The 70,951-nt window shown below is 43.9% G+C and overlaps 2 protein-coding genes, 1 non-coding gene and 8 pseudogenes across 3 annotated transcripts; 9 read left to right on the top strand and 2 right to left on the bottom strand.

Moving 5' to 3' along the window:
- Window positions 1–19,733: 19,733 nt before the first annotated feature.
- Window positions 19,734–20,690, bottom strand: LOC149670756 (uncharacterized). Its single transcript, XM_089840464.1, has one exon. The coding sequence runs from the start codon at window positions 20,688–20,690 to the stop codon at window positions 19,734–19,736; it is 957 nt and encodes a 318-aa protein (XP_089696590.1).
- Window positions 20,691–24,536, bottom strand: LOC149670757 (uncharacterized). The gene has a single exon (XM_089840465.1). It carries the CDS (start codon window positions 24,534–24,536, stop codon window positions 20,691–20,693), a length of 3,846 nt encoding a protein of 1,281 aa, XP_089696591.1.
- A 2,350-nt stretch (window positions 24,537–26,886) lies between these two features.
- Window positions 26,887–27,005, top strand: LOC149670758 (5S ribosomal RNA). Its single transcript, XR_016367232.1, has one exon. It is a non-coding gene; the product is annotated as a 5S ribosomal RNA (ribosomal RNA).
- Window positions 27,006–27,368: 363 nt separating this feature from the next.
- Window positions 27,369–27,487, top strand: LOC149670759 (5S ribosomal RNA; annotated as a pseudogene).
- An 836-nt stretch (window positions 27,488–28,323) lies between these two features.
- LOC149670760 (5S ribosomal RNA) lies at window positions 28,324–28,442 on the top strand (annotated as a pseudogene).
- Window positions 28,443–28,804: 362 nt separating this feature from the next.
- LOC149670761 (5S ribosomal RNA) lies at window positions 28,805–28,923 on the top strand (annotated as a pseudogene).
- A 136-nt stretch (window positions 28,924–29,059) lies between these two features.
- On the top strand, window positions 29,060–29,178 carry LOC149670762 (5S ribosomal RNA; annotated as a pseudogene).
- Window positions 29,179–29,315: 137 nt separating this feature from the next.
- Window positions 29,316–29,418, top strand: LOC149670763 (5S ribosomal RNA; annotated as a pseudogene).
- Window positions 29,419–29,540: 122 nt separating this feature from the next.
- LOC149670764 (5S ribosomal RNA) lies at window positions 29,541–29,659 on the top strand (annotated as a pseudogene).
- Window positions 29,660–30,020: 361 nt separating this feature from the next.
- On the top strand, window positions 30,021–30,139 carry LOC149670765 (5S ribosomal RNA; annotated as a pseudogene).
- A 362-nt stretch (window positions 30,140–30,501) lies between these two features.
- On the top strand, window positions 30,502–30,620 carry LOC149670766 (5S ribosomal RNA; annotated as a pseudogene).
- Window positions 30,621–70,951: the final 40,331 nt, after the last annotated feature.

Consider the following 70,951-nt stretch of genomic DNA (forward strand, 5'->3'; position numbering starts at 1 on the left):
CACAATTCCTGACGACCATTTAATTCTTGGGCTTCCGTGGCGCAATGGTTAGCGCGTTCAGCTGCTATTCAAAAGACTGGTTTTTTGAGCCCTCCCGGGAGCGGTGTTGTGACGTCTCAGATGTAACGTAAAATGTCAGACTTTTTCCACAATACCTGACGAACATTTAATATTCGGGCTTCCGTGGCGCAATGGTTAGCACGTTCAGCTGTTAATCGAAAGGTTGGTGGTTCGAGCCCACCCGTGAGAGGTGTTGTGGGGTCTCAGATGTAGCGTAAAAAGTCATAACTTTTCCACAATACCTGACAACCATTTAATTTCTGAGCTTCCGTGGCGCAATGGTTAGCGCGTTCTGATGCTATTCAAAAGACTGGTGTTTTAAGCCCTCCCGGGAGCGGTGTTGTGACGTCCCAGATGTAACGTTAAATGTCAGAGTTTTTCCACAATACCTGACGAAAATTTAATTTTTGGGCTTCCGTGGCGCAATGGTTAGCACGTCCAGCTGTTAATCGAAAGGTTGGTGGCTCGAGCCCACCCGGGAGAGGTGTTGTGGGGTCTCAGTTGTAGCGTAAAAAGTCATAACTTTTCCACAATACCTGACAACCATTTAATTTCTGAGCTTCCGTGGCTCAATGGTTAGCGCGTTCGGCTGTTAACGAATAGGTTGGTGGTTCGAGCCCACCCTGGAGAGGTGTTGTAGTGTCTCAGATGTAACGTAAAAAGTCATAATTTTTCCACAATACCTGACGACCATTTAATCTTTGGGCTTCCGTGGCTCAATGGTTAGAGCGTTCGGCTGTTAACGAATAGGTTGCTGGTTCGAGCCCAACCGGGTGCGGTTTTGTGACGTCTCAGATGTGAAGTAAAAATTCAAGGTTTTTCCACAATACCTGACGACCATTTAATTTTTGGGCTTCCGTGGCGCAATGGTTAGCACGTTCATCTGCTATTCAAAAGACTGGTGGTTTGAGCCCTCCCAGGAGCGGTGTGTGACGTCTCAGATGTGAAGTAAAAAGTCAAGGTTTTTCCACAATTCCTGAAGACCATTTAATTTTTGGGCTTCCGTGGCGCAATGGTTAGCGCGTTCAGCTGCTATTCAAAAGACTGGTGGTTTGAGCCCTCCCGGGAGCGGTGTTGTGACGTCTCAGATGTAACGTAAAATGTCAGAGTTTTTCCACAATACCTGACGACCATTTAATCTTTGGGCTTCCGTGGCTCAATGGTTAGAGCGTTCGGCTGTTAACGAATAGGTTGCTGGTTCGAGCCCAACCGGGTGTGGTTTTGTGACGTCTCAGATGTGAAGTAAAAATTCAAGGTTTTTCCACAATACCTGACGACCATTTAATTTTTGGGCTTCCGTGGCGCAATGGTTAGCACGTTCATCTGCTATTCAAAAGACTGGTGGTTTGAGCCCTCCCAGGAGCGGTGTTGTGACGTCTCAGATGTGAAGTAAAAAGTCAAGGTTTTTCCACAATTCCTGAAAACCATTTAATTTTTGGGCTTCCGTGGCGCAATGGTTAGCGCGTTCAGCTGCTATTCAAAAGACTGGTGGTTTGAGCCCTCCCGGGAGCGGTGTTGTGACGTCTCAGATGTAACGTAAAATGTCAGAGTTTTTCCACAATACCTGACGACCATTTAAATTTTGGGCTTCCGTGGCGCAATGGTTAGCGCGTTCAGCTGCTATTCAAAAGACTGATGTTTTGAACCCTACCGGGAGCGGTGTTGTGACGTCTCAGATGTAACGTAAAATGTCAGAGTTTTTCCACAATACCTGACGAACATTTAATTTTTGGGCTTCCGTGGCGCAATGGTTAGCACGTTCAGCTGTTAATCGAAAGGTTGGTGGTTCGAGCCCACCCGGGAGAGGTGTTGTGGGGTCTCAGATGTAGCGTAAAAAGTCGTAACTTTTCGACAATACATGAAAACCATTTAATTTCTGAGCTTCCGTGGCTCAATGGTTAGCGCGTTCGGCTGTTAACGAATAGGTTGGTGGTTTGAGCCCATCCGGGAGCGGTGTTGTGACGTCTCAGATGTGAAGTAAATAGTCAAGGTTTTTCCACAATACCTGACGACCATTTAATTTTTGGGCTTCCGTGGCGCAATGGTTAGCGCGTTCAGCTGCTATTCAAAAGACTGGTGTTTTGAACCCTCCCGGGAGCGGTGTTGTGACGTCTCAGATGTAACGTAAAATGTCAGAGTTTTTCCACAATAAATGACGAACATTTAATTTTTGGGCTTCCGTGGCGCAATGGTTAGCACGTTCAGCTATTAATCGAAAGGCTGGTGGTTCGAGCCCACCCGGGAGAGGTGTTGTGGGGTCTCAGATGTAGCGTAAAAAGTCATAACTTTTCCACAATACCTGACAACCATTTAATTTCTGAGATTCCGTGGCTCAATGGTTAGCGCGTTCGGCTGTTAACGAATAGGTTGGTGGTTTGAGCCCATCCGGGAGCGGTGTTGTGACGTCTCAGATGTGAAGTAAATAGTCAAAGCGAAATTCAAAAGTTTAGGGTACCACAATGATGAATATATGGCAAAAATATTAAACTGCACTAAACATTGCAATTAGGGTAAAAAATTCAAATAAATTTTAAGCTTAATCCACTCTCACGAACCACGCTCAAATTAAGATTAAAACCTCACAAGTTTTTCGTACAGCCACAGTAGTTTCCTATTTCACTTTCAAATTAATTTAAATGATCATTAAAATATATCAAAAGCGCATACTACTTGTATTATAAACTAAATCCACACTAGATTAACAAGATAAGCCGTTAAATTAAACTCAATCAATTATAATTAATGTGAAATTAACCCAAAATACGAATGTTTTGGGTAAATTCATGGATACCTTATAATTAATCTAACAAATTAAAATTAAAACTACACTTATCTTTCACCCAGCCTCCACTTTCCTGTTTAATTCTTACGATTAATTAAATTGTCATTTAAAAGCATTTTTCCCCCATTTTGAAAAGAGAGCCATTGAAAAGGAGCGATATTTAAAAGTTTTGGGGCAAAATAGTGATTGTTCCGCAAGAGTCAAACAGTCACGCCTCTAAAGTTTGCAGCTAGGGAGAATTTCTTGTTCAAACTCGTTTAATAAACAGAAATAAGACTAGTAAAAGAAGATCAGCCGTTAATTTCAACTTAATAACCATATTTAACGTGAAATTAATCGAAAATAATACGTTTTTTGGGTAACTTTAGATAAATCTTAACTGAAATAATAAAATAAGATCAAACTACGCGAGTTGTTCTTTCAGCTTAAATGTTTTCCTATTTAACACTAAAATTAATTACATTTTCACTATAATACATTAATGGGCTCCAAATACAAAATTTTAGGGTAAGGAATGTGTCAAAATGAAACTTTTCCATTTAAATTTTAATTAGGCCTGTGCGAGTCCAGTTTTTTAGGGTTCGAGTCGAGTCTCGAGTCCTTAAAAAAGCTCTCATAGAATCTCGAGTCGAGTCTTTTAATTGGTATCGAGTCCTCGAGTCCTTAAGTCAGCTTAAGAACTAGGTTTCAAGTCCAGTGTCGAGTCCTGATAATTTATGGCAAGTATAATAATATAATATAATTTATGGCAAGTATAATTTAGTATGACATCTCCCGTTGGCAGTATTGGGGGTTTTACATATAGGAAGCTGTTGGTCTGATCTCGACAACACTGTCCATATTTCAAATACCGTCGTTTTTAAACTTCTTTAATAAATAAAGTACAACATTATTTGCTTATCGAAATCAATGTTTTTGAATTATAAGTTAAATGTAATTAACGATACTTAAGTACTTCTTTAAGCAATTAGAAATAGATCAACCCCAAATGTATGACGGTAAAGCAAAAATAAAATTATTCAAATTTTAATTACAAAAAGACTGAAGTGACAGATATTTTAAAAAAACGTCTTGGTTTGGACCAAGGCCGAAAAAACAAACGATATGTGTGAGGTTTATCATTTGACTGAAGTTTCAGATATTGCAATTGTTTTAGTTATTTTTATCCATTTAATCCTTAATCAATATTAAATTCAATCAAATGATTTTACTGTTAATCGATCTAGTCCCTCTAAATTAATTGAAAAAATTACATATCTACGCTTTTTCAAGAACAATTACATTTTCCGAAAACATTTTATCATGAAATTAATTATTTTGAAGGGATTTCGTGTCGTTGCTCACTAACTTGTAAGCACCTTGACGGGCATAGTTTTAATTGTTGCTGGCTTAACAAATTTTCAAGTTTGCACCAAAAAAGTTTAAATCTGTAGTAAGTTTCTGAGAAGACTGATTTTAGAGAAAATATGATAAAGAACTTTTTTTCTCAAACTAATGTCGTCTTCTTGAGACAAAGCAACAATGCTTATCCTGTGTGGTTTCGTTTAGTAGGTGGCTCTCTGTAGCACAGGAAAAATATGATATCGGCAATATCGGTATAAATATAACCAGCAGTAAGATAAGGGACTAGAATTAAAGTGCCCTAGCATTGGTAATAGAGCCTAGCACTAGTGAACAAATTTGACGATTTTATGCCGCTTCCATCACCAAGTGAAGAGTTTGGTTACCTCGTTACTTCTAGTCCCTTATCTTACTTCTGATATAACCGAAGGTAAGGGTAAAGATTACATAAAAAGAAATACTTCTCAGTACCAATGACTTGTTATATTCATTTCATGCGGAAATAATATGGGTATACACATTATTCATTAACAGTTATGCGAAGGTCACACTTTACTCCGACCCCCCTTCCTCTATTTTCCCAATATAAAAATTTTTAAAAGCACCAGTGGTTCAAGTGTATGGGTCATCTGAGCCGTCGCAACACGCTCAGCCAATAATACCATATAGTTCGAAACCTTTTCACATTAGTGACTCTCCGGACTTGCCCGCCAACCTTAATAACCTAAAACTATAAAACATTCCTGTACATGAATGATTATGGTTGTGGCTTGTCACTCACTAGCGCCTGAAGGACCGATCACTCAGTGTAATTTGTGTACATTTGTAAGTGAGTAGACCATTTTAGAAATTACATACAGAGAAACTAAAACACAAGGGTGATGCCGCCATTGGGGTCTTCTCTCTCTCGCCTAGAAGCACCGCTATAGGCAGAGCGAATTGACTCCGTCTGGCGGTGACCCTTGGTGCGAGGGATAATACCCCAATGGTGGCCTCGCCCCTGTGTGTTTTCCGAAATGGTCTTTAAGCGTGCTAAAATGATTACGCGTAATACGTAACCGGTGTACAAGTAGCGCCAACAATGTAGAAAGGGGTGGTGACGTTTCAAATGAAGACTGAGTTATGACCAAGAAATTCTAAAGCACGGAGAGGAAAATTGCAGTGCAATGTTTTCTTCATAGAGGCGACAATAGAAATGTAGCATTTCGATTAAATTTTTACATTTTCCTTTCGAATTATGTCAAAGTTCGCTTGCTCTTTTTAGAAAGTCAATAGAATATTTCAAATATTCTATGTTGATAGCTCAACACGTACTCCCTTCAAAATAATTAATTTCATGATAAAATGTTTTCGGAAAATGTAATTGTTCTTGAAAAAGCGTAGATATGTAATTTTTTCAATTAATTTAGAGGGACTAGATCGATTAACAGTAAAATCATTTGATTGAATTTAATATTGATTAAGGATTAAATAAATAAAAATAACTAAAACAATTGCAATATCTGAAACTTCAGTCAAATGATAAACCTCACACATATCGTTTGTTTTTTCGGCCTTGGTCCAAACCAAGACGTTTTTTTATAATCCAAAGGAGATCCCAGTATCTCTTGTAGAACAAGAGTTATGAGCCCTCAAAGTTTTGTGCAAAAATCATAAGTAACATAATAAAATAAGTGAGACGATACCAAAGTTGACGAACACTTTGCTTAATATCTCGGCCCCTGTTTGTCGTAGCTCAATGTTTTTAGAATGGTTAGATGGGGGACAATTTGGACTATAACATATCCTAAGGACATACAGACAAATTGGACTAAAACATACTCAAAGGACATCCCCGTATCTCCAGTAGAAACAGAGTTACGAGCCTGCAAAGTATAGTCTAATGCATTTCCTATGGAGGGGTTGTTTCTTTACGTTTAACTTAATTACTCGGCCCCTGTTTGTCGTAGCCCAAAGTTTTTAGTATGGTTAGATGGGGGACAATTTGGACTATAACATATCCGAAGGACATCCTCGTATCTCCAGTAGAAACAGAGTAACGAGCCTGCAAAGTATAGTCTAACTCATTTCCTATGGAGGGGGCTTGTTTCTTTACGTTGTGCTTAAGTACTCGGCTCCTGTTTGTCGTAACCCAAATATTTTAATATGGTTAGATGGGGGACAAGTTGGACAATACCATACTCAAAGGACATCCCCGTATCTCGAGTAGAAACAGAGTTACGAGCCTGCAAAAAATAGTCTAATGCATTTCCTATGGAGGGGTTGTTTGTTTACGTTTAGCTTAATTACTCGGCCCCTGTTTGTCGTAGCTCAATGTTTTTAGTATGGTTTGATGGGGGACAAATTGGACTATAACATACTCAAAGGACATCCCCGTATCTCCAGTAGAAACAGAGTTACGAGCCTGCAAAGTATAGTCTAATGCATTTTCTATGGAGGGGTTTGTTTGTTCACGTATTGCTTAATTACTTGACCCTGTTCTTTCGATTAAAAATAATAACATATCTTTAGTGTAGCGGTTATCGCATCCGCCTCACTCCCGGAAGGCCACAGATTCGAAACCGCGAAGTTTTTTTTTTTGCTTGGAACCAGCAAAGATCTTTATAATTATCCGAACATTTGTGTCAAGGTCACATTATTTACATCCCCGTATCTCTGGTAGAACCAGAGTTACGAGCCTCCAGAATTTAGTCTAATGTATTTCCTATGGAGGGGTTTGTTTGTTTACGATTAACTTAATTACTCGACTACTGTTTGTCGTAGCCCTAATTCTTAGTATGGCTAGATGGGGGACAAATTGGTCTATAACATACTCAAAGGACATCCCCGTATCTCCAGTAGAAACAGAGTTACGAGCCTGCAAAGTTTTTTTTCAAAAATCAAAAGTAACCTTCTAACAATAAGTGAGACAAAAATATGTTGGCGACGATATTGAGGTAGCCTCAAGTTTAAAGTATCCTTGTATGGGGAGCAAAGAGTACTATAACATATCCAAAGGAGATCCCAGTATCTCTTGTAGAACAAGAGTTATGAGCCTTCAAAGTTTTGTGCAAAAATCATAAGTAACATAATAAAATAAGTGAGACGATACCAAATTTGACGAACACTTTGCTTAATATCTCGGCCCCTGTTTGTCGTAGCTCAATGTTTTTAGAATGGTTAGATGGGGGACAATTTGGACTTTAACATATCCTAAGGACATCTCCGTATCTCTAGTAGACACAGAGTTATGGGCCTGCAAATTATAGTCTAATGCATTTCCTATGGACGGGTTGTTTGTTTACTTTTAGCTTAATTACTCGGCCCCTGTTTGTCGTAGCTCAATGTTTTTAGTATGGTTTGATGGGGGACAAATTGGACTATAAAATATCCTAAGGACATACAGACAAATTGGACTAAAACATACTCAAAGGACATCCCCGTATCTCCAGTAGAAACAGAGTTACGAGCCTGCAAAGTATAGTCTAATGCATTTCCTATGGAGGGGTTGTTTCTTTACGTATAACTTAATTACTCGGCCCCTGTTTGTCGTAGCCCAAAGTTTTTAGTATGGTTAGATGGGGGAAAATTTGGGCTATAACATATCCGAAGGACATCCTCGTATCTCCAGTAGAAACAGAGTAACGAGCCTGCAAAGTATAGTCTAACTCATTTCCTATGGAGGGGGCTTGTTTCTTTACGTTTTGCTTAAGTACTCGGCTCCTGTTTGTCGTAACCCAAATATTTTAATATGGTTAGATGGGGGACAAGTTGGACAATACCATACTGAAAGGACATCCCCGTATCTCGAGTAGAAACAGAGTTACGAGCCTGCAAAAAATAGTCTAATGCATTTCCTATGGAGGGGTTGTTTGTTTACGTTTAGCTTAATTACTCGGCCCCTGTTTGTCGTAGCTCAATGTTTTTAGTATGGTTTGATGGGGGACAAATTGGACTATAACATACTCAAAGGACATCCCCGTATCTCCAGTAGAAACAGAGTTACGAGCCTGCAAATTATAGTCTAACTCATTTCCTATGGAGGGGGTTTGTTTCTTTACGTTTTGCTTAAGTACTCGGCCCCTGTTTGTCGTAGCCCAAAGTTTTTAGTATGGTTAGATGAAGGACAAGTTGGACTATAAAATATCCTAAGAACCTCCCGGTATCTCTAGTAGACACAGAGTTATGGGCCTGCAAAATATAGTCTAATGCATTTTCTATGGAGGGGTTTGTTTGTTCACGTATTGCTTAATTACTTGACCCTGTTCTTTCGATTAAAAATAATAACATATCTTTAGTGTAGCGGTTATCGCATCCGCCTCACTCCCGGAAGGCCACAGGTTCGAAACCGCGAAGTTTTTTTTTTTTTTGCTTGGAACCAGCAAAGATCTTTATAATTATCCGAACATTTGTGTCAAGGTCACATTATTTACATCCCCGTATGTCTGGTAGAACCAGAGTTACGAGCCTCCAGAATTTAGTCTAATGTATTTCCTATGGAGGGGTTTGTTTGTTTACGATTAACTTAATTACTCGACTACTGTTTGTCGTAGCCCTAATTCTTAGTATGGCTAGATGGGGGACAAATTGGTCTATAACATACTCAAAGGACATCCCCGTATCTCCAGTAGAAACAGAGTTAGGAGCCTGCAAAGTTTTTTTTCAAAAATCAAAAGTAACCTTCTAACAATAAGTGAGACAAAAAATAAGTTGACGACGATATTGAGGTAGCCTCAAGTTTAAAGTATCCTTGTATGGGGAGCAAAGAGTACTATAACATATCCAAAGGAGATCCCAGTATCTCTTGTAGAACAAGAGTTATGAGCCTTCAAAGTTTTGTGCAAAAATCATAAGTAACATAATAAAATAAGTGAGACGATACCAAAGTTGACGAACACTTTGCTTAATATCTCGGCCCCTGTTTGTCGTAGCTCAATGTTTTTAGAATGGTTAGATGGGGGACAATTTGGACTATAACATATCCTAAGGACATACAGACAAATTGGACTAAAACATACTCAAAGGACATCCCCGTATCTCCAGTAGAAACAGAGTTACGAGCCTGCAAAGTATAGTCTAATGCATTTCCTATGGAGGGGTTGTTTCTTTACGTTTAACTTAATTACTCGGCCCCTGTTTGTCGTAGCCCAAAGTTTTTAGTATGGTTAGATGGGGGACAATTTGGACTATAACATATCCGAAGGACATCCTCGTATCTCCAGTAGAAACAGAGTAACGAGCCTGCAAAGTATAGTCTAACTCATTTCCTATGGAGGGGGCTTGTTTCTTTACGTTTTGCTTAAGTACTCGGCTCCTGTTTGTCGTAACCCAAATATTTTAATATGGTTAGATGGGGGACAAGTTGGACAATACCATACTCAAAGGACATCCCCGTATCTCGAGTAGAAACAGAGTTACGAGCCTGCAAAAAATAGTCTAATGCATTTCCTATGGAGGGGTTGTTTGTTTACGTTTAGCTTAATTACTCGGCCCCTGTTTGTCGTAGCTCAATGTTTTTAGTATGGTTTGATGGGGGACAAATTGGACTATAACATACTCAAAGGACATCCCCGTATCTCCAGTAGAAACAGAGTTACGAGCCTGCAAATTATAGTCTAACTCATTTCCTATGGAGGGGGTTTGTTTCTTTACGTTTTGCTTAAGTACTCGGCCCCTGTTTGTCGTAGCCCAAAGTTTTTAGTATGGTTAGATGAAGGACAAGTTGGACTATAAAATATCCTAAGAACCTCCCGGTATCTCTAGTAGACACAGAGTTATGGGCCTGCAAAATATAGTCTAATGCATTTTCTATGGAGGGGTTTGTTTGTTCACGTATTGCTTAATTACTTGACCCTGTTCTTTCGATTAAAAATAATAACATATCTTTAGTGTAGCGGTTATCGCATCCGCCTCACTCCCGGAAGGCCACAGGTTCGAAACCGCGAAGTTTTTTTTTTTTTTTGCTTGGAACCAGCAAAGATCTTTATAATTATCCGAACATTTGTGTCAAGGTCACATTATTTACATCCCCGTATGTCTGGTAGAACCAGAGTTACGAGCCTCCAGAATTTAGTCTAATGTATTTCCTATGGAGGGGTTTGTTTGTTTACGATTAACTTAATTACTCGACTACTGTTTGTCGTAGCCCTAATTCTTAGTATGGCTAGATGGGGGACAAATTGGTCTATAACATACTCAAAGGACATCCCCGTATCTCCAGTAGAAACAGAGTTAGGAGCCTGCAAAGTTTTTTTTCAAAAATCAAAAGTAACCTTCTAACAATAAGTGAGACAAAAAATAAGTTGACGACGATATTGAGGTAGCCTCAAGTTTAAAGTATCCTTGTATGGGGAGCAAAGAGTACTATAACATATCCAAAGGAGATCCCAGTATCTCTTGTAGAACAAGAGTTATGAGCCTTCAAAGTTTTGTGCAAAAATCATAAGTAACATAATAAAATAAGTGAGACGATACCAAAGTTGACGAACACTTTGCTTAATATCTCGGCCCCTGTTTGTCGTAGCTCAATGTTTTTAGAATGGTTAGATGGGGGACAATTTGGACTATAACATATCCTAAGGACATACAGACAAATTGGACTAAAACATACTCAAAGGACATCCCCGTATCTCCAGTAGAAACAGAGTTACGAGCCTGCAAAGTATAGTCTAATGCATTTCCTATGGAGGGGTTGTTTCTTTACGTTTAACTTAATTACTCGGCCCCTGTTTGTCGTAGCCCAAAGTTTTTAGTATGGTTAGATGGGGGACAATTTGGACTATAACATATCCGAAGGACATCCTCGTATCTCCAGTAGAAACAGAGTAACGAGCCTGCAAAGTATAGTCTAACTCATTTCCTATGGAGGGGGCTTGTTTCTTTACGTTTTGCTTAAGTACTCGGCTCCTGTTTGTCGTAACCCAAATATTTTAATATGGTTAGATGGGGGACAAGTTGGACAATACCATACTCAAAGGACATCCCCGTATCTCGAGTAGAAACAGAGTTACGAGCCTGCAAAAAATAGTCTAATGCATTTCCTATGGAGGGGTTGTTTGTTTACGTTTAGCTTAATTACTCGGCCCCTGTTTGTCGTAGCTCAATGTTTTTAGTATGGTTTGATGGGGGACAAATTGGACTATAACATACTCAAAGGACATCCCCGTATCTCCAGTAGAAACAGAGTTACGAGCCTGCAAATTATAGTCTAACTCATTTCCTATGGAGGGGGTTTGTTTCTTTACGTTTTGCTTAAGTACTCGGCCCCTGTTTGTCGTAGCCCAAAGTTTTTAGTATGGTTAGATGAAGGACAAGTTGGACTATAACATATCCTAAGAACCTCCCGGTATCTCTAGTAGACACAGAGTTATGGGCCTGCAAAATATAGTCTAATGCATTTTCTATGGAGGGGTTTGTTTGTTCACGTATTGCTTAATTACTTGACCCTGTTCTTTCGATTAAAAATAATAACATATCTTTAGTGTAGCGGTTATCGCATCCGCCTCACTCCCGGAAGGCCACAGGTTCGAAACCGCGAAGTTGTTTTTTTTTTTTGCTTGGAACCAGCAAAGATCTTTATAATTATCCGAACATTTGTGTCAAGGTCACATTATTTACATCCCCGTATGTCTGGTAGAACCAGAGTTACGAGCCTCCAGAATTTAGTCTAATGTATTTCCTATGGAGGGGTTTGTTTGTTTACGATTAACTTAATTACTCGACTACTGTTTGTCGTAGCCCTAATTCTTAGTATGGCTAGATGGGGGACAAATTGGTCTATAACATACTCAAAGGACATCCCCGTATCTCCAGTAGAAACAGAGTTAGGAGCCTGCAAAGTTTTTTTTCAAAAATCAAAAGTAACCTTCTAACAATAAGTGAGACAAAAAATAAGTTGACGACGATATTGAGGTAGCCTCAAGTTTAAAGTATCCTTGTATGGGGAGCAAAGAGTACTATAACATATCCAAAGGAGATCCCAGTATCTCTTGTAGAACAAGAGTTATGAGCCTTCAAAGTTTTGTGCAAAAATCATAAGTAACATAATAAAATAAGTGAGACGATACCAAAGTTGACGAACACTTTGCTTAATATCTCGGCCCCTGTTTGTCGTAGCTCAATGTTTTTAGAATGGTTAGATGGGGGACAATTTGGACTATAACATATCCTAAGGACATACAGACAAATTGGACTAAAACATACTCAAAGGACATCCCCGTATCTCCAGTAGAAACAGAGTTACGAGCCTGCAAAGTATAGTCTAATGCATTTCCTATGGAGGGGTTGTTTCTTTACGTTTAACTTAATTACTCGGCCCCTGTTTGTCGTAGCCCAAAGTTTTTAGTATGGTTAGATGGGGGACAATTTGGACTATAACATATCCGAAGGACATCCTCGTATCTCCAGTAGAAACAGAGTAACGAGCCTGCAAAGTATAGTCTAACTCATTTCCTATGGAGGATGCTTGTTTCTTTACGTTTTGCTTAAGTACTCGGCTCCTGTTTGTCGTAACCCAAATATTTTAATATGGTTAGATGGGGGACAAGTTGGACAATACCATACTCAAAGGACATCCCCGTATCTCGAGTAGAAACAGAGTTACGAGCCTGCAAAAAATAGTCTAATGCATTTCCTATGGAGGGGTTGTTTGTTTACGTTTAGCTTAATTACTCGGCCCCTGTTTGTCGTAGCTCAATGTTTTTAGTATGGTTTGATGGGGGACAAATTGGACTATAACATACTCAAAGGACATCCCCGTATCTCCAGTAGAAACAGAGTTACGAGCCTGCAAATTATAGTCTAACTCATTTCCTATGGAGGGGGTTTGTTTCTTTACGTTTTGCTTAAGTACTCGGCCCCTGTTTGTCGTAGCCCAAAGTTTTTAGTATGGTTAGATGAAGGACAAGTTGGACTATAAAATATCCTAAGAACCTCCCGGTATCTCTAGTAGACACAGAGTTATGGGCCTGCAAAATATAGTCTAATGCATTTTCTATGGAGGGGTTTGTTTGTTCACGTATTGCTTAATTACTTGACCCTGTTCTTTCGATTAAAACTAATAACATATCTTTAGTGTAGCGGTTATCGCATCCGCCTCACTCCCGGAAGGCCACAGGTTCGAAACCGCGAAGTTTTTTTTTTTTTTTGCTTGGAACCAGCAAAGATCTTTATAATTATCCGAACATTTGTGTCAAGGTCACATTATTTACATCCCCGTATGTCTGGTAGAACCAGAGTTACGAGCCTCCAGAATTTAGTCTAATGTATTTCCTATGGAGGGGTTTGTTTGTTTACGATTAACTTAATTACTCGACTACTGTTTGTCGTAGCCCTAATTCTTAGTATGGCTAGATGGGGGACAAATTGGTCTATAACATACTCAAAGGACATCCCCGTATCTCCAGTAGAAACAGAGTTAGGAGCCTGCAAAGTTTTTTTTCAAAAATCAAAAGTAACCTTCTAACAATAAGTGAGACAAAAAATAAGTTGACGACGATATTGAGGTAGCCTCAAGTTTAAAGTATCCTTGTATGGGGAGCAAAGAGTACTATAACATATCCAAAGGAGATCCCAGTATCTCTTGTAGAACAAGAGTTATGAGCCTTCAAAGTTTTGTGCAAAAATCATAAGTAACATAATAAAATAAGTGAGACGATACCAAAGTTGACGAACACTTTGCTTAATATCTCGGCCCCTGTTTGTCGTAGCTCAATGTTTTTAGAATGGTTAGATGGGGGACAATTTGGACTATAACATATCCTAAGGACATACAGACAAATTGGACTAAAACATACTCAAAGGACATCCCCGTATCTCCAGTAGAAACAGAGTTACGAGCCTGCAAAGTATAGTCTAATGCATTTCCTATGGAGGGGTTGTTTCTTTACGTTTAACTTAATTACTCGGCCCCTGTTTGTCGTAGCCCAAAGTTTTTAGTATGGTTAGATGGGGGACAATTTGGACTATAACATATCCGAAGGACATCCTCGTATCTCCAGTAGAAACAGAGTAACGAGCCTGCAAAGTATAGTCTAACTCATTTCCTATGGAGGGGGCTTGTTTCTTTACGTTTTGCTTAAGTACTCGGCTCCTGTTTGTCGTAACCCAAATATTTTAATATGGTTAGATGGGGGACAAGTTGGACAATACCATACTCAAAGGACATCCCCGTATCTCGAGTAGAAACAGAGTTACGAGCCTGCAAAAAATAGTCTAATGCATTTCCTATGGAGGGGTTGTTTGTTTACGTTTAGCTTAATTACTCGGCCCCTGTTTGTCGTAGCTCAATGTTTTTAGTATGGTTTGATGGGGGACAAATTGGACTATAACATACTCAAAGGACATCCCCGTATCTCCAGTAGAAACAGAGTTACGAGCCTGCAAATTATAGTCTAACTCATTTCCTATGGAGGGGGTTTGTTTCTTTACGTTTTGCTTAAGTACTCGGCCCCTGTTTGTCGTAGCCCAAAGTTTTTAGTATGGTTAGATGAAGGACAAGTTGGACTATAACATATCCTAAGAACCTCCCGGTATCTCTAGTAGACACAGAGTTATGGGCCTGCAAAATATAGTCTAATGCATTTTCTATGGAGGGGTTTGTTTGTTCACGTATTGCTTAATTACTTGACCCTGTTCTTTCGATTAAAAATAATAACATATCTTTAGTGTAGCGGTTATCGCATCCGCCTCACTCCCGGAAGGCCACAGGTTCGAAACCGCGAAGTTGTTTTTTTTTTTTGCTTGGAACCAGCAAAGATCTTTATAATTATCCGAACATTTGTGTCAAGGTCACATTATTTACATCCCCGTATGTCTGGTAGAACCAGAGTTACGAGCCTCCAGAATTTAGTCTAATGTATTTCCTATGGAGGGGTTTGTTTGTTTACGATTAACTTAATTACTCGACTACTGTTTGTCGTAGCCCTAATTCTTAGTATGGCTAGATGGGGGACAAATTGGTCTATAACATACTCAAAGGACATCCCCGTATCTCCAGTAGAAACAGAGTTAGGAGCCTGCAAAGTTTTTTTTCAAAAATCAAAAGTAACCTTCTAACAATAAGTGAGACAAAAAATAAGTTGACGACGATATTGAGGTAGCCTCAAGTTTAAAGTATCCTTGTATGGGGAGCAAAGAGTACTATAACATATCCAAAGGAGATCCCAGTATCTCTTGTAGAACAAGAGTTATGAGCCTTCAAAGTTTTGTGCAAAAATCATAAGTAACATAATAAAATAAGTGAGACGATACCAAAGTTGACGAACACTTTGCTTAATATCTCGGCCCCTGTTTGTCGTAGCTCAATGTTTTTAGAATGGTTAGATGGGGGACAATTTGGACTATAACATATCCTAAGGACATACAGACAAATTGGACTAAAACATACTCAAAGGACATCCCCGTATCTCCAGTAGAAACAGAGTTACGAGCCTGCAAAGTATAGTCTAATGCATTTCCTATGGAGGGGTTGTTTCTTTACGTTTAACTTAATTACTCGGCCCCTGTTTGTCGTAGCCCAAAGTTTTTAGTATGGTTAGATGGGGGACAATTTGGACTATAACATATCCGAAGGACATCCTCGTATCTCCAGTAGAAACAGAGTAACGAGCCTGCAAAGTATAGTCTAACTCATTTCCTATGGAGGATGCTTGTTTCTTTACGTTTTGCTTAAGTACTCGGCTCCTGTTTGTCGTAACCCAAATATTTTAATATGGTTAGATGGGGGACAAGTTGGACAATACCATACTCAAAGGACATCCCCGTATCTCGAGTAGAAACAGAGTTACGAGCCTGCAAAAAATAGTCTAATGCATTTCCTATGGAGGGGTTGTTTGTTTACGTTTAGCTTAATTACTCGGCCCCTGTTTGTCGTAGCTCAATGTTTTTAGTATGGTTTGATGGGGGACAAATTGGACTATAACATACTCAAAGGACATCCCCGTATCTCCAGTAGAAACAGAGTTACGAGCCTGCAAATTATAGTCTAACTCATTTCCTATGGAGGGGGTTTGTTTCTTTACGTTTTGCTTAAGTACTCGGCCCCTGTTTGTCGTAGCCCAAAGTTTTTAGTATGGTTAGATGAAGGACAAGTTGGACTATAACATATCCTAAGAACCTCCCGGTATCTCTAGTAGACACAGAGTTATGGGCCTGCAAAATATAGTCTAATGCATTTTCTATGGAGGGGTTTGTTTGTTCACGTATTGCTTAATTACTTGACCCTGTTCTTTCGATTAAAAATAATAACATATCTTTAGTGTAGCGGTTATCGCATCCGCCTCACTCCCGGAAGGCCACAGGTTCGAAACCGCGAAGTTTTTTTTTTTTTTTGCTTGGAACCAGCAAAGATCTTTATAATTATCCGAACATTTGTGTCAAGGTCACATTATTTACATCCCCGTATGTCTGGTAGAACCAGAGTTACGAGCCTCCAGAATTTAGTCTAATGTATTTCCTATGGAGGGGTTTGTTTGTTTACGATTAACTTAATTACTCGACTACTGTTTGTCGTAGCCCTAATTCTTAGTATGGCTAGATGGGGGACAAATTGGTCTATAACATACTCAAAGGACATCCCCGTATCTCCAGTAGAAACAGAGTTAGGAGCCTGCAAAGTTTTTTTTCAAAAATCAAAAGTAACCTTCTAACAATAAGTGAGACAAAAAATAAGTTGACGACGATATTGAGGTAGCCTCAAGTTTAAAGTATCCTTGTATGGGGAGCAAAGAGTACTATAACATATCCAAAGGAGATCCCAGTATCTCTTGTAGAACAAGAGTTATGAGCCTTCAAAGTTTTGTGCAAAAATCATAAGTAACATAATAAAATAAGTGAGACGATACCAAAGTTGACGAACACTTTGCTTAATATCTCGGCCCCTGTTTGTCGTAGCTCAATGTTTTTAGAATGGTTAGATGGGGGACAATTTGGACTATAACATATCCTAAGGACATACAGACAAATTGGACTAAAACATACTCAAAGGACATCCCCGTATCTCCAGTAGAAACAGAGTTACGAGCCTGCAAAGTATAGTCTAATGCATTTCCTATGGAGGGGTTGTTTCTTTACGTTTAACTTAATTACTCGGCCCCTGTTTGTCGTAGCCCAAAGTTTTTAGTATGGTTAGATGGGGGACAATTTGGACTATAACATATCCGAAGGACATCCTCGTATCTCCAGTAGAAACAGAGTAACGAGCCTGCAAAGTATAGTCTAACTCATTTCCTATGGAGGATGCTTGTTTCTTTACGTTTTGCTTAAGTACTCGGCTCCTGTTTGTCGTAACCCAAATATTTTAATATGGTTAGATGGGGGACAAGTTGGACAATACCATACTCAAAGGACATCCCCGTATCTCGAGTAGAAACAGAGTTACGAGCCTGCAAAAAATAGTCTAATGCATTTCCTATGGAGGGGTTGTTTGTTTACGTTTAGCTTAATTACTCGGCCCCTGTTTGTCGTAGCTCAATGTTTTTAGTATGGTTTGATGGGGGACAAATTGGACTATAACATACTCAAAGGACATCCCCGTATCTCCAGTAGAAACAGAGTTACGAGCCTGCAAATTATAGTCTAACTCATTTCCTATGGAGGGGGTTTGTTTCTTTACGTTTTGCTTAAGTACTCGGCCCCTGTTTGTCGTAGCCCAAAGTTTTTAGTATGGTTAGATGAAGGACAAGTTGGACTATAACATATCCTAAGAACCTCCCGGTATCTCTAGTAGACACAGAGTTATGGGCCTGCAAAATATAGTCTAATGCATTTTCTATGGAGGGGTTTGTTTGTTCACGTATTGCTTAATTACTTGACCCTGTTCTTTCGATTAAAAATAATAACATATCTTTAGTGTAGCGGTTATCGCATCCGCCTCACTCCCGGAAGGCCACAGGTTCGAAACCGCGAAGTTTTTTTTTTTTTTTGCTTGGAACCAGCAAAGATCTTTATAATTATCCGAACATTTGTGTCAAGGTCACATTATTTACATCCCCGTATGTCTGGTAGAACCAGAGTTACGAGCCTCCAGAATTTAGTCTAATGTATTTCCTATGGAGGGGTTTGTTTGTTTACGATTAACTTAATTACTCGACTACTGTTTGTCGTAGCCCTAATTCTTAGTATGGCTAGATGGGGGACAAATTGGTCTATAACATACTCAAAGGACATCCCCGTATCTCCAGTAGAAACAGAGTTAGGAGCCTGCAAAGTTTTTTTTCAAAAATCAAAAGTAACCTTCTAACAATAAGTGAGACAAAAAATAAGTTGACGACGATATTGAGGTAGCCTCAAGTTTAAAGTATCCTTGTATGGGGAGCAAAGAGTACTATAACATATCCAAAGGAGATCCCAGTATCTCTTGTAGAACAAGAGTTATGAGCCTTCAAAGTTTTGTGCAAAAATCATAAGTAACATAATAAAATAAGTGAGACGATACCAAAGTTGACGAACACTTTGCTTAATATCTCGGCCCCTGTTTGTCGTAGCTCAATGTTTTTAGAATGGTTAGATGGGGGACAATTTGGACTATAACATATCCTAAGGACATACAGACAAATTGGACTAAAACATACTCAAAGGACATCCCCGTATCTCCAGTAGAAACAGAGTTACGAGCCTGCAAAGTATAGTCTAATGCATTTCCTATGGAGGGGTTGTTTCTTTACGTTTAACTTAATTACTCGGCCCCTGTTTGTCGTAGCCCAAAGTTTTTAGTATGGTTAGATGGGGGACAATTTGGACTATAACATATCCGAAGGACATCCTCGTATCTCCAGTAGAAACAGAGTAACGAGCCTGCAAAGTATAGTCTAACTCATTTCCTATGGAGGGGGCTTGTTTCTTTACGTTTTGCTTAAGTACTCGGCTCCTGTTTGTCGTAACCCAAATATTTTAATATGGTTAGATGGGGGACAAGTTGGACAATACCATACTCAAAGGACATCCTCGTATCTCGAGTAGAAACAGAGTTACGAGCCTGCAAAAAATAGTCTAATGCATTTCCTATGGAGGGGTTGTTTGTTTACGTTTAGCTTAATTACTCGGCCCCTGTTTGTCGTAGCTCAATGTTTTTAGTATGGTTTGATGGGGGACAAATTGTACTATAACATACTCAAAGGACATCCTCGTATCTCCAGTAGAAACAGAGTAACGAGCCTGCAAAGTATAGTCTAACTCATTTCCTATGGAGGGGGCTTGTTTCTTTACGTTTTGCTTAAGTACTCGGCTCCTGTTTGTCGTAACCCAAATATTTTAATATGGTTAGATGGGGGACAAGTTGGACAATACCATACTCAAAGGACATCCTCGTATATCGAGTAGAAACAGAGTTACGAGCCTGCAAAAAATAGTCTAATGCATTTCCTATGGAGGGGGTTTGTTTCTTTACGTTTTGCTTAAGTACTCGGCCCCTGTTTGTCGTAGCCCAAAGTTTTTATATGGTTAGATGAAGGACAAGTTGGACTATAACATTTCCTAAGAACCTCCCGGTATCTCTAGTAGACACAGAGTTATGGGCCTGCAAAATATAGTCTAATGCATTTTCTATGGAGGGGTTTGTTTGTTCACGTATTGCTTAATTACTTGACCCTGTGAGAACATTAAGATCGGTGGGATCCGATGAAAGCGGAGTTAACGGTCTTGAATTTAGGCAACCCTCTATCTGTGTGACTACGGTTGAGAACTCTTCGTAGGTCAGTCTGGTGTTACCAATGACTCGATGTAGGTGGTATTTTACCGACTTGACGCCGGCCTCCCATAGTCCGCCAAAATGTGGGGCTCCGGCAGGGTTAAAATGCCATGTTATGCCCTGTGCGGAAAGATGATCTGCGACAGCTGCATTGTGTGGATTTGACTGAATCAGTTTCATAAATTCCTTTAGTTCCTTGGCGGCCCCAACGAAGGTCGTTCCACAGTCGCTATATATATCGCTAGGCTTCCCACGTCTTGAAGTGAATCGGCGCAATGCTGCCAGAAAGGCTTCGGTGGTTTGTGATGAGACAATTTCAAGATGTAGTGCCTTCGTCACGAAGCATACAAAAAGGGATAAGTAAGCCTTGTAGGATGTCTTGCTTCTCGGAGTGATTGGACGAAGATAAAAGGGTCCTGCGTAGTCAACGCCAGTTCTCGCAAATGCTCGGCAGTATTGAACTCGAGCCCTTGGTAGATCACCCATCATCTGGTTAGCGGTGGCGGCACGATATCTGGTGCAGACTGCACATTTCCGAATTTGGTGTCTTACTGCATCTCTTCCTCGAATGATCCAATACTTTAATGATAGGATGCTCTGAACCATCTGAGTACCAGCATGCAGATTTTGGGTATGGGCCTCTTGAATGACCATCTCCGTAAATTTGTGATGTCTCGGTAGCAGAATTGGACGCTTTGTGGCTGTATCGAGATCTGCGTGTTTAAGTCTTCCTCCTACACGGAGGACCCCGATGGAATCCAAGACAGGATGTAGACATAGTAGTTTGCTTCGCTTCGGCAACGGATTACTCTGGCGTAAGGACTCTATCTCTTCCGGAAACATTTAGGCTTGGACTATCTTTACTAATGTGAGCAACGCGTTCTCTAATTCCATGCTTGTCAAGGGACCAGAAAGTATTACGGCTTTGAAGTTGGGGTCTTGTCTCTTCCGGTAACTGTTCAGGCCATTATGTTTGAAACGAAGTATCCATGCTGTTATGCGTCGTAGTCGCAGAAGCGTAGAGAACCGTGTAAAGATGTCGTTATCAACAATTATTCTTGTGGTCATAATGACGATTTTTTCTTCTTCTTCGATGGCTGTGGCATTCGTCTTGGAATCCGAAATGGATGGAGTTGGCCACGGCTCCCGACTGGATAGCCATAGAGGTCCCTTCCACCAGAGTTTATGGTTTAGTAGCTCGGGCACTGATACTCCTCTGGAGGCTGCATCAGCTGGATTCTCAAGTCCGGGAACATGATGCCAGTGTGATACCGGAATTATCTCTTGAATTCTTGAAACCCGGTTTGCGACAAACGTCTTCCATCGACGTGGACAAGAGGACAGCCAACATAATACGATGGTCGAATCTGTCCAAGCTTTAACTTGATTGAAGTTCAGATTTAAGGACTCTTGAACTGTTTCCATGAGATCCGCAAGGAGCAATGCACCACAGAGCTCCATCCTCGGGATTGATATCGCTTTATTTGCCGGAGCCACTCTTGTCTTTGCTGTGAGTAATGAAATGTGGACATTTCCAGCTTGATCGACCGATCTCAGATATACCACTCCAGCGTATGCTTTCTCGGATGCATCCGAAAATCCGTGAAGTTCGAGAACGGATATCTCAGGTAAAGAATGCATCCATCGGTCTATTCGAAGATCTTGAATGTTTATAATGGAATTCTTGAAATCCGCCCATAATGTTTGAACTCCTACGGAAGTTTCGGCATCCCAATCGATTTTCTCCTTCCATACATCCTGCATCAAGATTTTCGTGCGAATAATGATGGGGGCAAGCCAACCCATGGGATCGAAGATCTTCGATATTTCGGAAAGTAGAGTCCTCTTCGTAAGAGGTAACTGACAGGGCGCAGGTTGTACTTTGAACAGGAACTGATCTTTCCTCGTATCCCAGTAAAGTCCGAGTGTCTTGACAAGAGCATCGTCATCCATCGCTAGTATGTTCTTGGAATCTTGTAACTCAGGCGGTACTTCTGTTAAACAATCAGGGTCGTTTGAGGCAAATTTACTGAGTCGGAAACCGGCACCATCGCACAGTGAGCGAATCTGGTATATAGCGATCTTGGTTTGTGTTGCGGTTTGTCCTCCGCTCATTACATCGTCCATGTAAAAATCCCTTTTGATAATCGCAGCTCCCAACGGATGTTCATGTAACCCCGTGTCGCCCAGCTCCTGCAATACTCGAGTTGCCAAGAAGGGTGCCGAGGCTGTTCCATAGGTTACAGTGTTCAATTGGAATTCTTGAACAGGAGCCTTGGGTGTCGACCGCCACAGTATGCATTGCAGATTTCGTTGTTCTGGGACTACTAGTATCTGGCGGTACATTTTCATGATGTCAGCGACAAAGGCAATACGATGTATTCTGAACCGCATGACAATGGCATATAGCGAATCTTGGACCACTGGACCCACGAGTTGCGCGTCGTTGAAGGAGAATCCAGAGGTGGTCTTAGAAGATGCATCGAAGACCACTCGGAATTTACAGGTTTGGTTCCAATCTTTCATTACATAGTGATGAGGAATATAGACTCTTGCAGACTTCTTTTGGTTCTCTGGCAAGATCTTCGACATATGTCCCAACTCTTCGCACTGTTCCATGAATCCTTCGTATAAGGCTTTCAACTCCGGGCGTGCGTCGATCTTCCTTTCAATTTGGTAGAATCTTCTCAGGGCTATCTCGCGCGAAGATCCAAGAGGAATCGTTGGCTCTTTCATTGGTATGCGTACCACGAATCTTCCGGCTGGATCTCGGTAATGGAACTTTAGAAAATCCTCCTCGCAAGCTTTTTCTTCCGGCGTCATGACTTGTGTCTTTGGCACTTGTTCAATCGCCCAAAATTGATTCAGGGTTTCTTCGAGTGTGAGAGTATGATGAAGGTGTACTCTAGGTTGGTCAATGCTCGTCGGCCCGGAAACCAGCCATCCTAGCTTGGAATTGATCGCATCCGGAGAAAAGGCATCCTTGGTTCGTTTCCCATTTAAAAGGAGTTTGAAAAATACGTCAGCACCCAACAGTACATCAATGTCGCCAGGGATGTTAAACTCGGGATCCGCCAGTCGCAGCTTCCTGAGATGAGGCCAATTGCTTGTATCATATTTTCGTAAAGGTAGCTGACATGTGATTTTCTTCAATACATAAGCGTTGACACAAAACCTTTCTGACGTTGTGTCCTCGAAGAATGGTTTGAAATGAACCTGAGTAAGTCCTCTAGCTCGACCGAGTTGCGTCGCACCTAGGCCTACTACTTCCGTCTGGACTTTCTTTCGTGCGAGGCCCAGTCTCGCCATGCACGCCTCGGAGATGCACGATACAGTCGATCCGCCATCCAATAGAGCTCGAACTTGAAAGGCTGTCTCTTGCGCAGTTTTTACTTTGATTACAGCGGTAGCTAGTATGGAATCATCCCTTGCACAGGCGGCGTCCTGGACATGAAAATTCTGCGCCTGGCTTGGTTGTTGTCTATCGGACTCTTTTGTATTGGATGGTTGACTACTTGACTCTTTGTCTGGTTTCTCAACTTCCACGTGAAGAAGGGAGTGATGCTTTTTATCGCAGGTCTTGCAGTATTTTTCCAGTGGACATTCTCTCACTCTATGTCCCGTCCGAAGGCAGTTGAAACAAAGGTTCGATTGCTGTACTAATGATCGTCTTTCGTGGACCTTCATAGCGGACAGTCTTGGGCATCGGAAATTGAAATGATTGGCGGAACAGAACGAACATTTACCATCTGAGGACGATGCTCCAGTTCTGGTGTGCAAGGTCACTGGGTTCCTTGTGACGTGAGGATTGCGACCGGATGATGATGCCGCCAAGGAGCGCGCTCTTTGTTCAATAAATTCCAGCAGATCGCTTGATTTTGGTATCTCTGTTTTCTTGAGACTAAGTTCCCATTGCTCTTTAGAGGACGGATCTAACTTCTGGGTTAGAAGGAACAACAGAACGGCATCCCATTTATTCGCTATCGGAAGAGTGTCGAGAGCTCTGGTACATTCCATCGCCGCATCCACGATCGATCGTAAGGCATTTGAGTTGCTGGTTGGTATCATGGGCAGCGAGCAGAATCGTCTCATAATGGCAAAGTAGAGTTCTCTGTTGTTTTCGAACCTCTTGGTGACCGTATCCCAAGCAATGGTGTAATTGGCATCAGAAATGGTGAGTGATTTGATTAGATTTACGGCGTTTCCGGTTAAACTTGACTTGAGATAGGTAAATTTCTGGGCATCTGATAATTCTTGATTGTTGTGGATGGCAGTGAGGTACATGTCCCGGAATGATATCCAATTATGTATTTCTCCCGCGAACGTTGGGAGGTTGATTTTAGGTAATTTGATCTCCGAATGTGACCCTACAGACAACTGACGTGTCGAGATTGGAACCATAGTGGCTAGCATGGATTTAAGTGCGCATTTCGAATTCGTATACAACGTGAATAAGTCATCCCATTTCCGTTCATGCAGGCCAGCATTTTCAGCGTCCAACGAGACCACCTTGACATGCGCATCATCGATGACTTGCCACGACTTGTCCACTTCTTCCAGAAAAAATTCCAATTGCTGTTGATTAAGAGGAGTCTTGGCATGTGTTTGAACTCTGTTGCTGATGTTGTTCAGACCCAATTCGCCTTTATTCCGTTCCGCAGTGGCTTTCTCCAGAGCGGTTACTGGCATTGTGAACGTCCGCAGTGGTGATCAACCCAACGACCAGCTTTCCACGTAATTAAGCCGACTCTGACGATCCGGCTCGACGGACCATAAATGTTCGTGAACTAGTCGAATAGGCCTACCGGACAACTTGCGCGGACGACTTGACACGGTAAAAGGTTATAATTAGCCTGGACGCGGTTGTGGTGTCTGACGACAAGAAAGCGAACTTGGTTAACTAAACATAAACAATTTATTTAACTAATGGTAAAAACTAAGCGAAGTGCCCGGACGGCGACTACAAAACCAAATCCAATTTTGATATTAAGTTATCTAATTATATAGTACGAACAAAAAATTAATTCTAAAAATGTACACTAACAAACAAACGATAAAAAATAGGTTTACAAAATTGGTATCTTTTTTATGTAATATCATTTTTTCCGATCGGAACAGCCAGGGTTACGAGAAACGTCCGTCCTCCCAATGGTGGGGCTTCCACCAAAGGTTCACGCAATTGCGCTGTTCTTATCCATAGCTGCGATTCGACACCCTTATATACTACCTATTTGATGAAGGCGAAGCAACCGGCGTATGCTTCATTTCAAACGCCAATATTAGTCAAGTCTCTCAAGAATGTTTAATTGTTCTTTTTCAAAACGATGTAACGCTCAATAAGGCGAACAACTATCGAAGAAAATATTTAATATTAATTATATTTATTTTATTATTTAAGATAATCATGTCTCTCAAATCAAAATTAATACGGAAAGGGTAAAACAGCAGTCTATGTGTTTGTCTATATGTGTCCGTCCGTTGTAACACTAGTGCGCTGCGTTAGAAGTTCGTTTTGTTTTGATGTGTAAAGAAATCCTTCAGAACCTTAATATTCCCGTTTTCCATAATATAAAATGAATATGTGGAAATATTTTTCGTAATTTTGATGCATTTAGTACTTTTGTAGCTTTATAGCTCCGTTTCATTTTGATATTCCAAAGATTTTTTTTAATATTATTATTTAAAATGGATGTTTATATATTACTTAAGCTATACTACATCTGTTTATAGCATAATCCTTTCTAAAGTCACAGTGAATACAAGCTCAACGCTGTTATGTTGGCCAAATGAACTTTTGTTTGTCAATAGGCCTAGTGAACCAAACAGTAAACGTTAGGGTTTTGTTTTCGTTTCTGTATGCAGAGACATTAACGGTTCAGAATGAGCCGAAAGTTAAATACACTCTTAAATAATTAGGCTTAGATTTTATAATCATGGTGGAAATCTGGGCCGCGTTCAGCAGAGCCCAGCGATGTTAGCAGTGTCCTACATAACGGGATTTTGTTTTTGAATTTTGACGTCACGGTCCTTAGCGCTGAGCTACTAGCGCGGTCTTCAAAAAAAATAGTCGGCTTTTTGGATAACGTGACGTAAGACGCGTAGTTCTCAGCTTGGCGAAAAAACCATGGAGGAATTAATACAAATAGCTTTATGGGACTATAGCTATTTAAATGGCGTGAAACCAGTTGATCACGCGAGAATTTTAAGAGATATGTTATTTTCTAATTTTAATTATAAAAGTTGTTATCTATCTCTATAAATATGTTATCCTACAATTTTTGTTAAGCCTTGGTACCTTGCACGCTTTATTGCGCTAGCGTCATTTATAAAACGGCGATGACCGGAGAAAAGCTATGACGACAGAGCTCACCGGTAAACATTTCCAAAATCCGCTGTCTTTTTTGGTGAGCTCTGCTGAACGCAGCCCAGACCAGTGAAAGGTCTGATCGTAATCGGATAATAGCTTCGTGTTTTCATGCTTTTTATGGTACGCATTTACTTTCAGTGTGTGTAGCCACAAATAAGCTTTGGTGTTATGTAACGTTAAGTCATGTTGTTAAACTAAGAAAATCGTTGAGGTAAAACGAGAGGATAGTGTTTACATGCCAACCCTGTTGTGAATATGGCTTTGAACATAGAGGGCATACAGTTGAGGAGTAGAAAATTGGGCCTTTACAAACACGTAAAGGTAATATCCCTCCAAAGTTTTATCTCTTCATTTCCCGTTTTTCCCCATCGGATGATTTAAATGTGTACAAGTATATCATTATTGGATGTAAAATGTCGTCTGATTTACAGTAAATTTGCTATGCTTTGTATACTGCTTTAATATTTCATAAATTTTAACTTAAGCAACATTTCCATATCTGGGTAAATAAGTTTGTAAGTAGTCGTCTTGACTCGGAGAGGTAATATTTTGGTTTTCCCAACTTGTTTCCTCTTAAATTCCACCAGATATGAAAAAACAAACATAACTTCTTATTGTTATTTTTTATAAAGATGAAGGTTAATTAAGTTCAAATTATTAACTAGCACTCTCGGCAACGGCCATATCACGCTGAATACACCGGTTCTCGTCCGATCACCGAAGTTAAGCAGCGTCGAGCGCAGTCAGTACTTGGGAGGGCGACCACTTAGGAACACTGCGTGCCGTTAGCCTTTTCACTTTTTTTTTCCTCTTTTAAATTCCAATAGGTATGAAAAAAGCAAACATGTTTTCATTTTGTTATTGTTTTAAAATGATGAAGGTTTATTTGTCTCACTTAATTTAAATTCGAATTATTAACTAGCACTCTCGGCAACGGCCATATCACGCTGAAAACACCGGTTCACGTCCGATCACTGAAGTTAAGCAGCGTCGAGCGCATACAGTACTTGGGAATACTGCGTGCCGTTTGTTTTTTCACTTTTGTTTCCTCTTTTAAATTCCACCAGATATGAAAAAAGCAAACTTATCTTCTTTTTGTTATTGTTTTATAAAGATGAAGGTTAATTAAATTCAAATTATTAACTAGCACTCTCGGCAACGGCCATATCACGTTGAATACACCGGTTCTCGTCCGATAACCGAAGTTAAGCAGCGTCGAGCGCAGTCACTACTTGGGAGGGAGACCACTTAGGAACACTGCGCGCCTTTGGCTTTTTCACTTTTTTTTCCTCTTTTAAATTTTAATAGATATGAAAAAAGCAAACATGTTTTCTTTTTGTTATTGTTTTAAAATGATGAAGGTTAATTTGTCTCACTTAATTTAAATTCGAATTATTAACTAGCACTCTCGGCAACGGCCATATCACGCTGAGAACACCGGTTCTCGTCCGATCGCCGACGTTAGCAGCGTCGAGCGCAGTCAGTACTTGGGAATACTGCGTGCCGTTGGCTTTTTCACTTTTGTTTCCTCTTTTAAATTCCACCCGATATGAAAAAAGCAAACATATCTTCTTTTTGTTATTGTTTTATAAAGATGAAGGTTAATTTGTCTCACTTAATTTAAATTCGAATTTTTAACTAGCACTCTCGGCAACGGCCATATCACGCTGAGAACACCGGTTCTCATCCGATCGCCGACGTTAGCAGCGTCGAGCGCAGTCAGTACTTGGGAATACTGCGTGCCGTTGGTTTTTCACTTTTGTTTCCTCTTTTAAATTCCACCTGAATTGAAAAAAACACACATATCTTCTTTTTGTTATTGTTTTATAAAGATGAAAGTTAATTTAATTTAAATTATTAACTAGCACTATCGGCAACGGCCATAACACGCTGAATACACCGGTTCTCGTACGATAACCGAAGTTAAGCAGCGTCGAGCGCAGTCACTACTTGGGAACACTGCATGCCGATGGCTTTTTCACTTTTGTTTCCTCTTAAATTCCACCAGATATGAAAAAACAAACATATCTTCTTATTGTTATTGTTTTATAAAGATGAAGGTTAATTTGTCTCACTTAATTTAAGTTCGAATTTTTAACTAGCACTCTCGGCAACGGCCATATCACGCTGAATACACCGGTTCACGTCCGATAACTGAAGTTAAGTAGCGTCGAGCGCAGGCACTACTTGGGAGGGAGACCACTTAGGAACACTGCGTGCCGTTGGCTTTTTCACTTTTTTTTCCTCTTTTAATTTTTAATAGATATGAAAAAAGCAAACATGTTTTCATTTTGTTATTGTTTTAAAATGATGAAGGTTTATTTGTCTCACTTAATTTAAATTCGAATTATTAACTAGCACTCTCGGCAACGGCCATATCACGCTGAAAACACCGGTTCACGTCCGATCACCGAAGTTAAGCAGCGTCGAGCGCATACAGTACTTGCGAATACTGCGTGCCGTTTGTTTTTTCACTTTTGTTTCCTCTTTTAAATTCCACCAGATATGAAAAAAGCAAACATATCTTCTTTTTGTTATTGTTTTATAAAGATGAAGGTTAATTAAATTCAAATTATTAACTAGCACTCTCGGCAACGGCCATATCACGCTGAATACACCGGTTCTCGTCCGATAACCGAAGTTAAGCAGCGTCGAGCGCAGTCAGTACTTGGGAGGGCGACCACTTAGGAACACTGCGTGCCGTTAGCTTTTTCACTTTTTTTCCTCTTTTAAATTCCAATAGATATGAAAAAAGCATACATATTTTCTTTTTGTTATTGTTTGAAAAAGATGAAGGTTAATTTGTCTCACTTAATTTAAATTCGAATTATTATCTAGCACTCTCGGCAACGGCCATATCACGCTGAGAAAACCGGTTCTCGTCCGATAACCGAAGTTAAGCAGCGTCGAACGCAGTCATTACTTGGGAGGGAGACCGCTTAGGAACACTGCGTGCCGTTGGCTTTTTCACTTTTTTTTCCTCTTTTAAATTTTAATAGATATGTAAAAAGCAAACAGGTTTTTTTTTTGTTATAGTTTTAAAATGATGAAGGTTAATTTGTCTCACTTAACTTAAATTCGAATTATTAACTAGCACTCTCGGCAACGGTCATATCACGCTGAAAACACCGGTTCACGTCCGATCACCGAAGTTAAGCAGCGTCGAGCGCATACAGTACTTGGGAATACTGCGTGCCGTTGGCTTTTTCACTTTTGTTTCCTCCTTTAAATTCCACCAGATATGAAAAAAACAAACATATCTTCTTTTTGTTATTGTTTTATAAAGATGAAGGTTAATTAAATTCAAATTATTAACTAGGGCAATCGGCAACGGCCATATCACGCTGAATACACCGGTTCTCGTCCGATAACCGAAGTTAAGCAGCGTCGAGCGCAGTCAGTACTTGGGAGGGCGACCACTTAGGAACACTGCGTGCCGTTAGCATTTTCACTTTTTTTCCTCTTTTAAATTCCAATACATATGAAAAAAGCAAACATATTTTCTTTTTGTTATTGTTTTAAAAAGAAGAAGGTTAATTTGTCTCACTTAATTTAAATTCGAATTATTATCTAGCACTCTCGGCAACGGCCATATCACGCTGAGAACACCGGTTCTCGTACGATCGCCGACGTTAGCAGCGTCGAGCGCATACAGTACTTGGGAATACTGCGTGCCGTTGGCTTTTTCACTTTTGTTTCCTCTTTCAAATTCCACCAGATATGAAAAAAGCAAACATATCTTCTTTTTTGTTATTGTTTTATAAAGATGAAAGTTAATTAAATTCAAATTATTAACTAGCACTCTCGGCAACGGCCATATCACGCTGAATACACCGGTTCTCGTTCGATAACCGAAGTTAAGCAGCGTCGAGCGCAGTCACTACTAGGGAGGGAGACCACTTAGGAACACTGCGTGCCGTTGGCTTTTTCACTTTTTTTTCCTCTTTTAAATTTTAATAGATATGAAAAAAGCAAACATGTTTTCTTTTTGTTATTGTTTTAAAATGATAAAGGTTAATTTGTCTCACTTAATTTAAACTCGAATTATTAACTAGCACTCTCGGCAACGGCCATATCACGCTGAAAACACCTGTTCACGTCCGATCACCGAAGTTAAGCAGCGTCGAGCGCATACAGTACTTGGGAATACTGCGTGCCGTTTGTTTTTTCACTTTTGTTTCCTCTTTTAAATTCCACCAGATATGAAAAAAGCAAACATATCTTCTTTTTGTTATTGTTTTATAAAGATGAAGGTTAATTAAATTAAAATTATTAACTAGCACTCTCGGCAACGGCCATATCACGCTGAATACACCGGTTCTCGTCCGATAACCGAAGTTAAGCAGCGTCGAGCGCAGTCAGTACTTGGGAGGGCGACCACTTAGGAACACTGCGTGCCGTTAGCTTTTTCACTTTTTTTTCCTCTTTTAAATTCCAATAGATATGAAAAAAGCAAACATATTTTCTTTTTGTTATTGTTTGAAAAAGATGAAGGTTAATTTGTCTCACTTAATTTAAATTCGAATTATTATCTAGCACTCTCGGCAACGGCCATATCACGCTGAGAACACCGGTTCTCGTCCGATCGCCGACGTTGATTCAACAATACCTGACGACCATTTAATTTTTGGGCTTCCGTGACGCAATGGCTAGCGCGTTCAGCTGCTTTTCAAAAGACTGGTGTTTTGAACCCTCCCGGGAGCGGTGTTGTGACGTCTCAGATGTAACGTAAAATGTCAGAGTTTTTCCACAATACCTGACGAACATTTAATTTTTGGGCTTCAGTGGCGCAATGGTTAGCGCGTTCAGCTGCTATTCAAAAGACTGGTGGTTTGAGCCCTCCCGGGAGCGGTGTTGTGACGTCTCAGATGTAACGTAAAATGTCAGAGTTTTTCCACAATACCTGACGAACATTTAATTTTTGGGCTTCAGTGTCGCAATGGTTAGCACGTTCAGCTGTTAATCGAAAGGTTGGTGGTTCGAGCCCACCCGAGCGAGGTGTTGTGGGGTCTCAGATGTAGCGTAAAAAGTCATAACTTTTCCACAATACCTGACAACCATTTAATTTCTGAGCTTCCGTGGCTCAATGGTTAGCACGTTCGGCTGTTAACGAATAGGTTGGTGGTTCGAGCCCTTCCGGGAGCGGTGTTGTGACGTCTCAGATGTGAAGTAAAAAGTCAAGGTTTTTCCACAATACCTGACGACCATTTAATTTTTGGGCTTCCGTGGCGCAATGGTTAGCGCGTTCAGCTGCTATTCAAAAGACTGGTGTTTTGAGCCCTCCCGGGAGCGGTGTTGTGACGTCTCAGATGTGAAGTAAAAAGTCAAGGTTTTTCCACAATACCTGACGACCATTTAATTTTTGGGCTTCCGTGGCGCAATGGTTAGCGCGTTCAGCTGCTTTTCAAAAGACTGGTGTTTTGAACCCTCCCGGGAGCGGTGTTGTGACGTCTCAGATGTAACGTAAAATGTCAGTTTTTCCACAATACCTGACGAACATTTAATTTTTGGGCTTCAGTGGCGCAATGGTTAGCACGTTCAGCTGTTAATCGAAAGGTTGGTGGTTCGAACCCACCCGGGAGAGGTGTTGTGGGGTCTCAGATGTAGCGTAAAAAGTCATAACTTTTCCACAGTACCTGACAACCATTTAATTTCTGAGCTTCCGTGGCTCAATGGTTAGCGCGTTTGGCTGTTAACGAATAGGTTGGTGGTTCGAGCGCACCCTGGAGAGGTGTTTTAGGGTCTCAGATGTGAAGTAAAAAGTCAAGGTTTTTCCACAATACCTGACGACCATTTAATTTTTGGGCTTCCGTGGAGCAATGGTTAGCGCGTTCAGCTGCTATTCAAAAGACTGGTGGTTTGAGCCCTCCCGGGAGCGGTGTTGTGACGTCTCAGATGTAACGTAAAATGTCAGAGTTTTTCCACAATACCTGACGAACATTTAATTTTTGGGCTTCAGTGTCGCAATGGTTAGCACGTTCAGCTGTTAATCGAAAGGTTGGTGGTTCGAGCCCACCCGAGCGAGGTGTTGTGGGGTCTCAGATGTAGCGTAAAAAGTCATAACTTTTCCACAATACCTGACAACCATTTAATTTCTGAGCTTCCGTGGCTCAATGGTTAGCACGTTCGGCTGTTAACGAATAGGTTGGTGGTTCGAGCCCATCCGGGAGCGGTGTTGTGACGTCTCAGATGTGAAGTAAAAAGTCAAGGTTTTTCCACAATACCTGACGACCATTTAATTTTTGGGCTTCCGTGGCGCAATGGTTAGCGCGTTCAGCTGCTATTCAAAAGACTGGTGTTTTGAGCCCTCCCGGGAGCGGTGTTGTGACGTCTCAGATGTGAAGTAAAAAGTCAAGGTTTTTCCACAATACCTGACGACCATTTAATTTTTGGGCTTCCGTGGCGCAATGGTTAGCGCGTTCAGCTGCTTTTCAAAAGACTGGTGTTTTGAACCCTCCCGGGAGCGGTGTTGTGACGTCTCAGATGTAACGTAAAATGTCAGAGTTTTTCCACAATACCTGACGAACATTTAATTTTTGGGCTTCAGTGGCGCAATGGTTAGCACGTTCAGCTGTTAATCGAAAGGTTGGTGGTTCGAACCCACCCGGGAGAGGTGTTGTGGGGTCTCAGATGTAGCGTAAAAAGTCATAACTTTTCCACAGTACCTGACAACCATTTAATTTCTGAGCTTCCGTGGCTCAATGGTTAGCGCGTTTGGCTGTTAACGAATAGGTTGGTGGTTCGAGCGCACCCTGGAGAGGTGTTTTAGGGTCTCAGATGTGAAGTAAAAAGTCAAGGTTTTTCCACAATACCTGACGACCATTCAATTTTTGGGCTTCCGTGGAGCAATGGTTAGCGCGTTCAGCTGCTATTCAAAAGACTGGTGGTTTGAGCCCTCCCGGGAGCGGTGTTGTGACGTCTCAGATGTAACGTAAAATGTCTGAGTTTTTCCAATATACCTGACGAACATTTAATTTTTGGGCTTCCGTGGCGCAATGGTTAGCACGTTCAGCTGTTAATCGAAAGGTTGGTGGTTCGAGCCCACCCGAGCGAGGTGTTGTGGGGTCTCAGATGTAGCGTAAAAAGTCATAACTTTTCCACAATACCTGACAACCATTTAATTTCTGAGCTTCCGTGGCTCAATGGTTAGCACGTTCGGCTGTTAACGAATAGGTTGGTGGTTCGAGCCCATCCGGGAGCGGTGTTGTGACGTCTCAGATGTGAAGTAAAAAGTCAAGGTTTTTCCACAATACCTGACGACCATTTAATTTTTGGGCTTCCGTGGCGCAATGGTTAGCGCGTTCAGCTGCTATTCAAAAGACTGGTGTTTTGAGCCCTCCCGGGAGCGGTGTTGTGACGTCTCAGATGTGAAGTAAAAAGTCAAGGTTTTTCCACAATACCTGACGACCATTTAATTTTTGGGCTTCCGTGGCGCAATGGTTAGCGCGTTCAGCTGCTTTTCAAAAGACTGGTGTTTTGAACCCTCCCGGGAGCGGTGTTGTGACGTCTCAGATGTAACGTAAAATGTCAGAGTTTTTCCACAATACCTGACGAACATTTAATTTTTGGGCTTCCGTGGCGCAATGGTTAGCACGTTCAGCTTTTAATCGAAAGGTTGGTGGTTCGAGCACACCCGGGAGAGGTGTTGTGGGGTCTCAGATGTAGCGTAAAAAGTCATAACTTTTCCACAATACCTGACAACCATTTAATTTCTGAGCTTCCGTGGCTCAATGGTTAGCGCGTTCGGCTGTTAACGAATAGGTTGGTGGTTCGAGCCCATCCGGGAGCGGTGTTGTGACGTCTCAGATGTGAAGTAAATAGTCAAGGTTTTTCCACAATACCTGACGACCATTTAATTTTTGGGCTTCCGTGGCGCAATGGTTAGCGCGTTCAGCTGCTATTCAAAAGACTGGTGGTTTGAGCCCTCCCGGGAGCGGTGTCGTGACGTCTCAGATGTAACGTAAAATGTCAGAGTTTTTCCACAATACCTGACGAACATTTAATTTTTGGGCTTCCGTGGCGCAATGGTTAGCGCTTTCAGCTGTTAACCGAAAGGTTGGTGGTTCGAGCCCACCCGGGAGAGGTGTTGTGGGGTCTTAGATGTAGCGTAAAAAGTCATAACTTTTCCACAGTACCTGACAACCATTTAATTTCTGAGCTTCCGTGGCTCAATGGTTAGCGCGTTTGGCTGTTAACGAATAGGTTGGTGGTTCGAGCGCACCCTGGAGAGGTGTTTTAGGGTCTCAGATGTGAAGTAAAAAGTCAAGGTTTTTCCACAATACCTGACGACCATTTAATTTTTGGGCTTCCGTGGAGCAATGGTTAGCGCGTTCAGCTGCTATTCAAAAGACTGGTGGTTTGAGCCCTCCCGGGAGCGGTGTTGTGACGTCTCAGATGTAACGTAAAATATCTGAGTTTTTCCAATATACCTGACGAACATTTAATTTTTGGGCTTCCGTGGCGCAATGGTTAGCACGTTCAGCTGTTAATCGAAAGGTTGGTGGTTCGAGCCCACCCGAGCGAGGTGTTGTGGGGTCTCAGATGTAGCGTAAAAAGTCATAACTTTTCCACAATACCTGACAACCATTTAATTTCTGAGCTTCCGTGGCTCAATGGTTAGCACGTTCGGCTGTTAACGAATAGGTTGGTGGTTCGAGCCCATCCGGGAGCGGTGTTGTGACGTCTCAGATGTGAAGTAAACAGTCAAGGTTTTTCCACAATACCTGACGACCATTTAATTTTTGGGCTTCCGTGGCGCAATGGTTAGCGCGTTCAGCTGCTATTCAAAAGACTGGTGTTTTGAGCCCTCCCGGGAGCGGTGTTGTGACGTCTCAGATGTGAAGTAAATAGTCAAGGTTTTTCCACAATACCTGACGACCATTTAATTTTTGGGCTTCCGTGGCGCAATGGTTAGCGCGTTCAGCTGCTTTTCAAAAGACTGGTGTTTTGAACCCTCCCGGGAGCGGTGTTGTGACGTCTCAGATGTAACGTAAAATTTCAGAATTTTTCCACAATACCTGACGAACATTTAGTTTTTGGGCTTCCGTGGAGCAATGGTTAGCGCGTTCAGCTGCTATTCAAAAGACTGGTGGTTTGAGCCCTCCCGGGAGCGGTGTTGTGACGTCTCAGATGTGAAGTAAACAGTCAAGGTTTTTCCACAATACCTGACGACCATTTAATTTTTGGGCTTCCGTGGCGCAATGGTTAGCGCGTTCAGCTGCTATTCAAAAGACTGGTGTTTTGAGCCCTCCCGGGAGCGGTGTTGTGACGTCTCAGATGTGAAGTAAATAGTCAAGGTTTTTCCACAATACCTGACGACCATTTAATTTTTGGGCTTCCGTGGCGCAATGGTTAGCGCGTTCAGCTGCTTTTCAAAAGACTGGTGTTTTGAACCCTCCCGGGAGCGGTGTTGTGACGTCTCAGATGTAACGTAAAATGTCTGAGTTTTTCCAATATACCTGACGAACATTTAATTTTTGGGCTTCCGTGGCGCAATGGTTAGCACGTTCAGCTGTTAATCGAAAGGTTGGTGGTTCGAGCCCACCCGAGCGAGGTGTTGTGGGGTCTCAGATGTAGCGTAAAAAGTCATAACTTTTCCACAATACCTGACAACCATTTAATTTCTGAGCTTCCGTGGCTCAATGGTTAGCACGTTCGGCTGTTAACGAATAGGTTGGTGGTTCGAGCCCATCCGGGAGCGGTGTTGTGACGTCTCAGATGTGAAGTAAAAAGTCAAGATTTTTCCACAATACCTGACGACCATTTAATTTTTGGGCTTCCGTGGCGCAATGGTTAGCGCGTTCAGCTGCTTTTCAAAAGACTGGTGTTTTGAACCCTCCCGGGAGCGGTGTTGTGACGTCTCAGATGTAACGTAAAATTTCAGAATTTTTCCACAATACCTGACGAACATTTAGTTTTGGGCTTCCGTGGCGCAATGGTTAGCACGTTCGGCTGTTAACGAATAGGTTGGTGGTTCGAGCCCATCCGGGAGCGGTGTTGTGACGTCTCAGATGTGAAGTAAAAAGTCAAGGTTTTTCCACAATACCTGACGACCATTTAATTTTTGGGCTTCCGTGGCGCAATGGTTAGCGCTTTCAGCTGCTATTCAAAAGACTGGTGTTTTGAGCCCTCCCGGGAGCGGTGTTGTGACGTCTCAGATGTGAAGTAAATAGTCAAGGTTTTTCCACAATACCTGACGACCATTTAATTTTTGGGCTTCCGTGGCGCAATGGTTAGCGCGTTCAGCTGCTTTTCAAAAGACTGGTGTTTTGAACCCTCCCGGGAGCGGTGTTGTGACGTCTCAGATGTAACGTAAAATTTCAGAATTTTTCCACAATACCTGACGAACATTTAGTTTTGGGCTTCCGTGGCGCAATGGTTAGCACGTTCAGCTTTTAATCGAAAGGTTGGTGGTTCGAGCACACCCGGGAGAGGTGTTGTGGGGTCTCAGATGTAGCGTAAAAAGTCATAACTTTTCCACAATACCTGACAACCATTTAATTTCTGAGCTTCCGTGGCTCAATGGTTAGCGCGTTTGGCTGTTAACGAATAGGTTGGTGGTTCGAGCGCACCCTGGAGAGGTGCTGTAGGGTCTCAGATGTGAAGTAAAAAGTCAAGGTTTTTCCACAATACCTGACGACCATTTAATTTTTGGGCTTCCGTGGAGCAATGGTTAGCGCGTTCAGCTGCTATTCAAAAGACTGGTGGTTTGAGCCCTCCCGGGAGCGGTGTTGTGACGTCTCAGATGTAACGTAAAATGTCTGAGTTTTTCCAATATACCTGACGAACATTTAATTTTTGGGCTTCAGTGTCGCAATGGTTAGCACGTTCAGCTGTTAATCGAAAGGTTGGTGGTTCGAACCCACCCGGGAGAGGTGTTGTGGGGTCTCAGATGTAGCGTAAAAAGTCATAACTTTTCCACAATACCTGACAACCATTTAATTTCTGAGCTTCCGTGGCTCAATGGTTAGCACGTTCGGCTGTTAACGAATAGGTTGGTGGTTCGAGCCCATCCGGGAGCGGTGTTGTGACGTCTCAGATGTGAAGTAAAAAGTCAAGATTTTTCCACAATACCTGACGACCATTTAATTTTTGGGCTTCCGTGGCGCAATGGTTAGCGCGTTCAGCTGCTTTTCAAAAGACTGGTGTTTTGAACCCTCCCGGGAGCTATGTTGTGACGTCTCAGATGTAACGTAAAATTTCAGAATTTTTCCACAATACCTGACGAACATTTAGTTTTGGGCTTCCGTGGCGCAATGGTTAGCACGTTCGGCTGTTAACGAATAGGTTGGTGGTTCGAGCCCATCCGGGAGCGGTGTTGTGACGTCTCAGATGTAACGTAAAATGTCTGAGTTTTTCCACAATACCTGACGAACATTTAATTTTTGGGCATCCGTGGCGCAATGGTTAGCGCGTTCAGCTGCTATTCAAAAGACTGGTGTTTTGAGCCCTCCCGGGAGCGGTGTTGTGACGTCTCAGATGTAACGTAAAATGTTAGAGTATTCCCACAATACCTGACGACCATTTAATTTTTGGGCATCCGTGGCGCAATGGTTAGCGCGTTCAGCTGCTATTCAAAAGACTGGTGTTTTGAGCCCTCCCGGGAGCGGTGTTGTGACGTCTCAGATGTAACGTAAAATGTTAGAGTATTCCCACAATACCTGACGACCATTTAATTTTTGGGCTTCCGTGGCGCAATGGTTAGCGCGTTCAGCTGCTATTCAAAAGACTGGTGTTTTGAACCCTCCCGGGAGCGGTGTTGTGACGTCTCAGATGTAACGTAAAATGTCAGAGTTTTTCCACAATACCTGACGAACATTTAATTTTTGGGCTTCCGTGGCGCAATGGTTAGCACGTTCAGCTGTTAATCGAAAGGTTGGTATTTCGAGCCCACCCGGGAGAGGTGTTGTGGGGTCTCAGATGTAGCGTAAAAATTCATAACTTTTCCACAATACCTGACAACCATTTAATTTCTGAGCTTCCGTGGCTCAATGGTTAGCGCGTTCGGCTGTTAACGAATAGGAAGGTGGTTCGAGCCCATCCGGGAGCGGTGTTGTGACGTCTCAGATGTGAAGTAAATAGTCAAGGTTTTTCCACAATACCTGACGAACATTTAATTTTTGGGCTTCCGTGGCGCAATGGTTAGCGCGTTCAGCTGCTATTCAGAAGACTGGTGGTTTGAGCCCTCCCGGGAGCGGTGTCGTGACGTCTCAGATGTAACGTAAAATGTCAGAGTTTTTCCACAATACCTGACGAACATTTAATTTTTGGGCTTCCGTGGCGCAATGGTTAGCGCTTTCAGCTGTTAACCGAAAGGTTGGTGGTTCGAGCCCACCCGGGAGAGGTGTTGTGGGGTCTCAGATGTAGCGTAAAAAGTCATAACTTTTCCACAATACCTGACAACCATTTAATTTCTGAGCTTCCGTGGCTCAATGGTTAGCGCGTTCGGCTGTTAACGAATAGGTAGGTGGTTCGAGCCCATCCGGGAGCGGTGTTGTGACGTATCAGATGTGAAGTAAATAGTCAAGGTTTTTCCACAATACCTGACGAACATTTAATTTTTGGGCTTCCGTGGCGCAATGGTTAGCGCTTTCAGCTGTTAACCGAAAGGTTGGTGGTTCGAGCCCACCCGGGAGAGGTGTTGTGGGGTCTCAGATGTAGCGTAAAAAGTCATAACTTTTCCACAATACCTGACAACCATTTAATTTCTGAGCTTCCGTGGCTCAATGGTTAGCGCGTTCGGCTGTTAACGAATAGGTAGGTGGTTCGAGCCCATCCGGGAGCGGTGTTGTGACGTATCAGATGTGAAGTAAATAGTCAAGGTTTTTCCACAATACCTGACGAACATTTAATTTTTGGGCTTCCGTGGCGCAATGGTTAGCGCTTTCAGCTGTTAACCGAAAGGTTGGTGGTTCGAGCCCACCCGGGAGAGGTGTTGTGGGGTCTCAGATGTAGCGTAAAAAGTCATAACTTTTCCACAATACCTGACAACCATTTAATTTCTGAGCTTCCGTGGCTCAATGGTTAGCGCGTTCGGCTGTTAACGAATAGGTAGGTGGTTCGAGCCCATCCGGGAGCGGTGTTGTGACGTCTCAGATGTGAAGTAAATAGTCAAAGTTTTTCCACAATACCTGATGACCATTTAATTTTTGGGCTTCCGTGGAGCAAGGGTTAGCGCGTTCAGCTGCTATTCAAAAGACTGGTGGTTTGAGCCCTCCCGGGAGCGGTGTTGTGACGTCTCAGATGTAACGTAAAATGTCAGAGTTTTTCCACAATACCTGACGAACATTTAATTTTTGGGCTTCCCAGGCGCAATGGTTAGCGCGTTCAGCTGCTATTCAAAAGACTGGTGGTTTGAGCTCTCCCGGGAGCGGAGTTGTGACGTCTTAGATGTAACGTAAAATGTCAGAGTTTTTCCACAATACCTGACGACCATTTAATTTTTGGGCTTCCGTGGCGCAATGGTTAGCGCGTTCAGCTGCTATTCAAAAGACTGGTGTTTTGAGCCCTCCCGGGAGCGGTGTTGTGACGTCTCAGATGTGAAGTAAAAAGTCAAGGTTTTTCCACAATACCTGACGACCATTTAATTTTTGGGCTTCCGTGGCGCAATGGTTAGCGCGTTCAGCTGCTTTTCAAAAGACTGGTGTTTTGAACCCTCCCGGGAGCGGTGTTGTGACGTCTCAGATGTAACGTAAAATGTCAGAGTTTTTCCACAATACCTGACGAACATTTAATTTTTGGGCTTCAGTGTCGCAATGGTTAGCACGTTCAGCTGTTAATCGAAAGGTTGGTGGTTCGAACCCACCCGGGAGAGGTGTTGTGGGGTCTCAGATGTAGCGTAAAAAGTAATAACTTTTCCACAATACCTGACAACCATTTAATTTCTGAGCTTCCGTGGCTCAATGGTTAGCGCGTTCGGCTGTTAACGAATAGGTTGGTGGTTCGAGCCCATCCAGGAGCGGTGTTGTGACGTCTCAGATGTGAAGTAAAAAGTCAAGGTTTTTCCACAATACCTGACGACCATTTAATTTTTGGGCTTCCGTGGCGCAATGGTTAGCGCGTTCAGCTGCTATTCAAAAGACTGGTGTTTTGAACCCTCCCGGGAGCGGTGTTGTGACGTCTCAGATGTAACGTAAAATGTCAGAGTTTTTCCACAATACCTGACGAACATTTAATTTTTGGGCTTCCCAGGCGCAATGGTTAGCGCGTTCAGCTGCTATTCAAAAGACTGGTGGTTTGAGCTCTCCCGGGAGCGGAGTTGTGACGTCTTAGATGTAACGTAAAATGTCAGAGTTTTTCCACAATACCTGACGACCATTTAATTTTTGGGCTTCCGTGGCGCAATGGTTAGCGCGTTCAGCTGCTATTCAAAAGACTGGTGTTTTGAGCCCTTCCGGGAGCGGTGTTGTGACGTCTCAGATGTGAAGTAAAAAGTCAAGGTTTTTCCACAATACCTGACGACCATTTAATTTTTGGGCTTCCGTGGCGCAATGGTTAGCGCGTTCAGCTGCTTTTCAAAAGACTGGTGTTTTGAACCCTCCCGGGAGCGGTGTTGTGACGTCTCAGATGTAACGTAAAATGTCAGAGTTTTTCCACAATACCTGACGAACATTTAATTTTTGGGCTTCAGTGTCGCAATGGTTAGCACGTTCAGCTGTTAATCGAAAGGTTGGTGGTTCGAACCCACCCGGGAGAGGTGTTGTGGGGTCTCAGATGTAGCGTAAAAAGTAATAACTTTTCCACAATACCTGACAACCATTTAATTTCTGAGCTTCCGTGGCTCAATGGTTAGCGCGTTCGGCTGTTAACGAATAGGTTGGTGGTTCGAGCCCATCCAGGAGCGGTGTTGTGACGTCTCAGATGTGAAGTAAAAAGTCAAGGTTTTTCCACAATACCTGACGACCATTTAATTTTTGGGCTTCCGTGGCGCAATGGTTAGCGCGTTCAGCTGCTATTCAAAAGACTGGTGTTTTGAACCCTCCCGGGAGCGGTGTTGTGACGTCTCAGATGTAACGTAAAATGTCAGAGTTTTACCACAATACCTGACGAACATTTAATTTTTGGGCTTCCCAGGCGCAATGGTTAGCGCGTTCAGCTGCTATTCAAAAGACTGGTGGTTTGAGCTCTCCCGGGAGCGGAGTTGTGACGTCTTAGATGTAACGTAAAATGTCAGAGTTTTTCCACAATACCTGACGACCATTTAATTTTTGGGCTTCCGTGGCGCAATGGTTAGCGCGTTCAGCTGCTATTCAAAAGACTGGTGTTTTGAGCCCTCCCGGGAGCGGTGTTGTGACGTCTCAGATGTGAAGTAAAAAGTCAAGGTTTTTCCACAATACCTGACGACCATTTAATTTTTGGGCTTCCGTGGCGCAATGGTTAGCGCGTTCAGCTGCTTTTCAAAAGACTGGTGTTTTGAACCCTCCCGGGAGCGGTGTTGTGACGTCTCAGATGTAACGTAAAACGTCAGACTTTTTCCACAATACCTGACGAACATTTAATATTCGGGCTTCCGTGGCGCAATGGTTAGCACGTTCAGCTGTTAATCGAAAGGTTGGTGGTTCGAGCCCACCCGGGAGAGGTGTTGTGGGGTCTAAGATGGAGCGTAAAAAGTCATAACTTTTCCACAATACCTGACAACCATTTAATTTCTGAGCTTCCGTGGCTCAATGGTTAGCGTGTTCGGCTGTTAACGAATAGGTTGGTGGTTCAAGCCCACCCTGGAGAGGTGTCGTAGGGTCTCAGATGTGAAGTAAAAAGTCAAGGTTTTTCCACAATACCTGACGACCATTTAATTTTTGGACTTCCGTGGCGCAAAGGTTAGCGCGTTCAGCTGCTATTCAAAAGACTGGTGGTTTGAGCCCTCCCGGGAGCGGTGTCGTGACGTCTCAGATGTAACGTAAACTGTCAGAGTTTTTCCACAATACCTGACGAACATTTAATTTTTGGGCTTCAGTGTCGCAATGGTTAGCACGTTCAGCTGTTAATCGAAAGGTTGGTGGTTCGAACCCACCCGAAAGAGGTGTTGTGGGGTCTCAGATGTAGCGTAAAAAGTCATAACTTTTCCACCATACCTGACAACCATTTAATTTCTGAGCTTCCGTGGCTCAATGGTTAGCGCGTTCGGCTGTTAACGAATAGGTTGGTGGTTCGAGCCCATCCGGGAGCGGTGTTGTGACGTCTCAGATGTGAAATAAAAAGTCAAGGTTTTTCCACAATACCTGACGACCATTTAATTTTTGGGCTTCCGTGGCGCAATGGTTAGCGCGTTCAGCTGCTATTCAAAAGACTGGTGTTTTGAGCCCTCCCGGGAGCGGTGTTGTGACGTCTCAGATGTGAAGTAGAAAGTCAAGGTTTTTCCACAATACCTGACGACCATTTAATTTTTGGGCTTCCGTGGCGCAATGGTTAGCGCGTTCAGCTGCTTTTCAAAAGACTGGTGTTTTGAACCCTCCCGGGAGCGGTGTTGTGACGTCTCAGATGTAACGTAAAATGTCAGAGTTTTTCTACAATACCTGACGAACATTTAATTTTTGGGCTTCCGTGGCGCAATGGTTAGCACGTTCAGCTTTTAATCGAAAGGTTGGTGGTTCGAGCACACCCGGGAGAGGTGTTGTGGGGTCTCAGATGTAGCGTAAAAAGTAATAGCTTTTCCACAATACCTGACAACCATTTAATTTCTGAGCTTCCGTGGCTCAATGGTTAGCGCGTTCGGCTGTTAACGAATAGGTTGGTGGTTCGAGCCCATCCAGGAGCGGTGTTGTGACGTCTCAGATGTGAAGTAAAAAGTCAAGGTTTTTCCACAATACCTGACGACCATTTAATTTTTGGGCTTCCGTGGCGCAATGGTTAGCGCGTTCAGCTGCTATTCAAAAGACTGGTGTTTTGAACCCTCCCGGGAGCGGTGTTGTGACGTCTCAGATGTAACGTAAAATGTCAGAGTTTTTCCACAATACCTGACGAACATTTAATTTTTGGGCTTCCCAGGCGCAATGGTTAGCGCGTTCAGCTGCTATTCAAAAGACTGGTGGTTTGAGCTCTCCCGGGAGCGGAGTTGTGACGTCTTAGATGTAACGTAAAATGTCAGAGTTTTTCCACAATACCTGACGACCATTTAATTTTTGGGCTTCCGTGGCGCAATGGTTAGCGCGTTCAGCTGCTATTCAAAAGACTGGTGTTTTGAGCCCTCCCGGGAGCGGTGTTGTGACGTCTCAGATGTGAAGTAAAAAGTCAAGGTTTTTCCACAATACCTGACGACCATTTAATTTTTGGGCTTCAGTGTCGCAATGGTTAGCACGTTCAGCTGTTAATCGAAAGGTTGGTGGTTCGAACCCACCCGGGAGAGGTGTTGTGGGGTCTCAGATGTAGCGTAAAAAGTCATAACTTTTCCACAATACCTGACAACCATTTAATTTCTGAGCTTCCGTGGCTCAATGGTTAGCGCGTTCGGCTGTTAACGAATAGGTTGGTGGTTCGAGCCCATCCGGGAGCGGTGTTGTGACGTCTCAGATGTGAAGTAAAAAGTCAAGGTTTTTCCACAATACCTGACGCCCATTTAATTTTTGGGCTTCCGTGGCGCAATGGTTAGCGCGTTCAGCTGCTATTCAAAAGACTGGTGGTTTGAGCCCTCCCGGGAGCGGTGTCGTGATGTCTCAGATGTAACGTAAAATGTCAGAGTTTTTCCACAATACCTGACGAACATTTAATTTTTGGGCTTCCGTGGCGCAATGGTTAGCACGTTCAGCTGTTAATCGAAAGGTTGGTGGTTCGAGCCCACCCGGGAGAGGTGTTGTGGGGTCTCAGATGTAGCGTAAAAAGTCTTAACTTTTCCACAATACCTGACAACCATTTAATTTCTGAGCTTCCGTGGCTCAATGGTTAGCGTGTTCGGCTGTTAACGAATAGGTTGGTGGTTCAAGCCCACCCTGGAGAGGTGTCGTAGGGTCTCAGATGTGAAGTAAAAAGTCAAGGTTTTTCCACAATACCTGACGACCATTTAATTTTTGGGCTTCCGTGGCGCAAAGGTTAGCGCGTTCAGCTGCTATTCAAAAGACTGGTGGTTTGAGCCCTCCCGGGAGCGGTGTCGTGACGTCTCAGATGTAACGTAAAATGTCAGAGTTTTTCCACAATACCTGACGAACATTTAATTTTTGGGCTTCCGTGGCGCAATGGTTAGCACGTTCAGCTGTTAATCGAAAGGTTGGTGGTTCGAGCCCACCCGGGAGAGGTGTTGTGGGGTCTCAGATGTAGCGTAAAAAGTCTTAACTTTTCCACAATACCTGACAACCATTTAATTTCTGAGCTTCCGTGGCTCAATGGTTAGCGCGTTCGGCTGTTAACGAATAGGTTGGTGGTTCGAGCCTATCCAGGAGCGGTGTTGTGACGTCTCAGATGTGAAGTAAAAAGTCAAGGTTTTTCCACAATACCTGACGACCATTTAATTTTTGGGCTTCCGTGGCGCAATGGTTGGCGCGTTCAGCTGCTATTCAAAAGACTGGTGTTTTGAACCCTCCCGGGAGCGGTGTTGTGACGTCTCAGATGTAACGTAAAATGTCAGAGTTTTTCCACAATACCTGACGAACATTTAATTTTTGGGCTTCCCAGGCGCAATGGTTAGCGCGTTCAGCTGCTATTCAAAAGACTGGTGGTTTGAGCTCTCCCGGGAGCGGAGTTGTGACGTCTTAGATGTAACGTAAAATGTCAGAGTTTTTCCACAATACCTGACGACCATTTAATTTTTGGGCTTCCGTGGCGCAATGGTTAGCGCGTTCAGCTGCTTTTCAAAAGACTGGTGTTTTGAACCCTCCCGGGAGCGGTGTTGTGACGTCTCAGATGTAACGTAAAATGTCAGAGTTTTTCCACAATACCTGACGAACATTTAATTTTTGGGCTTCAGTGTCGCAATGGTTAGCACGTTCAGCTGTTAATCGAAAGGTTGGTGGTTCGAACCCACCCGGGAGAGGTGTTGTGGGGTCTCAGATGTAGCGTAAAAAGTAATAACTTTTCCACAATACCTGACAACCATTTAATTTCTGAGCTTCCGTGGCTCAATGGTTAGCGCGTTCGGCTGTTAACGAATAGGTTGGTGGTTCGAGCCCATACAGGAGCGGTGTTGTGACGTCTCAGATGTGAAGTAAAAAGTCAAGGTTTTTCCACAATACCTGACGACCATTTAATTTTTGGGCTTCCGTGGCGCAATGGTTAGCGCGTTCAGCTGCTATTCAAAAGACTGGTGTTTTGAACCCTCCCGGGAGCGGTGTTGTGACGTCTCAGATGTAACGTAAAATGTCAGAGTTTTTCCACAATACCTGACGAACATTTAATTTTTGGGCTTCCCAGGCGCAATGGTTAGCGCGTTCAGCTGCTATTCAAAAGACTGGTGGTTTGAGCTCTCCCGGGAGCGGAGTTGTGACGTCTTAGATGTAACGTAAAATGTCAGAGTTTTTCCACAATACCTGACGACCATTTAATTTTTGGGCTTCCGTGGCGCAATGGTTAGCGCGTTCAGCTGTTATTCAAAAGACTGGTGTTTTGAGCCCTCCCGGGAGCGGTGTTGTGACGTCTCAGATGTGAAGTAAAAAGTCAAGGTTTTTCCACAATACCTGACGACCATTTAATTTTTGGGCTTCCGTGGCGCAATGGTTAGCGCGTTCAGCTGCTTTTCAAAAGACTGGTGTTTTGAACCCTCCCGGGAGCGGTGTTGTGACGTCTCAGATGTAACGTAAAATGTCAGAGTTTTTCCACAATACCTGACGAACATTTAATTTTTGGGCTTCAGTGTCGCAATGGTTAGCACGTTCAGCTGTTAATCGAAAGGTTGGTGGTTCGAACCCACCCGGGAGAGGTGTTGTGGGGTCTCAGATGTAGCGTAAAAAGTCATAACTTTTCCACAATACCTGACAACCATTTAATTTCTGAGCTTCCGTGGCTCAATGGTTAGCGCGTTCGGCTGTTAACGAATAGGTTGGTGGTTCGAGCCCATCCGGGAGCGGTGTTGTGACGTCTCAGATGTGAAGTAAAAAGTCAAGGTTTTTCCACAATACCTGACGCCCATTTAATTTTTGGGCTTCCGTGGCGCAATGGTTAGCGCGTTCAGCTGCTATTCAAAAGACTGGTGGTTTGAGCCCTCCCGGGAGCGGTGTCGTGATGTCTCAGATGTAACGTAAAATGTCAGAGTTTTTCCACAATACCTGACGAACATTTAATTTTTGGGCTTCCGTGGCGCAATGGTTAGCACTTTCAGCTGTTCACCGAAAGGTTGATGGTTCGAGCCCACCCGGGAGAGGTGTTGTGGGGTCTAAGATGGAGCGTAAAAAGTCATAACTTTTCCACAATACCTGACAACCATTTAATTTCTGAGCTTCCGTGGCTCAATGGTTAGCGTGTTCGGCTGTTAACGAATAGGTTGGTGGTTCAAGCCCACCTTGGAGAGGTGTCGTAGGGTCTCAGATGTGAAGTAAAAAGTCAAGGTTTTTCCACAATACCTGACGACCATTTAATTTTTGGGCTTCCGTGGCGCAAAGGTTAGCGCGTTCAGCTGCTATTCAAAAGACTGGTGGTTTGAGCCCTCCCGGGAGCGGTGTCGTGACGTCTCAGATGTAACGTAAAATGTCAGAGTTTTTCCACAATACCTGACGAACATTTAATTTTTGGGCTTCCGTGGCGCAATGGTTAGCACGTTCAGCTGTTAATCGAAAGGTTGGTGGTTCGAGCCCACCCGGGAGAGGTGTTGTGGGGTCTCAGATGTAGCGTAAAAAGTCTTAACTTTTCCACAATACCTGACAACCATTTAATTTCTGAGCTTCCGTGGCTCAATGGTTAGCGCGTTCGGCTGTTAACGAATAGGTTGGTGGTTCGAGCCTATCCAGGAGCGGTGTTGTGACGTCTCAGATGTGAAGTAAAAAGTCAAGGTTTTTCCACAATACCTGACGACCATTTAATTTTTGGGCTTCCGTGGCGCAATGGTTGGCGCGTTCAGCTGCTATTCAAAAGACTGGTGTTTTGAACCCTCCCGGGAGCGGTGTTGTGACGTCTCAGATGTAACGTAAAATGTCAGAGTTTTTCCACAATACCTGACGAACATTTAATTTTTGGGCTTCCCAGGCGCAATGGTTAGCGCGTTCAGCTGCTATTCAAAAGACTGGTGGTTTGAGCTCTCCCGGGAGCGTAGTTGTGACGTCTTAGATGTAACGTAAAATGTCAGAGTTTTTCCACAATACCTGACGACCATTTAATTTTTGGGCTTCCGTGGCGCAATGGTTAGCGCGTTCAGCTGCTATTCAAAAGACTGGTGTTTTTAGCCCTCCCGGGAGCGGTGTTGTGACGTCTCAGATGTGAAGTAAAAAGTCAAGGTTTTTCCACAATACCTGACGACCATTTAATTTTTGGGCTTCCGTGGCGCAATGGTTAGCGCGTTCAGCTGCTATTCAAAAGACTGGTGGTTTGAGCCCTCCCGGGAGCGGTGTCGTGATGTCTCAGATGTAACGTAAAATGTCAGAGTTTTTCCACAATACCTGACGAACATTTAATTTTTGGGCTTCCTTGGCGCAATGGTTAGCGCTTTCAGCTGTTAACCGAAAGGTTGATGGTTCGAGCCCACCCGGGAGAGGTGTTGTGGGGTCTAAGATGGAGCGTAAAAAGTCATAACTTTTCCACAATACCTGACAACCATTTAATTTCTGAGCTTCCGTGGCTCAATGGTTAGCGTGTTCGGCTGTTAACGAATAGGTTGGTGGTTCAAGCCCACCCTGGAGAGGTGTCGTAGGGTCTCAGATGTGAAGTAAAAAGTCAAGGTTTTTCCACAATACCTGACGACCATTTAATTTTTGGGCTTCCGTGGCGCAAAGGTTAGCGCGTTCAGCTGCTATTCAAAAGACTGGTGGTTTGAGCCCTCCCGGGAGCGGTGTCGTGACGTCTCAGATGTAACGTAAAATGTCAGAGTTTTTCCACAATACCTGACGAACATTTAATTTTTGGGCTTCCGTGGCGCAATGGTTAGCACGTTCAGCTGTTAATCGGAAGGTTGGTGGTTCGAGCCCACCCGGGAGAGGTGTTGTGGGGTCTCAGATGTAGCGTAAAAAGTCTTAACTTTTCCACAATACCTGACAACCATTTAATTTCTGAGCTTCCGTGGCTCAATGGTTAGCGCGTTCGGCTGTTAACGAATAGGTTGGTGGTTCGAGCCTATCCAGGAGCGGTGTTGTGACGTCTCAGATGTGAAGTAAAAAGTCAAGGTTTTTCCACAATACCTGACGACCATTTAATTTTTGGGCTTCCGTGGCGCAATGGTTGGCGCGTTCAGCTGCTATTCAAAAGACTGGTGTTTTGAACCCTCCCGGGAGCGGTGTTGTGACGTCTCAGATGTAACGTAAAATGTCAGAGTTTTTCCACAATACCTGACGAACATTTAATTTTTGGGCTTCTCAGGCGCAATGGTTAGCGCGTTCAGCTGCTATTCAAAAGACTGGTGGTTTGAGCTCTCCCGGGAGCGGAGTTGTGACGTCTTAGATGTAACGTAAAATGTCAGAGTTTTTCCACAATACCTGACGACCATTTAATTTTTGGGCTTCCGTGGCGCAATGGTTAGCGCGTTCAGCTGCTATTCAAAAGACTGGTGTTTTGAGCCCTCCCGGGAGCGGTGTTGTGACGTCTCAGATGTGAAGTAAAAAGTCAAGGTTTTTCCACAATACCTGACGACCATTTAATTTTTGGGCTTCCGTGGCGCAATGGTTAGCGCGTTCAGCTGCTATTCAAAAGACTGGTGGTTTGAGCTCTCCCGGGAGCGGTGTTGTGACGTCTCAGATGTAACGTAAAATGTCAGAGTTTTTCCACAATACCTGACGAACATTTAATTTTTGGGCTTCCCAGGCGCAATGGTTAGCGCGTTCAGCTGCTATTCAAAAGACTGGTGGTTTGAGCTCTCCCGGGAGCGGAGTTGTGACGTCTTAGATGTAACGTAAAATGTCAGAGTTTTTCCACAATACCTGACGACCATTTAATTTTTGGGCTTCCGTGGCGCAATGGTTAGCGCGTTCAGCTGCTATTCAAAAGACTGGTGTTTTGAGCCCTCCCGGGAGCGGTGTTGTGACGTCTCAGATGTGAAGTAAAAAGTCAAGGTTTTTCCACAATACCTGACGACCATTTAATTTTTGGGCTTCCGTGGCGCTATGGTTAGCGCGTTCAGCTGCTTTTCAAAAGACTGGTGTTTTGAACCCTCCCGGGAGCGGTGTTGTGACGTCTCAGATGTAACGTAAAATGTCAGAGTTTTTCCACAATACCTGACGAACATTTAATTTTTGGGCTTCAGTGTCGCAATGGTTAGCACGTTCAGCTAACCATTGCGACACCGCTCCCGGGAGGGCTCAAACCACCAGTCTTTTGAATAGCAGCTGAACGCGCTAACCTTTGCGCCACGGAAGCCCAAAAATTAAATGGTCGTCAGGTATTGTGGAAAAACCTTGACTTTTTACTTCACATCTGAGACCCTACGACACCTCTCCAGGGTGGGCTTGAACCACCAACCTATTCGTTAACAGCCGAACACGCTAACCATTGAGCCACGGAAGCTCAGAAATTAAATGGTTGTCAGGTATTGTGGAAAAGTTATGACTTTTTACGCTCCATCTTAGACCCCACAACACCTCTCCCGGGTGGGCTCGAACCATCAACCTTTCGGTTAACAGCTGAAAGTGCTAACCATTGCGCCACGGAAGCCCAAAAATTAAATGTTCGTCAGGTATTGTGGAAAAACTCTGACATTTTACGTTACATCTGAGACATCACGACACCGCTCCCGGGAGGGCTCAAACCACCAGTCTTTTGAATAGCAGCTGAACGCGCTAACCATTGCGCCACGGAAGCCCAAAAATTAAATGGGCGTCAGGTATTGTGGAAAAACCTTGACTTTTTACTTCACATCTGAGACGTCACAACACCGCTCCCGGATGGGCTCGAACCACCAACCTATTCGTTAACAGCCGAACGCGCTAACCATTGAGCCACGGAAGCTCAGAAATTAAATGGTTGTCAGGTATTGTGGAAAAGTTATGACTTTTTACGCTACATCTGAGACCCCACAACACCTCTCCCGGGTGGGTTCGAACCACCAACCTTTCGATTAACAGCTGAACGTGCTAACCATTGCGACACTGAAGCCCAAAAATTAAATGTTCGTCAGGTATTGTGGAAAAACTCTGACATTTTACGTTACATCTGAGACGTCACAACACCGCTCCCGGGAGGGTTCAAAACACCAGTCTTTTGAAAAGCAGCTGAACGCGCTAACCATTGCGCCACGGAAGCCCAAAAATTAAATGGTCGTCAGGTATTGTGGAAAAACCTTGACTTTTTACTTCACATCTGAGACGTCACAACACCGCTCCCGGGAGGGCTCAAAACACCAGTCTTTTGAATAGCAGCTGAACGCGCTAACCATTGCGCCACGGAAGCCCAAAAATTAAATGGTCGTCAGGTATTGTGGAAAAACTCTGACATTTTACGTTACATCTAAGACGTCACAACTCCGCTCCCGGGAGAGCTCAAACCACCAGTCTTTTGAATAGCAGCTGAACGCGCTAACCATTGCGCCTGGGAAGCCCAAAAATTAAATGTTCGTCAGGTATTGTGGAAAAACTCTGACATTTTACGTTACATCTGAGACGTCACAACACCGCTCCCGGGAGGGTTCAAAACACCAGTCTTTTGAATAGCAGCTGAACGCGCTAACCATTGCGCCACGGAAGCCCAAAAATTAAATGGTCGTCAGGTATTGTGGAAAAACCTTGACTTTTTACTTCACATCTGAGACGTCACAACACCGCTCCTGGATGGGCTCGAACCACCAACCTATTCGTTAACAGCTGAACGCGCTAACCATTGAGCCACGGAAGCTCAGAAATTAAATGGTTGTCAGGTATTGTGGAAAAGTTATTACTTTTTACGCTACATCTGAGACCCCACAACACCTCTCCCGGGTGGGTTCGAACCACCAACCTTTCGATTAACAGCTGAACGTGCTAACCATTGCGACACTGAAGCCCAAAAATTAAATGTTCGTCAGGTATTGTGGAAAAACTCTGACATTTTACGTTACATCTGAGACGTCACAACACCGCTCCCGGGAGGGTTCAAAACACCAGTCTTTTGAAAAGCAGCTGAACGCGCTAACCATTGCGCCACGGAAGCCCAAAAATTAAATGGTCGTCAGGTATTGTGGAAAAACTCTGACATTTTACGTTACATCTGAGACGTCACAACACCGCTCCCGGGAGGGTTCAAAACACCAGTCTTTTGAAAAGCAGCTGAACGCGCTAACCATTGCGCCACGGAAGCCCAAAAATTAAATGGTCGTCAGGTATTGTGGAAAAACCTTGACTTTTTACTTCACATCTGAGACGTCACAACACCGCTCCCGGGAGGGCTCAAAACACCAGTCTTTTGAATAGCAGCTGAACGCGCTAACCATTGCGCCACGGAAGCCCAAAAATTAAATGGTCGTCAGGTATTGTGGAAAAACTCTGACATTTTACGTTACATCTAAGACGTCACAACTCCGCTCCCGGGAGAGCTCAAACCACCAGTCTTTTGAATAGCAGCTGAACGCGCTAACCATTGCGCCTGGGAAGCCCAAAAATTAAATGTTCGTCAGGTATTGTGGAAAAACTCTGACATTTTACGTTACATCTGAGACGTCACAACACCGCTCCCGGGAGGGTTCAAAACACCAGTCTTTTGAATAGCAGCTGAACGCGCTAACCATTGCGCCACGGAAGCCCAAAAATTAAATGGTCGTCAGGTATTGTGGAAAAACCTTGACTTTTTACTTCACATCTGAGACGTCACAACACCGCTCCTGGATGGGCTCGAACCACCAACCTATTCGTTAACAGCCGAACGCGCTAACCATTGAGCCACGGAAGCTCAGAAATTAAATGGTTGTCAGGTATTGTGGAAAAGTTATTACTTTTTACGCTACATCTGAGACCCCACAACACCTCTCCCGGGTGGGTTCGAACCACCAACCTTTCGATTAACAGCTGAACGTGCTAACCATTGCGACACTGAAGCCCAAAAATTAAATGTTCGTCAGGTATTGTGGAAAAACTCTGACATTTTACGTTACATCTGAGACGTCACAACACCGCTCCCGGGAGGGTTCAAAACACCAGTCTTTTGAAAAGCAGCTGAACGCGCTAACCATTGCGCCACGGAAGCCCAAAAATTAAATGTCCGTCAGGTATTGTGGAAAAACCTTGACTTTTTACTTCACATCTGAGACGTCACAACACCGCTCCCGGGAGGGCTCAAAACACCAGTCTTTTGAATAGCAGCTGAACGCGCTAACCATTGCGCCACGGAAGCCCAAAAATTAAATGTTCGTCAGGTATTGTGGAAAAACTCTGACATTTTACGTTACATCTAAGACGTCACAACTCCGCTCCCGGGAGAGCTCAAACCACCAGTCTTTTGAATAGCAGCTGAACGCGCTAACCATTGCGCCTGGGAAGCCCAAAAATTAAATGTTCGTCAGGTATTGTGGAAAAACTCTGACATTTTACGTTACATCTGAGACGTCACAACACCGCTCCCGGGAGGGTTCAAAACACCAGTCTTTTGAATAGCAGCTGAACGCGCTAACCATTGCGCCACGGAAGCCCAAAAATTAAATGGTCGTCAGGTATTGTGGAAAAACCTTGACTTTTTACTTCACATCTGAGACGTCACAACACCGCTCCTGGATGGGCTCGAACCACCAACCTATTCGTTAACAGCCGAACGCGCTAACCATTGAGCCACGGAAGCTCAGTAAAAAGTCGAGGTTTTTCCACAATACCTGACGACCATTTAATTTTTGGGCTTCCGTGGCGCAATGGTTAGCGCGTTCAGCTGCTATTCAAAAGACTGGTGTTTTGAGCCCTCCCGGGAGCGGTGTTGTGACGTCTCAGATGTGAAGTAAAAAGTCGAGGTTTTTACACAATACCTGACGACCATTTAATTTTTGGGCTTCCGTGGCGCAATGGTTAGCGCGTTCAGCTGCTATTCAAAAGACTGGTGTTTTGAGCCCTCCCGGGAGCGGTGTTGTGACGTCTCAGATGTGAAGTAAAAAGTCAAGGTTTTTCCACAATACCTGACGACCATTTAATTTTTGGGCTTCCGTGGCGCAATGGTTAGCGCGTTCAGCTGCTTTTCAAAAGACTGGTGTTTTGAACCCTCCCGGGAGCGGTGTTGTGACGTCTTAGATGTAACGTAAAATGTCAGAGTTTTTCCACAATACCTGACGACCATTTAATTTTTGGGCTTCCGTGGCGCAATGGTTAGCGCGTTCAGCTGCTATTCAAAAGACTGGTGTTTTGAGCCCTCCCGGGAGCGGTGTGGTGACGTCTCAGATGTGAAGTAAAAAGTCAAGGTTTTTCCACAATACCTGACGACCATTTAATTTTTGGGCTTCCGTGGCGCAATGGTTAGCGCGTTCAGCTGCTTTTCAAAAGACTGGTGTTTTGAACCCTCCCGGGAGCGGTGTTGTGACGTCTCAGATGTAACGTAAAATGTCAGAGTTTTTCCACAATACCTGACGAACATTTAATTTTTGGGCTTCAGTGTCGCAATGGTTAGCACGTTCAGCTGTTAATCGAAAGGTTGGTGGTTCGTACCCACCCGGGAGAGGTGTTGTGGGGTCTCAGATGTAGCGTAAAAAGTCATAACTTTTCCACAATACCTGACAACCATTTAATTTCTGAGCTTCCGTGGCTCAATGGTTAGCGCGTTCGGCTGTTAACGAATAGGTTGGTGGTTCGAGCCCATCCGGGAGCGGTGTTGTGACGTCTCAGATGTGAAGTAAAAAGTCGAGGTTTTTCCACAATACCTGACGACCATTTAATTTTTGGGCTTCCGTGGCGCAATGGTTAGCGCGTTCAGCTGCTATTCAAAAGACTGGTGTTTTGAGCCCTCCCGGGAGCGGTGTGGTGACGTCTCAGATGTGAAGTAAAAAGTCAAGGTTTTTCCACAATACCTGACGACCATTTAATTTTTGGGCTTCCGTGGCGCAATGGTTAGCGCGTTCAGCTGCTTTTCAAAAGACTGGTGTTTTGAACCCTCCCGGGAGCGGTGTTGTGACGTCTCAGATGTAACGTAAAAGGTCAGAGTTTTTCCACAATACCTGACGAACATTTAATTTTTGGGCTTCAGTGTCGCAATGGTTAGCACGTTCAGCTGTTAATCGAAAGGTTGGTGGTTCGTACCCACCCGGGAGAGGTGTTGTGGGGTCTCAGATGTAGCGTAAAAAGTCATAACTTTTCCACAATACCTGACAACCATTTCATTTCTGAGCTTCCGTGGCTCAATGGTTAGCGCGTTCGGCTGTTAACGAATAGGTTGGTGGTTCGAGCCCATCCGGGAGCGGTGTTGTGACGTCTCAGATGTGAAGTAAAAAGTCGAGGTTTTTCCACAATACCTGACGACCATTTAATTTTTGGGCTTCCGTGGCGCAATGGTTAGCGCGTTCAGCTGCTATTCAAAAGACTGGTGTTTTGAGCCCTCCCGGGAGCGGTGTTGTGACGTCTCAGATGTGAAGTAAAAAGTCAAGGTTTTTCCACAATACCTGACGACCATTTAATTTTTGGGCTTCCGTGGCGCAATGGTTAGCGCGTTCAGCTGCTTTTCAAAAGACTGGTGTTTTGAACCCTCCCGGGAGCGGTGTTGTGACGTCTTAGATGTAACGTAAAATGTCAGAGTTTTTCCACAATACCTGACGACCATTTAATTTTTGGGCTTCCGTGGCGCAATGGTTAGCGCGTTCAGCTGCTTTTCAAAAGACTGGTGTTTTGAACCCTCCCGGGAGCGGTGTTGTGACGTCTCAGATGTAACGTAAAATGTCAGAGTTTTTCCACAATACCTGACGAACATTTAATTTTTGGGCTTCAGTGTCGCAATGGTTAGCACGTTCAGCTGTTAATCGAAAGGTTGGTGGTTCGTACCCACCCGGAAGAGGTGTTGTGGGGTCTCAGATGTAGCGTAAAAAGTTATAACTTTTCCACAATACCTGACAACCATTTAATTTCTGAGCTTCCGTGGCTCAATGGTTAGCGCGTTCGGCTGTTAACGAATAGGTTGGTGGTTCGAGCCCATCCGGGAGCGGTGTTGTGACGTCTCAGTTGTGAAGTAAAAAGTCAAGGTTTTTCCACAATACCTGACGACCATTTAATTTTTGGGCTTCCGTGGCGCAATGGTTAGCGCGTTCAGCTGCTATTCAAAAGACTGGTATTTTGAGCCCTCCCGGGAGCGGTGTTGTGACGTCTCAGATGTGAAGTAAAAAGTCAAGGTTTTTCCACAATACCTGACGACCATTTAATTTTTGGGCTTCCGTGGCGCAATGGTTAGCGCGTTCAGCTGCTTTTCAAAAGACTGGTGTTTTGAACCCTCCCGGGAGCGGTGTTGTGACGTCTTAGATGTAACGTAAAATGTCAGAGTTTTTCCACAATACCTGACGACCATTTAATTTTTGGGCTTCCGTGGCGCAATGGTTAGCGCGTTCAGCTGCTTTTCAAAAGACTGGTGTTTTGAACCCTCCCGGGAGCGGTGTTGTGACGTCTCAGATGTAACGTAAAATGTCAGAGTTTTTCCACAATACCTGACGAACATTTAATTTTTGGGCTTCAGTGTCGCAATGGTTAGCACGTTCAGCTGTTAATCGAAAGGTTGGTGGTTCGTACCCACCCGGAAGAGGTGTTGTGGGGTCTCAGATGTAGCGTAAAAAGTTATAACTTTTCCACAATACCTGACAACCATTTAATTTCTGAGCTTCCGTGGCTCAATGGTTAGCGCGTTCGGCTGTTAACGAATAGGTTGGTGGTTCGAGCCCATCCGGGAGCGGTGTTGTGGGGTCTCAGATGTAGCGTAAAAAGTCATAACTTTTCCACAATACCTGACAACCATTTAATATCCGAACTTCCGTGGCTCAATGGTTAGCGTGTTTGGGTGTTAACGAATAGGTTGGTGGTTCGAGCGCACCCTGGAGAGGTGTTGTAGGGTCTCAGATGTGAAGTAAAAAGTCAAGGTTTTTCCACAATACATGACGACCATTTAATTTTTGGGCTTCCGTGGAGCAATGGTTAGCGCTTTCAGCTGTTAACCGAAAGGTTGGTGGTTCGAGCCCACCCGGGAGAGGTGTTGTGGGGTCTCAGATGTAGCGTAAAAAGTCATAACTTTTCCACAATACCTGACAACCATTTATTTTCTGAGCTTCCGTGGCTCAATGGTTAGCGCGTTTGGCTGTTAACGAATAGGTTGGTGGTTCGAGCGCACCCTGGAGAGGTGTTGTAGGGTCTCAGATGTGAAGTAAAAAGTCAAGGTTTTTCCACAATACCTGACGACGATTTAATTTTTGGGCTTCCGTGGCGCAATGGTTAGCGCGTTCAGCTGCTATTCAAAAGACTGGTGTTTTGAGCCCTCCCGGGAGCGGTGTTGTGACGTCTCAGATGTGAAGTAAAAAGTCAAGGTTTTTCCACAATACCTGACGACCATTTAATTTTTGGGCTTCCGTGGCGCAATGGTTAGCGCGTTCAGCTGCTTTTCAAAAGACTGGTGTTTTGATCCCTCCCGGGAGCGGTGTCGTGACGTCTCAGATGTAACGTAAAATGTCAGAGTTTTTCCACAATACGTGACGAACATTTAATTTTTGGGCTTCCGTGGCGCAATGGTTAGCGCTTTCAGCTGTTAACCGAAAGGTTGGTGGTTCGAGCCCACCCGGGAGAGGTGTTGTGGGGTCTCAGATGTAGCGTAAAAAGTCATAACTTTTCCACAATACCTGACAACCATTTATTTTCTGAGCTTCCGTGGCTCAATGGTTAGCGCGTGTGGCTGTTAACGAATAGGTTGGTGGTTCGAGCGCACCCTGGAGAGGTGTTGTAGGGTCTCAGATGTGAAGTAAAAAGTCAAGGTTTTTCCACAATACATGACGACCATTTAATTTTTGGGCTTCCGTGGAGCAATGGTTAGCGCGTTTAGCTGCTATTCAAAAGACTGGTGGTTTGAGCCCTCCCGGGAGCGGTGTTGTGACGTCTCAGATGTAACGTAAAATGTCTGAGTTTTTCCAATATACCTGACGAACATTTAATTTTTGGGCTTCCGTGGCGCAATGGTTAGCACGTTCAGCTGTTAATCGAAAGGTTGGTGGTTCGAGCCCACCCGAGTGAGGTGTTGTGGGGTCTCAGATGTAGCGTAAAAAGTCATAACTTTTCCACAATACCTGACAACCATTTATTTTCTGAGCTTCCGTGGCTCAATGGTTAGCGCGTGTGGCTGTTAACGAATAGGTTGGTGGTTCGAGCGCACCCTGGAGAGGTGTTGTAGGGTCTCAGATGTGAAGTAAAAAGTCAAGGTTTTTCCACAATACATGACGACCATTTAATTTTTGGGCTTCCGTGGAGCAATGGTTAGCGCGTTTAGCTGCTATTCAAAAGACTGGTGGTTTGAGCCCTCCCGGGAGCGGTGTTGTGACGTCTCAGATGTAACGTAAAATGTCTGAGTTTTTCCAATATACCTGACGAACATTTAATTTTTGGGCTTCCGTGGCGCAATGGTTAGCACGTTCAGCTGTTAATCGAAAGATTGGTGGTTCGAGCCCACCCGAGTGAGGTGTTGTGGGGTCTCAGATGTAGCGTAAAAAGTCATAACTTTTCCACAATACCTGACAACCATTTAATTTCTGAGCTTCCGTGGCTCAATGGTTAGCACGTTCGGCTGTTAACGAATAGGTTGGTGGTTCGAGCCCATCCGGGAGCGGTGTTGTGACGTTTCAGATGTGAAGTAAAAAGTCAAGGTTTTTCCACAATACCTGACGACCATTTAATTTTTGGGCTTCCGTGGCGCAATGGTTAGCGCGTTCAGCTGCTTTTCAAAAGACTGGTGTTTTGATCCCTCCCGGGAGCGGTGTCGTGACGTCTCAGATGTAACGTAAAATGTCAGAGTTTTTCCACAATACCTGACGAACATTTAATTTTTGGGCTTCCGTGGCGCAATGGTTAGCGCTTTCAGCTGTTAACCGAAAGGTTGGTGGTTCGAGCCCACCCGGGAGAGGTGTTGTGGGGTCTCAGATGTAGCGTAAAAAGTCATAACTTTTCCACAATACCTGACAACCATTTAATTTCTGAGCTTCCGTGGCTCAATGGTTAGCGCGTTTGGCTGTTAACGAATAGGTTGGTGGTTCGAGCGCACCCTGGAGAGGTGTTGTAGGGTCTCAGATGTGAAGTAAAAAGTCAAGGTTTTTCCACAATACATGACGACCATTTAATTTTTGGGCTTCCGTGGAGCAATGGTTAGCGCGTTTAGCTGCTATTCAAAAGACTGGTGGTTTGAGCCCTCCCGGGAGCGGTGTTGTGACGTCTCAGATGTAACGTAAAATGTCTGAGTTTTTCCAATATACCTGACGAACATTTAATTTTTGGGCTTCCGTGGCGCAATGGTTAGCACGTTCAGCTGTTAATCGAAAGATTGGTGGTTCGAGCCCACCCGAGTGAGGTGTTGTGGGGTCTCAGATGAAGCGTAAAAAGTCATAACTTTTCCACAATACCTGACAACCATTTAATTTCTGAGCTTCCGTGGCTCAATGGTTAGCGCGTTCGGCTGTTGACGAATAGGTTGGTGGTTCGAGCCCATCCGGGAGCGGTGTTGTGACGTCTCAGATGTGAAGTAAAAAGTCAAGGTTTTTCCACAATACCTGACGACCATTTAATTTTTGGGCTTCCGTGGCGCAATGGTTAGCGCGTTCAGCTGCTATTCAAAAGACTGGTGTTTTGAGCCCTCCCGGGAGCGGTGTTGTGACGTCTCAGATGTGAAGTAAAAAGTCAAGGTTTTTCCACAATACCTGACGACCATTTAATTTTTGGGCTTCCGTGGCGCAATGGTTAGCGCGTTCAGCTGCTTTTCAAAAGACTGGTGTTTTGAACCCTCAAGGGAGCGGTGTTGTGATGTCTTAGATGTAACGTAAAATGTCAGAGTTTTTCCACAATACCTGACGACCATTTAATTTTTGGGCTTCCGTGGCGCAATGGTTAGCGCTTTCAGCTGTTAACCGAAAGGTTGGTGGTTCGAGCCCACCCGGGAGAGGTGTTGTGGGGTCTCAGATGTAGCGTAAAAAGTCATAACTTTTCCACAATACCTGACAACCATTTAATTTCTGAGCTTCCGTGGCTCAATGGTTAGCGCGTTTGGCTGTTAACGAATAGGTTGGTGGTTCGAGCGCACCCTGGAGAGGTGTTGTAGGGTCTCAGATGTGAAGTAAAAAGTCAAGGTTTTTCCACAATACATGACGACCATTTAATTTTTGGGCTTCCGTGGAGCAATGGTTAGCGCGTTTAGCTGCTATTCAAAAGACTGGTGGTTTGAGCCCTCCCGGGAGCGGTGTTGTGACGTCTCAGATGTAACGTAAAATGTCTGAGTTTTTCCAATATACCTGACGAACATTTAATTTTTGGGCTTCCGTGGCGCAATGGTTAGCACGTTCAGCTGTTAATCGAAAGATTGGTGGTTCGAGCCCACCCGAGTGAGGTGTTGTGGGGTCTCAGATGTAGCGTAAAAAGTCATAACTTTTCCACAATACCTGACAACCATTTAATTTCTGAGCTTCCGTGGCTCAATGGTTAGCGCGTTCGGCTGTTGACGAATAGGTTGGTGGTTCGAGCCCATCCGGGAGCGGTGTTGTGACGTCTCAGATGTGAAGTAAAAAGTCAAGGTTTTTCCACAATACCTGACGACCATTTAATTTTTGGGCTTCCGTGGCGCAATGGTTAGCGCGTTCAGCTGCTATTCAAAAGACTGGTGTTTTGAGCCCTCCCGGGAGCGGTGTTGTGACGTCTCAGATGTGAAGTAAAAAGTCAAGGTTTTTCCACAATACCTGACGACCATTTAATTTTTGGGCTTCCGTGGCGCAATGGTTAGCGCGTTCAGCTGCTTTTCAAAAGACTGGTGTTTTGAACCCTCAAGGGAGCGGTGTTGTGATGTCTTAGATGTAACGTAAAATGTCAGAGTTTTTCCACAATACCTGACGACCATTTAATTTTTGGGCTTCCGTGGCGCAATGGTTAGCGCGTTCAGCTGCTATTCAAAAGACTGGTGTTTTGAGCCCTCCCGGGAGCGGTGTTGTGACGTCTCAGATGTGAAGTAAAAAGTCAAGGTTTTTCCACAATACCTGACGACCATTTAATTTTTGGGCTTCCGTGGCGCAATGGTTAGCGCTTTCAGCTGTTAACCGAAAGGTTGGTGGTTCGAGCCCACCCGGGAAAGGTGTTGTGGGGTCTCAGATGTAGCGTAAAAAGTCATAACTTTTCCACAATACCTGACAACCATTTAATTTCTGAGCTTCCGTGGCTCAATGGTTAGCGCGTTTGGCTGTTAACGAATAGGTTGGTGGTTCGAGCGCACCCTGGAGAGGTGTTGTAGGGTCTCAGATGTGAAGTAAAAAGTCAAGGTTTTTCCACAATACTTGACGACCATTTAATTTTTGGGCTTCCGTGGAGCAATGGTTAGCGCGTTTAGCTGCTATTCAAAAGACTGGTGGTTTGAGCCCTCCCGGGAGCGGTGTTGTGACGTCTCAGATGTAACGTAAAATGTCTGAGTTTTTCCAATATACCTGACGAACATTTAATTTTTGGGCTTCCGTGGCGCAATGGTTAGCGCGTTCAGCTGCTTTTCAAAAGACTGGTGTTTTGAACCCTCCCGGGAGCGGTGTTGTGACGTCTCAGATGTAACGTAAAATGTCAGAGTTTTTCCACAATACCTGACGAACATTTAATTTTTGGGCTTCAGTGTCGCAATGGTTAGCACGTTCAGCTGTTAATCGAAAGGTTGGTGGTTCGTACCCACCCGGAAGAGGTGTTGTGGGGTCTCAGATGTAGCGTAAAAAGTTATAACTTTTCCACAATACCTGACAACCATTTAATTTCTGAGCTTCCGTGGCTCAATGGTTAGCGCGTTCGGCTGTTAACGAATAGGTTGGTGGTTCGAGCCCATCCGGGAGCGGTGTTGTGGGGTCTCAGATGTAGCGTAAAAAGTCATAACTTTTCCACAATACCTGACAACCATTTAATTTCTGAGCTTCCGTGGCTCAATGGTTAGCGCGTTCGGCTGTTGACGAATAGGTTGGTGGTTCGAGCCCATCCGGGAGCGGTGTTGTGACGTCTCAGATGTGAAGTAAAAAGTCAAGGTTTTTCCACAATACCTGACGACCATTTAATTTTTGGGCTTCCGTGGCGCAATGGTTAGCGCGTTCAGCTGCTATTCAAAAGACTGGTGTTTTGAGCCCTCCCGGGAGCGGTGTTGTGACGTCTCAGATGTGAAGTAAAAAGTCAAGGTTTTTCCACAATACCTGACGACCATTTAATTTTTGGGCTTCCGTGGCGCAATGGTTAGCGCGTTCAGCTGCTTTTCAAAAGACTGGTGTTTTGAACCCTCAAGGGAGCGGTGTTGTGATGTCTTAGATGTAACGTAAAATGTCAGAGTTTTTCCACAATACCTGACGACCATTTAATTTTTGGGCTTCCGTGGCGCAATGGTTAGCGCGTTCAGCTGCTATTCAAAAGACTGGTGTTTTGAGCCCTCCCGGGAGCGGTGTTGTGACGTCTCAGATGTGAAGTAAAAAGTCAAGGTTTTTCCACAATACCTGACGACCATTTAATTTTTGGGCTTCCGTGGCGCAATGGTTAGCGCTTTCAGCTGTTAACCGAAAGGTTGGTGGTTCGAGCCCACCCGGGAAAGGTGTTGTGGGGTCTCAGATGTAGCGTAAAAAGTCATAACTTTTCCACAATACCTGACAACCATTTAATTTCTGAGCTTCCGTGGCTCAATGGTTAGCGCGTTTGGCTGTTAACGAATAGGTTGGTGGTTCGAGCGCACCCTGGAGAGGTGTTGTAGGGTCTCAGATGTGAAGTAAAAAGTCAAGGTTTTTCCACAATACTTGACGACCATTTAATTTTTGGGCTTCCGTGGAGCAATGGTTAGCGCGTTTAGCTGCTATTCAAAAGACTGGTGGTTTGAGCCCTCCCGGGAGCGGTGTTGTGACGTCTCAGATGTAACGTAAAATGTCTGAGTTTTTCCAATATACCTGACGAACATTTAATTTTTGGGCTTCCGTGGCGCAATGGTTAGCGCGTTCAGCTGCTTTTCAAAAGACTGGTGTTTTGAACCCTCCCGGGAGCGGTGTTGTGACGTCTCAGATGTAACGTAAAATGTCAGAGTTTTTCCACAATACCTGACGAACATTTAATTTTTGGGCTTCAGTGTCGCAATGGTTAGCACGTTCAGCTGTTAATCGAAAGGTTGGTGGTTCGTACCCACCCGGAAGAGGTGTTGTGGGGTCTCAGATGTAGCGTAAAAAGTTATAACTTTTCCACAATACCTGACAACCATTTAATTTCTGAGCTTCCGTGGCTCAATGGTTAGCGCGTTCGGCTGTTAACGAATAGGTTGGTGGTTCGAGCCCATCCGGGAGCGGTGTTGTGGGGTCTCAGATGTAGCGTAAAAAGTCATAACTTTTCCACAATACCTGACAACCATTTAATTTCTGAGCTTCCGTGGTTAGCGCGTTTGGCTGTTAACGAATAGGTTGGTGGTTCGAGCGCACCCTGGAGAGGTGTTGTAGGGTCTCAGATGTGAAGTAAAAAGTCAAGGTTTTTCCACAATACATGACGACCATTTAATTTTTGGGCTTCCGTGGAGCAATGGTTAGCGCGTTTAACTGCTATTCAAGAGACTGGTGGTTTGAGCCCTCCCGGGAGCGGTGTTGTGACGTCTCAGATGTAACGTAAAATGTCTGAGTTTTTCCAATATACCTGACGAACATTTAATTTTTGGGCTTCCGTGGCGCAATGGTTAGCACGTTCAGCTGTTAATCGAAAGATTGGTGGTTCGAGCCCACCCGAGTGAGGTGTTGTGGGGTCTCAGATGTAGCGTAAAAAGTCATAACTTTTCCACAATACCTGACAACCATTTAATTTCTGAGCTTCCGTGGCTCAATGGTTAGCACGTTCGGCTGTTAACGAATAGGTTGGTGGTTCGAGCCCATCCGGGAGCGGTGTTGTGACGTTTCAGATGTGAAGTAAAAAGTCAAGGTTTTTCCACAATACCTGACGACCATTTAATTTTTGGGCTTCCGTGGCGCAATGGTTAGCGCGTTCAGCTGCTTTTCAAAAGACTGGTGTTTTGAACCCTCCCGGGAGCGGTGTCGTGACGTCTCAGATGTAACGTAAAATGTCAGAGTTTTTCCACAATACCTGACGAACATTTAATTTTTGGGCTTCCGTGGCGCAATGGTTAGCACGTTCAGCTTTTAATCGAAAGGTTGGTGGTTCGACCACACCCGGGAGAGGTGTTGTGGGGTCTCAGATGTAGCGTAAAAAGTCATAACTTTTCCACAATACCTGACAACCATTTAATTTCTGAGCTTCCGTGGCTCAATGGTTAGCGCGTTTGGCTGTTAACGAATAGGTTGGTGGTTCGAGCGCACCCTGGAGAGGTGTTGTAGGGTCTCAGATGTGAAGTAAAAAGTCAAGGTTTTTCCACAATACATGACGACCATTTAATTTTTGGGCTTCCGTGGAGCAATGGTTAGCGCGTTTAGCTGCTATTCAAAAGACTGGTGGTTTGAGCCCTCCCGGGAGCGGTGTTGTGACGTCTCAGATGTAACGTAAAATGTCTGAGTTTTTCCAATATACCTGACGAACATTTAATTTTTGGGCTTCCGTGGCGCAATGGTTAGCACGTTCAGCTGTTAATGGAAAGATTGGTGGTTCGAGCCCACCCGAGTGAGGTGTTGTGGGGTCTCAGATGTAGCGTAAAAAGTCATAACTTTTCCACAATACCTGACTACTATTTAATTTCTGAGCTTCCGTGGCTCAATGGTTAGCGCGTTCGGCTGTTAACGAATAGGTTGGTGGTTCGAGCCCATCCGGGAGCGGTGTTGTGACGTCTCAGATGTGAAGTAAAAAGTCAAGGTTTTTCCACAATACCTGACGACCATTTAATTTTTGGGCTTCCGTGGCGCAATGGTTAGCGCGTTCAGCTGCTATTCAAAAGACTGGTGTTTTGAGCCCTCCCGGGAGCGGTGTTGTGACGTCTCAGATGTGAAGTAAAAAGTCAAGGTTTTTCCACAATACCTGACGACCATTTAATTTTTGGGCTTCCGTGGCGCAATGGTTAGCGCGTTCAGCTGCTTTTCAAAAGACTGGTGTTTTGAACCCTCAAGGGAGCGGTGTTGTGACGTCTTAGATGTAACGTAAAATATCAGAGTTTTTCCACAATACCTGACGACCATTTAATTTTTGGGCTTCCGTGGCGCAATGGTTAGCGCGTTCAGCTGCTATTCAAAAGACTGGTGTTTTGAGCCCTCCCGGGAGCGGTGTTGTGACGTCTCAGATGTGAAGTAAAAAGTCAAGGGTTTTCCACAATACCTGACGACCATTTAATTTTTGGGCTTCCGTGGCGCAATGGTTAGCGCGTTCAGCTGCTTTTCAAAAGACTGGTGTTTTGAACCCTCCCGGGAGCGGTGTTGTGACATCTTAGATGTAACGTAAAATGTCAGAGTTTTTCCACATTACCTGACGACCATTTAATTTTAGGGCTTCCGTGGCGCAATGGTTAGCGCGTTCAGCTGCTATTCAAAAGACTGGTGTTTTGAGCCCTCCCGGGAGCGGTGTTGTGACGTCTCAGATGTGAAGTAAAAAGTCAAGGTTTTTCCACAATACCTGACGAACATTTAATTTTTGGGCTTCAGTGTCGCAATGGTTAGCACGTTCAGCTGTTAATCGAAAGGTTGGTATTTCGAGCCCACCCGGGAGAGGTGTTGTGGGGTCTCAGATGTAGCGTAAAAAGTCATAACTTTTCCACAATACCTCACAACCATTTAATTTCTGAGCTTCCGTGGCTCAATGGTTAGCGCGTTCGGCTGTTAACGAATAGGTTGGTGGTTCGAGCCCACCCTGGAGAGGTGTTGTAGTGTCTCAGATGTAACGTAAAAAGTCATAATATTTCCACAATACCTGACGACCATTTAATCTTTGGGCTTCCGTGGCTCAATGGTTAGCGCGTTCGGCTGTTAACGAATAGGTAGGTGGTTCGAGCCCATCCGGGAGCGGTGTTGTGACGTCTCAGATGTGAAGTAAATAGTCAAGGTTTTTCCACAATACCTGACGAACATTTAATTTTTGGGCTTCCGTGGCGCAATGGTTAGCGCGTTCAGCTGCTATTCAGAAGACTGGTGGTTTGAGCCCTCCCGGGAGCGGTAACGTGACGTCTCAGATGTAACGTAAAATGTCAGAGTTTTTCCACAATACCTGACGAACATTTAATTTTTGGGCTTCCGTGGCGCAATGGTTAGCGCGTTCAGCTGCTATTCAAAAGACTGGTGTTTTGAGCCCTCCCGGGAGCGGTGTTGTGACGTCTCAGATGTAACGTAAAATGTTAGAGTATTCCCACAATACCTGACGACCATTTAATTTTTGGGCTTCCGTGGCGCAATGGTTAGCGCGTTCAGCTTCTATTCAAAAGACTGGTGTTTTGAACCCTCCCGGGAGCGGTGTTGTGACGTCTCAGATGTAACGTAAAATTTCAGAGTTTTTCCACAATACCTGACGAACATTTAGTTTTTGGGCTTCCGTGGCGCAATGGTTAGCACGTTCAGCTTTTAATCGAAAGGTTGGTGGTTCGACCACACCCGGGAGAGGTGTTGTGGGGTCTCAGATGTAGCGTAAAAAGTCATAACTTTTCCACAATACCTGACAACCATTTAATTTCTGAGCTTCCGTGGCTCAATGGTTAGCACGTTCGGCTGTTAACGAATAGGTTGGTGGTTCGAGCCCATCCGGGAGCGGTGTTGTGACGTCTCAGATGTGAAGTAAAACGACAAGGTTTTTCCACAATACCTGACGACCATTTAATTTTTGGGCTTCCGTGGAGCAATGGTTAGCGCGTTCAGCTGCTATTCAAAAGACTGGTGGTTTGAGCCCTCCCGGGAGCGGTGTTGTGACGTCTCAGATGTAACGTAAAATGTCTGAGTTTTTCCACAATACCTGACGAACATTTAATTTTTGGGCATCCGTGGCGCAATGGTTAGCGCGTTCAGCTGCTATTCAAAAGACTGGTGTTTTGAGCCCTCCCGGGAGCGGTGTTGTGACGTCTCAGATGTAACGTAAAGTGTAAGAGTATTCCCACAATACCTGACGACCATTTAATTTTTGGGCTTCCGTGGCGCAATGGTTAGCGCGTTCAGCTTCTATTCAAAAGACTGGTGTTTTGAACCCTCCCGGGAGCGGTGTTGTGACGTCTCAGATGTAACGTAAAATGTCAGAGTTTTTCCACAATACCTGACGAACATTTAATTTTTGGGCTTCCGTGGCGCAATGGTTAGCACGTTCAGCTGTTAATCGAAAGGTTGGTATTTCGAGCCCACCCGGGAGAGGTGTTGTGGGGTCTCAGATGTAGCGTAAAAAGTCATAACTTTTCCACAATACCTCACAACCATTAAATTTCTGAGCTTCCGTGGCTCAATGGTTAGCGCGTTCGGCTGTTAACGAATAGGTAGGTGGTTCGAGCCCATCCGGGAGCGGTGTTGTGACGTCTCAGATGTGAAGTAAATAGTCAAGGTTTTTCCACAATACCTGACGAACATTTAATTTTTGGGCTTCCGTGGCGCAATGGTTAGCGCGTTCAGCTGCTATTCAGAAGACTGGTGGTTTGAGCCCTCCCGGGAGCGGTAACGTGACGTCTCAGATGTAACGTAAAATGTCAGAGTTTTTCCACAATACCTGACGACCATTTAATTTTTGGGCTTCCGTGGCGCAATGGTTAGCGCGTTCAGCTGCTTTTCAAAAGACTGGTGTTTTGAACCCTCCCGGGAGCGGTGTTGTGACATCTTAGATGTAACGTAAAATGTCAGAGTTTTTCCACATTACCTGACGACCATTTAATTTTAGGGCTTCCGTGGCGCAATGGTTAGCGCGTTCAGCTGCTATTCAAAAGACTGGTGTTTTGAGCCCTCCCGGGAGCGGTGTTGTGACGTCTCAGATGTGAAGTAAAAAGTCAAGGTTTTTCCACAATACCTGACGAACATTTAATTTTTGGGCTTCAGTGTCGCAATGGTTAGCACGTTCAGCTGTTAATCGAAAGGTTGGTATTTCGAGCCCACCCGGGAGAGGTGTTGTGGGGTCTCAGATGTAGCGTAAAAAGTCATAACTTTTCCACAATACCTCACAACCATTAAATTTCTGAGCTTCCGTGGCTCAATGGTTAGCGCGTTCGGCTGTTAACGAATAGGTAGGTGGTTCGAGCCCATCCGGGAGCGGTGTTGTGACGTCTCAGATGTGAAGTAAATAGTCAAGGTTTTTCCACAATACCTGACGAACATTTAATTTTTGGGCTTCCGTGGCGCAATGGTTAGCGCGTTCAGCTGCTATTCAGAAGACTGGTGGTTTGAGCCCTCCCGGGAGCGGTAACGTGACGTCTCAGATGTAACGTAAAATGTCAGAGTTTTTCCACAATACCTGACGAACATTTAATTTTTGGGCTTCCGTGGCGCAATGGTTAGCGCGTTCAGCTGCTATTCAAAAGACTGGTGTTTTGAGCCCTCCCGGGAGCGGTGTTGTGACGTCTCAGATGTAACGTAAAATGTTAGAGTATTCCCACAATACCTGACGACCATTTAATTTTTGGGCTTCCGTGGCGCAATGGTTAGCGCGTTCAGCTTCTATTCAAAAGACTGGTGTTTTGAACCCTCCCGGGAGCGGTGTTGTGACGTCTCAGATGTAACGTAAAATTTCAGAGTTTTTCCACAATACCTGACGAACATTTAGTTTTTGGGCTTCCGTGGCGCAATGGTTAGCACGTTCAGCTTTTAATCGAAAGGTTGGTGGTTCGACCACACCCGGGAGAGGTGTTGTGGGGTCTCAGATGTAGCGTAAAAAGTCATAACTTTTCCACAATACCTGACAACCATTTAATTTCTGAGCTTCCGTGGCTCAATGGTTAGCACGTTCGGCTGTTAACGAATAGGTTGGTGGTTCGAGCCCATCCGGGAGCGGTGTTGTGACGTCTCAGATGTGAAGTAAAACGACAAGGTTTTTCCACAATACCTGACGACCATTTAATTTTTGGGCTTCCGTGGAGCAATGGTTAGCGCGTTCAGCTGCTATTCAAAAGACTGGTGGTTTGAGCCCTCCCGGGAGCGGTGTTGTGACGTCTCAGATGTAACGTAAAATGTCTGAGTTTTTCCACAATACCTGACGAACATTTAATTTTTGGGCATCCGTGGCGCAATGGTTAGCGCGTTCAGCTGCTATTCAAAAGACTGGTGTTTTGAGCCCTCCCGGGAGCGGTGTTGTGACGTCTCAGATGTAACGTAAAGTGTAAGAGTATTCCCACAATACCTGACGACCATTTAATTTTTGGGCTTCCGTGGCGCAATGGTTAGCGCGTTCAGCTTCTATTCAAAAGACTGGTGTTTTGAACCCTCCCGGGAGCGGTGTTGTGACGTCTCAGATGTAACGTAAAATGTCAGAGTTTTTCCACAATACCTGACGAACATTTAATTTTTGGGCTTCCGTGGCGCAATGGTTAGCACGTTCAGCTGTTAATCGAAAGGTTGGTATTTCGAGCCCACCCGGGAGAGGTGTTGTGGGGTCTCAGATGTAGCGTAAAAAGTCATAACTTTTCCACAATACCTCACAACCATTAAATTTCTGAGCTTCCGTGGCTCAATGGTTAGCGCGTTCGGCTGTTAACGAATAGGTAGGTGGTTCGAGCCCATCCGGGAGCGGTGTTGTGACGTCTCAGATGTGAAGTAAATAGTCAAGGTTTTTCCACAATACCTGACGAACATTTAATTTTTGGGCTTCCGTGGCGCAATGGTTAGCGCGTTCAGCTGCTATTCAGAAGACTGGTGGTTTGAGCCCTCCCGGGAGCGGTAACGTGACGTCTCAGATGTAACGTAAAATGTCAGAGTTTTTCCACAATACCTGACGAACATTTAATTTTTGGGCTTCCGTGGCGCAATGGTTAGCGCGTTCAGCTGCTATTCAAAAGACTGGTGTTTTGAGCCCTCCCGGGAGCGGTGTTGTGACGTCTCAGATGTAACGTAAAATGTTAGAGTATTCCCACAATACCTGACTACCATTTAATTTTTGGGCTTCCGTGGCGCAATGGTTAGCGCGTTCAGCTTCTATTCAAAAGACTGGTGTTTTGAACCCTCCCGGGAGCGGTGTTGTGACGTCTCAGATGTAACGTAAAATTTCAGAGTTTTTCCACAATACCTGACGAACATTTAGTTTTTGGGCTTCCGTGGCGCAATGGTTAGCACGTTCAGCTTTTAATCGAAAGGTTGGTGGTTCGACCACACCCGGGAGAGGTGTTGTGGGGTCTCAGATGTAGCGTAAAAAGTCATAACTTTTCCACAATACCTGACAACCATTTAATTTCTGAGCTTCCGTGGCTCAATGGTTAGCACGTTCGGCTGTTAACGAATAGGTTGGTGGTTCGAGCCCATCCGGGAGCGGTGTTGTGACGTCTCAGATGTGAAGTAAAAAGACAAGGTTTTTCCACAATACCTGACGACCATTTAATTTTTGGGCTTCCGTGGAGCAATGGTTAGCGCGTTCAGCTGCTATTCAAAAGACTGGTGGTTTGAGCCCTCCCGGGAGCGGTGTTGTGACGTCTCAGATGTAACGTAAAATGTCTGAGTTTTTCCACAATACCTGACGAACATTTAATTTTTGGGCATCCGTGGCGCAATGGTTAGCGCGTTCAGCTGCTATTCAAAAGACTGGTGTTTTGAGCCCTCCCGGGAGCGGTGTTGTGACGTCTCAGATGTAACGTAAAATGTTAGAGTATTCCCACAATACCTGACGACCATTTAATTTTTGGGCTTTCGTGGCGCAATGATTAGCGCGTTCAGCTTCTATTCAAAAGACTGGTGTTTTGAGCCCTCCCGGGAGCGGTGTTGTGACGTCTCAGATGTAACGTAAAATGTTAGAGTATTCCCACAATACCTGACGACCATTTAATTTTTGGGCTTCCGTGGCGCAATGGTTAGCGCGTTCAGCTTCTATTCAAAAGACTGGTGTTTTGAACCCTCCCGGGAGCGGTGTTGTGACGTCTCAGATGTAACGTAAAATTTCAGAGTTTTTCCACAATACCTGACGAACATTTAGTTTTTGGGCTTCCGTGGCGCAATGGTTAGCACGTTCAGCTTTTAATCGAAAGGTTGGTGGTTCGACCACACCCGGGAGAGGTGTTGTGGGGTCTCAGATGTAGCGTAAAAAGTCATAACTTTTCCACAATACCTGACAACCATTTAATTTCTGAGCTTCCGTGGCTCAATGGTTAGCACGTTTGGCTGTTAACGAATAGGTTGGTGGTTCGAGCCCATCCGGGAGCGGTGTTGTGACGTCTCAGATGTGAAGTAAAAAGACAAGGTTTTTCCACAATACCTGACGACCATTTAATTTTTGGGCTTCCGTGGAGCAATGGTTAGCGCGTTCAGCTGCTATTCAAAAGACTGGTGGTTTGAGCCCTCCCGGGAGCGGTGTTGTGACGTCTCAGATGTAACGTAAAATGTCTGAGTTTTTCCACAATACCTGACGAACATTTAATTTTTGGGCTTCCGTGGCGCAATGGTTAGCACGTTCAGCTGTTAATCGAAAGGTTGGTATTTCGAGCCCACCCGGGAGAGGTGTTGTGGGGTCTCAGATGTAGCGTAAAAAGTCAT

This window comes from Phalangium opilio, unplaced genomic scaffold, assembly GCF_054372755.1.
Source record: "Phalangium opilio isolate 3A_F unplaced genomic scaffold, DU_Popi_V2 ptg000054l_1, whole genome shotgun sequence".
Lineage (NCBI taxonomy): Eukaryota > Metazoa > Arthropoda > Arachnida > Opiliones > Phalangiidae > Phalangium > Phalangium opilio.

Excerpts from the sequence above, each read along its gene's own strand:
- LOC149670756 (XM_089840464.1), bottom strand. The coding sequence starts at position 20,690 with ATGTTTCCGGAAGAGATAGAGTCCTTACGCCAGAGTAATCCGTTGCCG.
- LOC149670757 (XM_089840465.1), bottom strand. The coding sequence starts at position 24,536 with ATGCCAGTAACCGCTCTGGAGAAAGCCACTGCGGAACGGAATAAAGGC.